This window comes from Tamandua tetradactyla, chromosome X (genome assembly GCF_023851605.1).
Source record: "Tamandua tetradactyla isolate mTamTet1 chromosome X, mTamTet1.pri, whole genome shotgun sequence".
In the NCBI taxonomy this organism is placed as follows: Eukaryota; Metazoa; Chordata; class Mammalia; order Pilosa; family Myrmecophagidae; genus Tamandua; species Tamandua tetradactyla.
The window spans coordinates 111452927-111525015 of record NC_135353.1 but is presented as its reverse complement, the minus strand read 5'-3'; the positions used below and the strand labels follow the sequence as shown (position 1 = coordinate 111525015).

General features: G+C 38.8%; 2 pseudogenes; one reads left to right on the top strand and one right to left on the bottom strand.

The window, feature by feature from the left end:
- The window catches only part of LOC143672012 (stromal membrane-associated protein 1-like), a 14477-nt pseudogene extending 2804 nt beyond the window's left edge, over positions 1-11673 (bottom strand).
- A 35006-nt stretch (positions 11674-46679) lies between these two features.
- On the top strand, positions 46680-51604 carry LOC143672011 (ubiquitin carboxyl-terminal hydrolase 31-like; annotated as a pseudogene).
- The last annotated feature ends 20485 nt before the right edge of the window (positions 51605-72089 follow it).

Here is a 72089-nt window from a genome sequence, read left to right as displayed (position 1 = left end):
TTTTAATTCTTTTATTTACCTCTCAGAGATCTTGCACTGGGTGGTAATCATTGGTCCTGGGTTTTTGGACCGGGAGAAGGGGGGTGTTCCAGGCTGAATGGCAGGGGACTAGAATATCTGCCTCCAGGAGTCATTTGATATGGACTGCAATGCCTCTTTTAGCCTTTAAGCTTATTGGGTATTGTCGGACTCTGATTGGGGTGGTGGTGCTAGTTAGCTGGACAATAATGGGGGGCCGGTGGGCAGCTAATCTTGGTAGATTAGTTTCCACCTATATGTCTAGTATTTTTTTTAACTCCCACAAATATGGACCTGGGGCCAGCAGCGCCACCTCTGCAGTAAGTAAATACTCTTCCGATAAGGGGTAGGTGAGGAAGATTGCCGAGGGATTTGTATTGAAGGAGAGCTCAGCCGAATAGTTTTTGAAACACATGGTGGCTTGTAATTTCTGGAGAAGGTCTCTCCCCAAAAGGGGGTATGGACACTCAGGCATCACAAGAAATGAGGGGGTGACAGTTCCTTCCTCAAGGTTAGTGATCCTAGTCTTAGTCCATGGGTAAGAATTTCTTTCCCGTTGCTCCCTGTATGGGGATTTTCTCTTTAGATATGGGCCCTTCTGCTTGCTGGAGGATGGAGAAGATCACCCTAGTATCCACAAGAAAATTTATAGGTTTGCCCCCAATCTTTAATGTGACCTTGGGCTCCAGGGGGCTGAATGGAATGGAGCCCCGGCCCCGTCAATTCACCTCTTCAACCAGAAGAGGGGCCGGTTTCATTCCTTTAAGTCCTCTTTTAGGGCATCCATTTTTCCAATGTCCATTCTCTTTGCAGTAGGTGCATTGGTTTGCACCTAGGCCCAACCTTTTTCCTTGGTTTCCATTTCTTTTTTCAATAGTTCCCCGTCTGTCTTTTTGTTTTTCCTGTTCAGCCATTGAGGATACTAAAATTTTGGCTATGTTTTTGGACTGCACGGTCACTAGGTCATCTCTGTTATTAAAAGTCTTTTGGGCAATCTCTATCAGTTCGGACAGCACTTTACCCTCAAATCCTTCTAATTTCTGTAACTCTTTTCTTGTATCTGGGGCCGACTGAGTGATAAATGCTATATTTACAGCTCACCTATTTTTGGTTGCCTGTAGATCTATAGGGGTGTACAAGTGGTATGCCTTAATGAGGCGCTCAAGGAAAGCAACCGAAGGTTCATCCGGCTTTTGTATGGTTTCACTCACCCGAGACAAGTTGGTCGGCTTCTTGGCTACCACTCGTGTCCCACGGAGCAGAGTCTGGTGATACCGATCGAGAGCCTCCTTACCTCTATCAGTGTTGGGGTCCCATCTGGTGCAGGTGGAGGGGAACACAACCTCTAATTGGGTGGATTCAGTAGTAGGCTGTCCATCAGGTCCAAAAATTAACTTCCTCACCTCTCTCCTGATTTGATCTCATTCCTTGGAGGTGAAGAGGGCCTGGAGGAGCTGTTGGCAGTCATCCCAGGTGGGCTGGTGGGTAAAAAAGACAGTCTCCAAGAGGAAGATGAGCCTTTGGGGCTTTTCAGAGAAAGAGGGATTCTGGTTTTTCCAATTATACAGATCGCTAGAGGAAAAGGGAACATAAGCTATGAAAGGTGGGCAGTTGTCCCCCAGGGCAGGGCCAACCTGCCTCAAGGGTAAAATTGGAACTCCGGAAGAATCTGGTGATTGTGAATGAGAAAAAGGATGGTAAGCAGAGCCACTTCTGGTATGGGGGGGGCTGAAGGGCACCTCCCAGCTATTAGAGGGGCTGATTGCCACCTCTTGGCCATTTCTTCCCTCCGGAGGCGGAGGGGCTGTTGGGTATGGGGGAGGGTCCATCAGGAGTGGATCCTCCAGTGGTCCTGTCAATACTGGGATCCCATTAGTTTTTTCCTTTTTTTGAAAGGTTTTTATTAAAAGGGCCGTTTTGGCTCTGGAGGGGTCTTTCTTTTTGGAACTCCAGACAAGAGTTCCAAAAAGAACTCTTTTTGGAACCATTTGTGTTTTTCTGTTAAAATTTCAATACAAATTAGTATATAGGGGATTTGGTTAGGGTGGCCTGGATCACCAAAAATCACCCTTTGGACTTTATAAGCTATAGATAGGTCTGTGGTTCCCTTAGGAGGCCACCCAGAACCAAAAGTTGGCCACACCTATGAGCAGAATTTTTCCAAGTCAGAAGCGCTGACAGGGGCCCCGTAGTCTCCGGCCTTCTGCTGAAATTCCTGGAAATGTTTCAAGAAACATTGAAGCGGAGTACAGACAGATGAACTTGACTGACCCATGACAGTTATGACAAAAACAACACAAAATGTGATGAGACCAACAATTAAGAGGAGGGACAAAATGAACCAAGACAAACAAATGCCTTACACCGGAATCCCGGGCAACGTCTTGCTTCGGGACTACCTTGGAAGTAATGCTGTGTCCAGTCTTCCAGAGGTCCCCACTGAATCCAGTAACAGAACTGTATTCACTGGTGAGGTTTCCATAAACAGATGACTCCACCAGATTTTGTATAATTTTGGAGGGTCCTGTAGAACCGGTCTGGTTCCTGGTCCTTGCCTGGGGTGGAGGAATGTCTCTCTGAGGCCTTCCCCTAGGCCGTGCCTCAATTCCAGGGGGCAATCCCCAGGACCTGTGGTCACCAGATATCCCATTAGGGACAATCTTGCTGGGGCTTCCAAATGTTGTGGGGTGCACCAAAAGAGAGACCACACAATTCAAAACTGCAAGTCAATTTGGAGTCTTTGTTAGCCGGCTGGCAACTGCTTCAGAAACCTCCAAGAAAGAGGAGTCAGAGAGCAGCCCCCAGAGGTTTTCAAGGTGTGCTTATAAAGGTTAAAATCACGGTGTGGTTTTTTTTGCAGTTGCTAGCAAACAAGCGGATTATAGAAACAGAAGAATGTCGTTAGCCGTTGCCAAAACATATCCCATTCCCACAGTTTCTTAACATTGGTTATTGTTTAACTCTCAGGGACATTCTGCCCCAATGGTGTGGGGACTTTTCCTGCTTGGGCCTGATTGATTGCTCCTGCTTGGGCCTGATTAATTGTTTCTGGCCCTCCACAGTGGGAGGAATATAAAGCTGGAGCAGCCTGAATTTATTGATATGGGCCCACTAAGGAGAGATTCTACATTTAATGTTATAGCTCAAGGGGTTAGAAAAGGTATTAACAGTTTGTTTGGATGGTTGATGGAAACATGGATCAAAAGGTGGCCAACATTACCTGAGGTTGAAATGCCAGAACTGCCCTGGTATAATGTAGATGAGGGGATCCAGAGGCTGTGGGCTTACAGAATGCCTTATCCATGTTCATGGTATTCCATATAGCGTTGCTTCTGATCAAGGAACACACTTCGCAGCAAATGAAGTGCGGGAATGGGTACATGCTCACAGTAGTCTCTGGTCTTACCATATTGCCCATCATCCAGAAGTAGCTGTATTAATAGAATGGTGGAATGGCCTTCTGAAAACTCAATTACAGTGCCAACCAAGTGGCAATACCTTGAAAGGCTGGGTTAATGTTCTCCAGGAAGCTGTATATGCTCTGAATCAGCCTGTGCCGTATGGTGCTGTTTCTCCCATAGCTAGGATCCATGGATCCAGGAACCAAGGGGTGGAAATGGGAGTCATACCACTCACTGTTACCCATAGTGACCCACCAGGAATACTTTCACTTCCTTTGTCTGTGACTCTGAGCTCTGCTGGTCCACAGGTTTTAGTTCCAAAAGGGGGAGTGCTTCCACCAGGAGAAACAACAATTGTTCCATTGTACTGGAATCTAAGACTGCCACCTGGTCACTTCAGGCTCCTCATGCCCCTGGATCAACCAGCCAAGAAGCCGATTGCATTATTTTCTGGGGTGATTGACCCTGACTTTCAGGGGGAAATAGGACTGCTACTACACAAGGGAGGTAAAGAAGAATTTTCTTGGAATATATGAGCTCCCCTAGGGCATCTTTTAGTACTACCATGCCCTGTGATTAAAATCAATGGAAAACTTCTACAGTCCAATCCAGGCAGGACTACCAATGGGTTTGAAACTTCAGGGATGAAGGTTTGGGTCACCCCACCCAACAAAGAACCATGGCCCGCTGAAGTGCTTGCTGAGGGTAAAGGGAACATGGAATGGGTAGTGGAAGAAGGTTGTGTAAAATATGAACAATGCCACTTGATCAGTTACAGAAACGAGGACTGTGATGCTATCTTGTTCCTGTTATACTATTTAAGTTGTAAGATATCAAGTTTAAGAATGAATATTACCCAAGGACTCGCACCATATTCTGGAGAGAGTTAATATGTTTACAGTTATATGCAGAACAGTTGAATATTGTTAGGTGAAAGAAAAGATTGTGTGTTTTAATGTTTTTAATTTAGATATTAGGTATGGTTTAAGATGATATATATAGCTGCCAAGTTGACAAGGGGTGGACTGCCATGGTCAGGTTCATGTGTCAATTTGGCCAAGTGGTGGTATCTGTTTGTCTGGTTGGGCAAGTGCTGGCCTGTCTGTTGCAATGAGGACATTTCATAGAATTAGATCATGATCGCATCAGCTGCATCCACAGTTGATTCCATTTGTAATCAGCCAAAGGGTAGTGTCTTCTGCAATGAGTAATGCTTAATCTGATCACTAGAAGCCTTTTAAGGAGGATTCGGTAGAGACAGGCTCTTCCTGCTTCGGCTGGTGAGCCTCTCCTGTAGAGTTCGTCCAGACCTTCCATCGGAATCGTTGGCTTCACAGCCCGCCCTGCGGATTTTGGACTCTGCATTCCCACGGTCACATGAGACACTTTTATACATTTTATATTTGCTAGTATTCCCTGTTGATTCTGTTTCTCCAGAGAACCCTAACTAATACAGTTTCCTAAGGAACTCCTGAACTGTCTTCCATAGCAGCTGTGCTGTTATACTTTTCCACCAGCAGTGTATAGCTGCCCCAATTTCCCCACATCCTCTCCAACATTTATAGTTTCCTGTTTGTTTATTACCAGCCATTCTTATAGGTGTGACATAGCATCTCATTGTAGTCTTAATCTGCATTTCCATTATAGCCAATGAAAATGAGCATCATTTCATGTGCTTTTGAACCATCTGTATTTGTTCTTCAGAAAAATGCCTATCATATCTTTAACTTATTTTATAATTGGGTTGTTTGTTTTTTTTGTTTGAGCTGTATGATTTCTTTATGCATGCAGGACATCAAACCTTTGTCCAATGTGTGATTTCCAAACATTTTCTCCCATTGAGTTGACTGCCTCTTCACCTTTTTTCTTTTCACTTTGGGATTTATCAGGACATCACACTAACCTGAACCTACAAAATCTCATGCCCTATTCAAGGTTCCCTGTACTTATGGTGTTCAATTAAACTGTCCATATATGTTAAATTAGGAAATACACTAGTCAAAATATAAATTTTATAACAAATAAGCATTTCTTGCTTTATTCTCTGACAGAAATTGAAGTTTTATAATATGAATAACCATCTATTTTCAACACCTTGCAATACTGACATTCCTCTGTTCTTCCTCATGCAAAAACATTTTTAATTTGTACATTTAGTGACTATCATTGTACACTCTAGACATCCCTAGATTACACCATCTCAGTCTTTATCATCTATCTTTCCTTCTGGTTTCACATGTGCTCCCAGCCTACTTCCTCTATTCTTCCAACATTCAGCTTCATTCTGTGTACTTACATTATTGTGCTACAATATGGTAGTATTGTGTTATCCATCTCTGAATTTTTACAATCAGCCCTGTTGCACTATCTATATCTCTTCAGCTCCAATTACCCAATCTTTTCCCTATTTCTATCTCCTGATAACAACTGTTTTTAACTGAAATTCCACTAGTCTACTCATTAATATTAGTTCGTATGAATGAGACCATACAATATTTGTTCTCTTGTTTCTGGGTAATTTCATTTAGCATAATGTCCTCAAGGCCCATCCACGTTGTTACCATGCTTCATGACTTTATTCTATCTTGCAGCTGCATAATATCCCATCATATGTGTATACCACAGTTTGTTTAGCCACTCATCTGTTGATGGACATTTGGGCTGTTTCCATCTCTTCGCAATTGTAAATAACGCTGCTATAAACATTGGTGTGCAAATGTCTGTTTGTGTCCTTGCCATCATGGCCTCTGAATAGATACTTAGCAACGGTATTGCTGGATCATATGGCAATTCTATACTAAGCTGCATGAGGAACCGCCAAATTGCCTTCCACAGCAGTTGGATCATTTTACATTCCCATCAACAGCGGATAAGTGTGCCTCTTTCTCTACATCCTCTCCAGCACTTGTCATTTTCTGCTTTATTTGTAATTACTGTTCTAATGGATATGAGATGGTATCTCATTGTGCTTTTGATTTGCATTTCCCTAATATCCAGGAATGTTGAGAATCTTTTCATGTGCCTTTTAACAATCTGTATTTCCTCTTCTGAGCAGTGTCTGTTTATGTCTTTGCCCATTTTTTAATTGGGTTGTTTGTCTTTTTGTAGTTGAGTTGCACAATCCCTTTATTCTGAATATTAGACCTTATTTGCTATGTCATTTCCAAATATTGTCTTCCATTGTGTACACCACCTTCTTACTTTCTTGACAAAGTTCTTTGATGCACAAAAGAGTTTAATTTTGAGGAGTTCCCATTTATCTATTTTTTTTTCTTAAATGCTCATGCTTTGTGTGTAAGATCTAGGAAACTGCCTCCTGTTACAAGTTTTATAAGATATTTCCCTATATTTTCTTTTACAAGTTTTATGGTGTTAGCTCTAATGTTTGTCTTTGGTCCAAGTTGAGTTATATTTATGTCCTTTATAAGGGTTGGGAAGTTTTCCCCAATTATATTCTCAACTAATCTTCTTAGCCCTTTCCTCTTCTCTTCTCCTTCTGGGACACCAATGATTCTTATATTTGTGTGTTTTGTTTTGTCCATCATTTCCCTGAGAGCCAATTCAAATTTTTCCATCATTTTTTGCCAGTTTCTGGTTTTAGTGTCCAAAATCAGTTTTCCTGACCTCTAGTTTTGCTTATTCTTTCTTCTGTCTCTTCAAATCTGTTGTTATGAGTCTCATGTATATGTTTTATTTGGCCTACAGCATCTTTAATATCTGTGATATCTGCTATTTTTTGACTTATTCATTCAAATTCTTCTTTATTCTCTTCTAGCATCTCCTTGATCTCCTTTATGTCATTAGCCATTCATTTATTTTATTTATTAAAGTTATATGAACATCTTTGATTAGTTGTTCCAAATTCAGTGTCTCCTCTGGTGTTTTAATTTGGTTATTAAGCTGATCTTTATCCATCTGCATCTTTGTATGCTTAATGATCTTCTATTGTCTTTGTGGCATATAAATATCTTGATAGGTTTACTTTGGAAGTTTATTTCCTTCAATAGTCTAAAGCTTTTTATTTGTAGGATGGCTATGGCGTGGGATGCACAGCACAGGGCAGTGCACAATGTTGTGGTAGTGTGTTGCAGCACAGGTACAGGCACAGACACTACACTGGTGCTTGTGAGCATGGGGTGTGGGTTGCAGGGTTGTAGAAGTGCAGAGCAGAAGCCATGGGAATGTTGTATAGTTCAGGAAAACCTTGGAGCACAGTAGCAAGGTATAGCATGGGAGACACAAAGGTAGAGCACTGTGTGGGGCAGATGAGGAGGCTGTGTGGATGCATGGGGGCTGGTATGCAGGTAGGATGTGGATGAGCATATGGAGTGTGGGAGTCATGGGTATCAGGGTATAGGGTAGGTGGCTTAGAGCTGGGGGCATGGGGTTGCAGAGCACAGGTGTGTCCTTGTACGGGGGGATCCAGATGTGGGAGTGTGTACGGGAGGGCACAGGTCATATGGGTTGAGGGACATGGGTGAGGGTGGCATTGGGTGGTTCTGCCTTGGCACAGATGCCCAGGTGTGGGAGAGGTTGGAACAGATGTGCACACATGTGCATCGTGGGGGTTATGTAGCACGGATGTACATGGGGAACATCTACAGGACACTTGTGCCAGGGGAGGTGGGGCAAGTGTGCACATTTGTGGGACAGTGGGGTGGGGTGCAGGGGTCAAGAAGTCAGTGCATGAATGCATGGGCACCTGGCAATGTGGAAGATGTGACTGTGTGGGTGTGCACGTCTGGGGTGGGGCCCTTATGTGCATGCACACAAAGCTGGGTGGCATGACTGGGGGTGGTGACTGGGTGCCCTGTGCGTGCACAGATCTTGGAGGGCTGTAAACTGATGTACATGTATGCAGAGTTCAGGGGGACAGGGTGGGGTTTAGTGACTGTATGGGCTGGGAACAGGTGTAGCTCATGTATGAAGGTAAGTGTCAACAGCCTATACGTGCTGGTAACCACCTGCAGGGGCAAGGAGGGGGAGATGGCTCTAGGGAGGGGTGGAGCGAGTCTGCTCTTATGTAGGAGGTGTGAGTTGGGCTGGGGCAGGTGTGTGCACACTTGGAGTGGGTGTATTGGGTGGGTATGTGTGTGGGGGTGGAGTCGCAGATGTGAGCTCTTGAAGCGCAGAGAGGAGGAGGCAGTTGATGTTGTTAAGGTTCGTGGGGTGTGGGATGAGTCGTGGGTTATGGGGTTGTTCCAGTGAGGGTAGCACATTCAAGGAATGTGGTTTGGTTTACTTCCTAGTCTCTGTCTCCCTGTCCGTGTATGACTGAGGGCCTCAAGCTTCCATTTGGAAAGGGTGCATTAGTCTGTTTGCACTAGCCAGATGGTCTCTGCATCTCAATTCTTCAGCTTTTGCAACCAGGACCTCCCTATGTGGTGTAGAAGACAATATTGGATAACCTATACCCTGGGATCTCCATCTCAGTTACCTTCACATCCCTTCTCTAGCTGTTCCTTGAAACAGGGCTGAACTTGACTTATCCTATTCCACCAACTTCCTGGAACTCTTGTAACACATAGTTTTTATCAATTCATTGGTTGATGGATCCTGCATTGCTTCCATCTTTTGGCAATTGTGAATAATGCTGCTATGAACATAAGTGTGAAAATATCTGCTTTCATCTCTAATTTCAGTTCTTCTTGGTTTATATTTAGTAGTAAGAGGGCCAGACCATAGAGCAATTCTATACTTAGCTTTCTGAAGAACCACCAAACTGTCTTCCACAATGGCTGTACAGTTTTACATTCCAATAAGCACTGAACGAATGTTCCAATAGCTCCACATCTTCTCTAAAACTTTCAGTTTTGTTTTAAGGATAGTGGCCATTCTAGTAGGTGTGAAATGATAACTTATTGTGGTTTTGATTTGCATTTCTCTAATAACTAATGATGTTGAGCATCTTCTCATGTTTATTTTGACCATTTATAAGACTGCTGTGGAGAAATGTCTATTCAAGTCTTTTGCCCACTTTTTAAATTTTTTTGTGGTACTTTTATTGTTAAGATATGGGATTTCAAAATATATTCTATTATTTTATTTATTCAAAATATATTCAAAATATATTCTATTATTTTACTTATTTTATTAAGCCATTATAGAATGGGGTATCCAAATATTTTCTCCCATTTAGTGAGCTGCTTTTTCACTTTTTTTTCACTTTTCTGGCAAAGCCCTTTCAAGGACAAAATTATTTAATATGAAGAGGTCCCATTTATCTATTTTTTTTCATTGCTTGTGCTTTGAAAAGCACAAAGAAACCTCATCTTACCACAAGTTCTTCAAGTTGTTTCCCAGATTTTTTCCTAGGAGTTTTATTTTCTTAGCTCTTTGATCCATTTTGAGTTAAATTTTGTATAAGGTGTGAGAATCTTTTCAATATGGATATCCAGTTCTCCCAGCACCATTTGTTGATGAGCCTGTTTTGTCCCCGTTGAGTGGATTTGGAAGCCTTGTCAAAAATCTATTGACAATAGATATTAGGATCTATTTCCAAACTATCAATTTGATTCCATTTATCAATACATCTATTTTATGCCAGTTCCATGTTGTTTTGACCACTGTAGCTTTTTAATATACTTTAAAGTCAGAAAGTGTGAGTTCTTCTACTTTGTTCCTCTTTCTCATGGTGTTTTTCCCTATTTGAAACCTTTCACTTTCCAAATAATTTTGATGATTGGCTTTTTCATTTCTGCAAAGTAGGCTGATATTACTGTCAGCTATTGACCTTAGTTTGTATTAATTTTATTTTTCCCATAAACCACCCTATTATTATTATCTTGTAATAGTGACATATATTTGTTTTAGTTCACGTAAAAATTTTCCTATATTTGTACAATTAACCATCCTCATCACCCACTCTAGATTTCGCTAATGTATACAGTCCCGGTTTTTATCCTCTAGCTTTTCTTCTGTTGAAACTGGCAGGGATGGGGTCCACTAAGAATTAAAGGCACAGTACTACCTTACTGTAGTACTGAAGAAGATGACTGAAGAATGCCATCTTCTGGGCACATCAGGAATAGCATATATTGAGAAAGTATCACACCAGTTTGTGCATTTCCCATAAACCCACTGAGCATGGCCACACTCACCATAAGGCTTGCACACTGCCCCATCACATTTCCCATAAGGCCAGGAGCTGCAGCCACAGGTATATCCATCAGTGGAAAATCTTGAAATGCAGTTGGTGCTTGTGAGGTAAATGGTATATTTGTGGTTCCCATAAAGATACTAGGAATATTCCAGAGATGAATGGTTCCTGTACCATACAGAGATAAGATGGAGTCTTTGAAGAGTTGTTTCTTTACCAATTTTTCTATTTTGTAATTTAGTCAGTGAACATATCCAGATCACCAAGAGTTAATGTACCAAGGGTGGCAGCTGCTGTACAGTGGACACCCCTGGAGCTGTGGGCATGGCAATTGCATGTAAGGGATTGGAAATCATTGATTGAAAGATATCCAGATCATCATTCAAGGCTGGGATTGTGGACATGTTCCCATTAGTCACTGGAGTCTTGGAAAGGCCACAGTGGGCTCTGCATAATTTTAGTGCTGACACTTTCTTAAAGCTTCAATTTCTGTTTTTCTTTCTTCTGCATCTTATCAGTTGTAAGAAGTTCTGCAGGTTTTTCTGGCTCCTTTTCTCTCTTTCATTTTTTTTGTTTTCTTTATTAGTAATAGCTATAGCATTTTTGTAATAGTATTTCTTCTTTTATATCTCTGATGAAAAATTCCACAGCTTGATCTGTTTGTGTCCTTCAAAAGTTATCTATAAGATTGACTTCATAGAATTGTCTTGCTCTAGTATTTCCCATATCTTGCATGCACTGTATCTCTTCTGGTGTCTATTGGTTTAGGTCAATTGACTTGACCATGGATATATGAATCCCAAGATATCTATGAATTTCAGCACATCTGATACAAATAAGCACACCAATATTCCCAAAAGTCCATCAGAACCTTTGGTCTCACAGTCAGCACAGTACTTGTCCTCCTGCCTCAGCAGCTAGATCAGCATAAGCTGGTGCTCTTTGCTTAGCTTCTAAGTCTTATCCCAATAGGAGCATGCCACCATCTTGGTGAGAAGTCGGGGGCAACTAAGAGGGCATGGACTGGGGCAGGGCCAGGCAGAAAATTACCTTTTGCTGCTGGGACAGCAAAGGACTCAGCCCAGGAAATGGTGGGAGAGGCTCGAGCAGGAGGAGTGGGCAGTGGTAGTGGTGATGATGCCAGACATATCCCATTTCCTCAATGGGTCCTTTGCTTGCACTGCCCTAGCTGGTGAAGGAAGGGGCTATATGGAGTTGCTAATATTTCCATAGCTGTCCTATAAATTTGAAAGTATTTCAAAATAGAAAGTTAAAAAAATATATGTGGAATGCAGCTAAAAGTGCTGAAAGGGAAATTCATATCACTAAATGTTTACATTTTAAAAGACTAAAGTTATCGTATCAATAACTTAAGTGCACACTGAAAGAAACTTGAAAAATAACGGTGTGGTAGTTAGATTCAGGTGTCAACTTAGCCAGGTGAAAGTGCCTAGTTCTGTTGCTGTGGACATGAGCCAATGGTATGTGAACCTCATCTGTTGCTCATTACATCTGCAGTCGGCTAGGAGGCGTGTTGCTGCAATGAATGATGTTTGATTTAATTGGCTGGTGCTTAAATGAGAGAGCTCAACGTAGCACAGCCCAAGTAGCTCAGCATACCTCATCTCAGCACTCACAGCTCAGCCCAGGCCTTTGGAGATACAGAAAGGAATCACCCTGGGGAAAGTCGATTGGAACCCAAAGGCCTGGAGAGAAGGCCAACAGAGATCACACTGTGCCGTCCCACATAAGAAAGAACCTCAGTTGAAAGTTAGCTGCCTTTCCTCTGAAGAACTAGTGAAATAAATACCCCTTTATTAAAAGCCAATCAGTCTCTGGTGTATTGCATTCTGACAGCTAGCAAGCTAGAACAAAGGGCAAAATAAGTACAAAAGTAAACAGAAGAGAGAAAATTAATGATGATTAAAGCAGAATTAATGAAGTTGAGAGTATTTAATTTAAAAAAAACTGCTGGCTCTTCAAACAATTAATAAAACTGATGAACTTCCAGCAAAACGAACAAAGATGAAAAGAGAGGAGACAAATTCCTTATATCAGGAATGAAACAGAGAATATCACTACAGATCGTACAAATACTTAAAGGATAATAATGAAATAGTATATACATCTTGACGTTCATAAATTTGTCAACTTAGAAGAAATGGACCAATTTATCAAAATTACAAACTAAAACTCAACCAAAATTAAATAGAGTCTAAATAGCATAATAACCATTAAAAATTAAATTTGTAAGTAAAAAGCCCTGGAAAATGAACTCTCCATGCCCAGATGTTTTCACTTGATAATTATTCCATATTTACAATAAAATTAATAATAATTTTGCACACTCTGATCCAGGAACTAGAAAAGGAAGTAACACTTTCTAATACATTTTATAGACTAGTATTACCTTAACACCAATGCCAGGCAAAGGTAGTACAAACTGAAGACCAACATCTCTCATGAACTTAAACTCAAAAATCCCCATTGAATTTTTTTATTAATTAAAAAAAATTAGCTAACAAAACATTTAGAAATCATTCCATTCTACATATGCAATCAGTAATTCTTAATATCAACACATAGATGTATGATCATCATTTCTTAGTACATTTGCATCGATTTAGAAAAAGAAATAGCAAGACAACAGAAAAAGAAATAAAATGAAAATATAGAGAAAAAAATAAAAATAAAAAATATATAAAAAAACTATAGCTCAGATGCAGCTTCATTCAGTGTTTTAACATCATTACATTACAATTAGGTAGTATTGTGCTGTCCATTTTTGAGTTTTTGTATCTAGTCCTGCTGCACAGTTTGTATCCCTTCAGCTCCAATTACCCATTATCTTACCTTGTTTCTAACTCCTGATGGTCTCTGTTACCAATGACGTATTCCAAGTTTATTCTCCAATGTCGGTTCACATCAGTGGGACCATACAGTATTTGTCCTTTAGTTTTTGGTTAGTCTCACTCAGCATAATGCTCTCTAGGTCCATCCATGTTATTACATGCTTCATAAGTTTATTCTGTCTTAAAGTTGCGTAATATTCCATCGTATGTATGTACCACAGTTTGTTTAGCCACTCGTCTGTTGATGGACATTTTGGCTGTTTCCATCTCTTTGCAATTGTAAATAATGCTGCTATAAACATTGGTGTGCAAATGTCCGTTTGTGTCTTTGCCCTTAAGTCCTTTGAGAAGATACCTAGCAATGGTATTGCTGGGTCGTATGGCAATTCTATATTCAGCTTTTTGAGGAACCACCAAACTGCCTTCCACAGTGGTTGCACCATTCGACATTCCCACCAACAGTGGATAAGTGTGCCTCTTTCTCCGCATCCTCTCCAGCACTTGTCATTTTCTGTTTTGTTGATAATGGCCATTCCGGTGGGTGTGAGATGATATCTCATTGTGGTTTTGATTTGCATTTCTCGAATGGCCAGGGACATTGAGCATCTCTTCATGTGCCTTTTGGCCATTTGTATTTCCTCTTCTGAGAGGTGTCTGTTCAAGTCTTTTTCCCATTTTGTAATTGGGTTGGCTGTCTTTTTGTTGTTGAGTTGAACAATCTCTTTATAAATTCTGGATGCTAGACCTTTATCTGATATGTCATTTCCAAATATTGTCTCCCATTGTGTAGGCTGTCTTTCTACTTTCTTGATGAAGTTCTTTGATGCACAAAAGTGTTTAATTTTGAGGAGCTCCCATTTATTTATTTATTTCTTCAGTGTTCTTGCTTTAGGTTTAAGGTCCATAAAACCGCCTCCGATTGTAAGATTCATAAGATATCTCCCTACATTTTCCTCTAACTGTTTTATTGTCTTAGACCTAATGTTTAGATCTTTGATCCATTTTGAGTTAACTTTTGTATAGGGTGTGAGATACGGGTCCTCTTTCATTCTTTTGCATATGGATATCCAGTTCTCTAGGCACCATTTATTGAAGAGACTGTTCTGTCCCAGGTGAATTGGTTTGACTGCCTTATCAAAGATCAAATGTCCATAGATGAGAGGGTCTATATCTGAGCACTCTATTCGATTCCATTGGTCGATATATCTATCTTTATGTCAATACCATGCTGTTTTGACCACTGTGGCTTCATAATATGCCTTAAAGTCAGGCAGTGCAAGACCTCCAGCTTCGTTTTTTTTCCTCAAGATGTTTTTAGCAATTCGGGGCACCCTGCACTTCCAGATAAATTTGCTTATTGGTTTTTCTATTTCTGAAAAATAAGTTGTTGGGATTTTGATTGGTATTGCATTGAATCTGTAAATCAATTTAGGTAGAATTGACATCTTAACTATATTTAGTCTTCCAATCCATGAACACGGTATGCCCTTCCATCTATTTAGGTCTTCTGTGATTTCTTTTAACAGTTTTTTGTAGTTTTCTTTGTATAGGTCTTTTGTCTCTTTAGTTAAATTTATTCCTAAGTACTTTATTCTTTTAGTTGCAATTGTAAATAGAATTCGTTTCTTGATTTCCCCTTCAGCTTGTTCATTGCTAGTGTATAGAAACACTACAGATTTTTGACCCATTGAAATTTAAATAAATAAAATCCAACGGTGCATAAAAGGACTTTTATTACAGATACACAAAGTTGTTTCAATATTTGAAAGTCAATCAGTGTGGTATGTCATAGCAACAGGCTAAATTAAAAAAATTGTGTGGTCACATCAATTAGTGCAGAAATGACAATTTACAAAATTCATCTGCCACTAGTGATAAAAATTCAGCAAGTTAGGAAGGCAAAGGGACTTCCTCAACTTAATAAAGAGCTTCTAAAAATACATACAGCTGACATAATATGCAATGGTTAAGGACTGAATGTTTTCCCCTAATATCAGGAACAATTTAAGGATGTTGATTCCCACCACTCTGATTCAGTGTAGTAATGGAAGTTCTAGATATCACAATAAGGCATGGAAAAGAAATAAAACACATGGAGTTTGGAAAGGAAGAAATAAAACTTCCCTTACTTACAGATGATATGATGGTCTACAAAGAAAATTGCAAATGTGTAAAAATAATTTAGAAGTAATAAATTAATTTTGCATGTCACAGGATAAATGACTAACACATAAAATCAATCACATAACTATATAGTAAAATGACAGTGAAAAACCCCAATTAAAATCATAGTACCATTTACAATTACTCCAACAAGTGAAATACCTGTATTGAATATTATAAAATTTTGTTGAAATAAATCAAATATCACTTAAATAAGTGGAGAGACATACCATGTTCAAAGACTTTAAAGAATAAAGATATCAATTCTTCTCAAATAGAGTTATAGTTTTAATGTGATTCCTACCAAAATCCCAGCTAAATTTTTTGTAAGATAAAATTTTTAAGATCTAGGACTAGGCAAGGACTCTTTAGATGTGACACCAAAAGTATATCCACAAGAAGACCAATAGATACATTAAGCCACATCAAAATTTAAAACTGCTGCTCTTTGAAGCTCCCTGTGAATAGGATGAAAGGACAGCTATGGCTTGCAAGAAAATACTTCCAAACCACCCCCTTACTCACAAATCACTAATATATAGAATATATAGATAACACTCAAAACTTAATAGTTTAAAAATCCAATTAGAAAATTAAAAAGAACTTTAATGCATATTTCACTAGAGGTAAATAAGTACATGAAATTACGTTCAACATAATCAGGCATCAGGGAAATGTAAATGAAAACAGTGATATACGGTTGCATGGTAATCAGAATGGCAATTTAAAAAAATTATAACAGCAAATGGTGGCAGAATGTAGAGAGAGTAGATCACCCAGACCTTAATGGGGTAGGGATGGGGGGTAAAATGGAAGCAGGTTGTTAAAAAAGTAAAGATGCAAACACTTCAAAACTAATTCTATGAGGCCAGTATTACCCTGATACAAAAACCATGCAAAAACATCCCAAGAAAAGACAACTACAGACCAATATCTCCTATGAGTATAGATGAAAAATCCACAAGAAAATACTAGCAAAGCATATCCAGAACTCTATTTAAATAGGATTATACCCTACGACCACGTGGCATTTATCTAAGAAATGCAGCTGGTTTAACTTCTCAAAATTAATTCATGTAATACAACATATCAATAGAATAAAGGATAAATACCTCATAATCATTTTAATAGATGCAGAAAATCATTTGACAAAATTCAACATCACTTCATGATAAAACACTCAATAATCTAGTAATAGAAGGAAACTTCTTCAATTTGATAAAAGCATATATATATAATATACATATATAAAATAAGACAAAAAACAGCTAAAATTATATGTAATGGTAAAATATTGAATGTTCTCCCCCTAAGATCAGAAACAAGAAAAAGATATCCATTCATTCCACTTAATTCACATTGTGCAGTAGGCTCTTGCCAAGGCAATGAGGCAAGAAAATGAAATAATGGAATCCTGATAAGAAAAGAATAAGTGACAACTACATCTTTTTGCCAAAGGTCATGATTTTATATATAGAAAATCCTTAGAAATTCACTAAAAAGTATAGCTAATAAATGATTTTAGAAAAGTTGTAAGATGAAGGATCAAGTACAAAAATCAATTGTATTTCTGTGCACTAACAATGAACAAATCAAAATTGAAATGAGGAAAACAATTGCATTTACAATAGCATAAAGATTGGTAACATACTTAGGGAGAAATTTAACAAAAAAGTGTAAAACTTATACTCTGTAAACTACACAACTAAGAAATAAAGAAGAAGAAAATAAATGGAAAGACTTTTTATGTTCATGGATCAGCTGAGTTAATATTAAGATAACAATATTCCCCAAATTGTTCTATGGGTTAAACACAATCCTTACCAACTCCCAATTGCTTTCTTTGTAGGAATTGACAAGCTGATTCTAAACTTCATATGGGAAATTCAAGGCACTAAGAATAGCCAAAAAAATCTTGAAAATGATGAACAATATTAGAGGACTAAGCATCCCAGTTTCAAAATTTATTACAAAGTTACAGTAATTAAGACACTATGGTACTGAAATAAAGGTAGAAATACAGACTGATGGAATAAAATTGAGAGGCCACAACATATCCCACATATTCACCATCAATTGATTTGCAATAAGTATGCCAAGAAAATTCATCAGGAAGGAATGGTCTTTTCAACAAATGGTGCTGGGACAACTGGATAGCCACCAGCAAAATAAAGAAGGTGGATCTGTACCTCACACCATATGGAATAATTAACAAGAATGAATCACACATCAAAATATGAGACCTAAAACTATACAACTTAGAAGAAAGCATGGGGTAGTTCTTCATACGATCTTGTATTTGGCAATGTCTTCTTAGATATAACACCAAAGGTATAAAAAACAAGGGAAAAATTGATAAAGTGTACATTATAAAAATAAAAAGTTTGTGCCTCAACAGACACCATAAAGTATAACTACAAATCACAGAGTGGGAGAAAATAATGTCAAATTATTTATCTAATCAGGGAATTTTATCTAGAAGCTATAAATAACTTATCCTCAATCATAAAAAGATAAAAGATCAAATTAAAATAGACAATTTTATAAAAGAGAGTTCTATTTAAAATATGCAAATAGCCAATAAGCACATGACATGAAAAGAGACTCAACATCATTAGCCATTAAGAAATGCAAATTCAAACCATACTTAGTATGGTTCCCAAGCATTAGGATGGCTCCAATAAAAAAGAAAGGGGCGGGCCACGGTTGCTCAGCAGGTAAGAATGCTTGCCTGCCATGCCCGAGGACCCGGGTTCGATTTCAGTGCCTGTCCATGTAAAAAAAAAAAGGTAGCAACAGAGTTTTGCAAGGATGTGGAGAAATCAGAACACTTACACACTGCTTTTTGGAATTCAAATGTTGAAGCTACTTTGGAAAACAGTCTGGCAGTTCTTCAAATGGTTAAAAATTTTTACTATATTATGCATCAATTCCACCAATAAATGTATGGCCAGAGAAGTGAAAACATATCCACATAAAAATTGTACATGTATATTCACAGCAGCATGATTCGTATAGCCCAAAACTGGAAATAACCCAAATGTGCATCAACTGATGAATGGGTAAATAAAATGTGATATATCAATACAATGGAATATTATTCAGCCATAAAAAATAAAGTGCTGATCCATGCCGTAACATGGATGAACCTTGAAATCATTATGTTAAGTGAAAGAAACCAGTCACAAGGGATAGCATATTGTATGATTCCATTTATGCAATATGATAAGAATAGAAAAATCTATAGAGCCAGAAAGTACATTAGTGGTTGTCAGGGCTTTGGGTTTGGGGGATTGGGGGAGTTAATGTTCAACGAGTGCACAATTTCTTTTGATGGTAATTAAGATATTGTAAAATTGATTGTGGTAATGGATACACAAATCTGTGTATATACTAAAAGCCATTGACTTGTGTATTTCAAATGTCTGCATTATATGGAATGTGCATCATGTCTCAATAAAGCTGTTACACAAATGTACCATAAGCAATTGCACTCTTGGGCAGTTCATCTAAATGAAAAAATTACATTTGTGAAAAACCTGAACATGAATGTAAATAGCCTCTTTACTTGTAATAACACAAATTTGGAATTATCCCAGTTTGTCTTTCAGTGGTGAATGTTACATCCCACTGTATTACATCCATGCATGATTCAGGAATAAAAATAAATGAAAAATTGGTACATGCATGGATGAATCTCAAGGGAATTATACACAATGCAAAAGCCAGTCCTAAAATATTACCAATTATACGATTCCAATCATAGAATTGTTCAAGGAGAAAAAAGTTTGCAATTGGGAATACATTTTTTTGCATTAATTTTGCAATTAATGATTGTCTGGGGTTTAGAATGGAAGCTAGAGGGAGAACTGGAGGGATGTGGGTGTGGTTATAGAAGGTCAACCTGAGGAATCCTCATAGTAATGGAACTATATTGTAACTTGATTGATGTGGTAGATACACAAACTTACAATGTGGTAAAATTTTGCAGAAGGTAATATACACTCATACATATACAACCATACACACACAAATTAGTACATGAAAAATGGGAAATCTATCCTGGTTGTGAGATTGTAGCATGCTTTTACAAGATATTACCATTGGGTAAATTTGATAAAATGTACATGGAATCTCTCTGTGTTTTTTCTTACAATTGTATTCGAATCTACAATGTTCTCATTATAAGAATATAATAAAAATGAATGTGAACTTGCAAATAAATGTAAAATGTCAAGCATTTTGCATTGAAATAGAGAGTTTGCTACATTCAGTCAACCATTTTTAAAAATGGTGTTGGGACAACTGGATAGCCACCTGCAAAATAAAGTTGGATCAGTACCTCACACCATATGGAAAAATTAACAAGAATGAATCACACATCAAAAAATGAGACCTAAAACTATATTGTATGACTTCATTTACTCAAAATGACAATAATAGAAAAATCTATAGAGCCAGAAAGTACATTAGTGGTTGTTATGGCTTTGGGTTTGGGGAATTGGGGGAGTTAATGTTAAATGAGTGAAGAATTTTTTTATGGTAATTAAAATATTCTAAAATATTTTACATAGTAAAGTACGAAGTAAAGGAAAAAGCCATGTTTTATTCATGCATTGGAATTACCTTTCTTAGTGATGGCATTATCAAATGGACCTTGAAATATTTCTTTCTTCCTTTGAAATTGTGACAATTGTGGAGAAGGGCAGAGTTAGAATACTAGAATTTCTGACATGAAAAGATCCTCAGTCACCACAATCATTTCCAAACTTCTTTTAAAACATTTAAACCCCTAATTTTTCATTCAAAGTAAAATAGTATGATCAAATGTGGCCAATGAGTAAAACAGATACCTGAAAGTAAAACAGATAAAACCAGAAGTGTCCTGGTTCAAATGCCAGAATCTGTATTTATATTTTAAATCATTATGGACCCTGAAACACCTTTGAAATCCTAGGATTTCACTTCAATAGTCCACCCTCCCCCTCACATTTTGCAGATGAGGATTATAAGGCTGAGTGAAATATAGTGATTTGCCCAAGGCCACACAATGATCTGATCTGATTAGTAGTTATGATGTTGGGCTCATAGCTCTTCACATTTCTTTATTTTTTGTGAATGAATCATCTTGGCAATCTTGACTCTATGCTACTGATGGATGGCAATGTTAATTCTACACACATAGCCAGTTGGGAAAAACTATGGTGAAATATCCAAAGTAGGCGATAAATAGCCTTCCTCAAAGGCTAAGTAGTGACTCATGTCTTGGTCTGAAAATTTCCTGCTTCACTAGACTGACACTAGTATGCAATTCAGAGGCAGTTTCTGGACAAAAAGGTCAGGAGCTGATCAATATATTATCAGTTGTTTAGTGCTCTTGGCATTTTATTAATAACATCTAACTTCAAGTGGCTCCATGCCCTTCTACCAGTTGCTGAAATAGTCTTTGCTGCAACTCATTTGTTGTTTCCCACTTGAAAAATCAGGTATGGAATGTTGGCTCAGGTTAGCAGGACAAAGGCAATCATCTTTTGGCTTCAGGCAATAGAAGGAAAAATACTCAACAAGGCCCTCAAGATAAAGAACTTGGTTGAATGCATAAAATACGCAAACACTTTAATTTATGCCATTAAATCAACTGCAATAATTGTGAACACATAACACAGTTGACTGTGTTGTATCACTGAGTAACTACTTGTATAGAGAAATTGTTTTGGCTCAACTGACAAGTTACATAGTTTTTAAACTCAATTTAATGGTCATTTAGCTGAATAAACTCATTGGGCAATAGAATTGGCTAACTGGTCAGGTGTTTTGTGAAACTGGTCAGTTAAATAGCGAATGTGACCCAAGTGACTGCTGTGATAGCTAGATACAGATGTGGTGCTCAAGTCAAGAAATGTCCTTAGACATTCTCCATTCTAATAGGTGAGTAATTTTTTACCTTCTTATCTTAAGTTAGGTGTAGTGAAAATCTCTATTTCTGGACACTATCAGGCCCAAACTATCTTGAGCCCATGGGATGATCATGTGGAACTAAAGAAGAGAAGAGGTAGATGCATTATTCTCAGTGGCCCTATTTCCAATAGGAATACACCTTCCATTAATAGGAGAAAAATAGTCAGAGGTGGCCTTGCAGCTGCTATTACTAGGTATAGGACAACAATACAAACCCCATTTGGGACCAGTTATTATTATTTTGGGACAACTTATATTATAACCTGTGACTATGGTTTTCCAGAGTCATGATACCAATTTACTGAGAGATAACATCCCCCACTCTATGTCAGGTCCTACCACTTTGACTGCATCTCTTTAATTTATGAGGCTTTATGCTTCTGTGAAGGAGCAGTGTGGTGGATTTATGACAGTCTGGAAAAGCCTCTATTGTCAACAACCCATCAGCTTTCCTGCCTTCCTTTTTTGTTACTATAAAGGAAATACTTATATTTTGAAGGATGTCCAAAACATCCTACTGTTTTGAAGGATGTCCCTGACTGACACCAAGGAGGACTGCTGCCTGACTTGCTTGTGTTTGAATTCTTGAGTGAAGATAAATACGGTCATAAATTGTAGCTTGGAGATGTTGAGGGCTGAGTCATCTAATATTTATAATTACTCAACCAGAAAGCTTTCTCCACTTCTCCCACAGGTAAGCAGTAGATGGATAAAATTTTCCCTGCTTATATCCTGGCTCTACATCCAAGACCCTCATATATGTTCCTCAGCTTCTGCCCATGCACTTGGAAAGAAGTTAATTTGGAAAAAGAAGTGGGCAAAATGAGCCCACAACCCCTGCTTTCAGGTTGTGTCAAACACTTCACTTTTACTTTCTCAGTCCTCCAAGAAGTTTTGTTTATGCAAGTAACCCCCTCCTACTCTCCTTCCACTCTTCTTCTTCCTTCTTGTGTGACAGACTTGTTCTTGGATCATAATGAGGCCATGTGTGTTGTCACAGGCCAAGGTGGACCATATAAATGCCAACATCAAGGACATAGACATAGATAGAAAAAACTCAGCCACCTTTATGAGAATGGACAGAAAGTATATGCAATAAATCACATGCAGGCTGAGGTCATCCAAAAAGATTGCTTCCTTGACTCATTCAACTGCATTTTTTTTTTTTTTAAAGGAAAGACAGAGAGAAGGAAGGAAGGATAGAAGGAAGGAAGGAAGGAAGAAAGGGAAACATTTTTAAACATTTTCTTGTTTTATTGTATTCTGTTTCTCCGTTTTTGTTACATGGGCTGGGGCCGGGAATCGAACCGAGGTCCTCCGGCATAGCAGGCAAGCACTTTGCCCGCTGAGCCACCGCGGCCCACCCCTCAACTGCATTTTTCAATTCAAATCACAGTATTTCCTAAATTGCATTCCATTATTCTGGGAAGATTTATTTTTTTTTAGAGTAAGTAGGAATAAAATTTATTAAATACACATCTGAGAAGATCTATGGGCATTCTCACAAGAAATGAAAGATGAAAGGGAAGAGGCAATAGGCAATGTAGTCATCTGTAGATGACTCATGCAGGTGGGAGTCATTTGGCTTCAGATGGGTTGGCTGCCACTGGGTATTTCCTGTAAGGCTCCCAGGCAGGGGCCTTCTTGACCTTGATTAACCGTCCTTGTTCAATGGCTCCTTCATTTTTTTTTTCTCTTCTCCTAAGTGTCTATTTAGCTTGCCTCAAATTCCCCCTCAGAGAGTTCTCACCCCTTAATCTTAAGGGTTGCTGAGGGATGAGGGTCTGTTTTCTGTATCTGAGTTCTGCTTGTCAGAGGGTGTAGGCCTTGCCTGGTGGGATGTAAAACTTTCTGCCTATTTCATTTAAGTTGAGAGAGGAGGTAACTGGAGAAACAATTAGAATGGCTAAAATTCTTCAAATCAGCATTGGTTTTGTGTGAAATGCTTCTAATCTGGAAGAAATAAACTTGGTGAGAAGTTTGAAAATGCAAGGATTGATTAGTAGAAAGAGAAGGATAGTAGTGAATAGGTCTAAGAGAGGCATCACCAAGAGAGTCTGGGGAAGAGGGAAGAAAATGATCATTTTTTAGGTTTAAGAGTGAATTCTAGCTGCATGCCTGGAGAATAAGAGAATGCATGTGCCAACTTAAGTGGTGTGGAAATGAGGTTCATAATGGGCTTGATTGATGGGCTATGGCTTTGGATGCTGTGTTGGCCCAGTTACTCCCTAAAAGATGTTAGTATTATTTTTTTTTGATGAACAAGGCAACGAATTGCCATTATTTTTGTCAGCAAAACACAGCATACAAGAAATTGAATATTTTGGGGTGGCATTTAATTGAGAGAAAGCTTGGCTCCTTTAACACTGCTGCATAAGCATGTAGGGCTAAGAAGGCATAGCTGTTTTCTTTTTCTTACTTCCAGAACTTAGGTGAAGGCAACCAGTTTGCTTTCTGAGCTAAAGGGCCTGGGAGCATGGTTTTGGCTTCACTTTAGTTTGGTTGAATATTGCATACATTGCTTTCTTTGTTTTTTTTTTTTGGTTAATAAAGCTATTTTTATAAATAAAATATTTGAAATTTTGTCCTGTTTTAGCTTTACACATTTACTTTGGTTATGTTAATTAACAAGTAGAACATAATTTATATACTTACATTTTTTTCTTTTAAAGTTCTTCTGGAAGATGAAGTTCTGATTTATAGTTGATAATATGTACTTTTAGAGAAGCTTTAAGGTAAAGTAGTGTACCTGAACAAGTAAATTTGGCTATTATACAGAGAATTATGAGGATATAGCATGGATAGTGAGAATATTGTTAAGTTTTTATGAATTTTATACAATTTATATATATATAACAAATTTTAGCTTAACAGAAAGAAAATTTCCTTAAATTATTGTAATACCTCTTAAATGCTTTTTAATGTAATTTGTAAAACTCTTTTAGCACCTCACTTTTACAAGGTGAGAGATCAAATCATTTGTAACAGTTTTCTTTCAGAAGTGAGAAGATGTATTCTGAAGTAAAGAATGAAAAGGTCAACGTAAACATCAACAAGGATATTATTTTGATATGGTAAGAAAGTTTTTGTCTTTTAGAAAAATTACTCAATTGGTTAAGAAAATCTTCTCTAGCTTTTCATTAAGATCAGTTTAACTGAGAGAAGCATTGACTATGACAGACAGAATACATTTACAGGAATTAATTATAATTACTTACAGTTAACAGTGACTATAAATAAAACTTAAACTTTTCACAACTTTCCACATTTATCCAAGGTCTATAGTCAGCAACTGATTACAAAACTCACATTCTTAAACTTTCTACTACTTTCCATATTCATTCAGTTATCAATAACTACAACAAACAAAATTTACTTATATATTAGGGATATGTTAGTTCACAAAGTTAACATCCTGCAAGACTGTGCTCTAATGGAGATGAAGGTTACTAAAGTTTGCTGTGATGTAGGGATTATTTTGAAACCTTTGTGACAGCACACTCTAAATTTTTGCCATTCAAAGACAAATAGGTATTGAGAATTAGGGTGAACATGGATATTAAAAGGTGTGTCTTTTAAGACGTAGAATTGAAAATTTGAATACAGATGAGTTACTCATCAGGCTCACTGTGGTATGCCTTTATTCCATACAGACAGTTTAAAGGCTTAAGGATTTCCTTTGGGATGCCAAGAGACCTCAGATCTAGTAAAGGTTTTGGGACAAACAAAAGGTAAGCATTAGTCAGGTTTATTAGTCTTAACTGTGGCCCACAAGGAATGAAGAAGATCTTTTCTTAGAAGGGGGTGGGGCATTCAGGGACAATGAGAAATTGATGGGACACTAGAATATTTTGTTAGGTAGTTGGGAAGTCATGAGTCTGCCACATGGGAAAGAGGGACCACCCCATGACTGCCTCCAGGAGGCTGGAACTGCCTTTGATGGATGGTTAACTTGAGCAAACTTTGGTCAGAGCATACCACCTTTAATGGATGGTTAAATGGATAAATTGAGCAAAGCACAGTCAGAACTTTCTGTTAAAGCAAGAAATAAAGCTGTAAGGGAAAAACTCCAAGAAAGCCCCCTAATAACATGTGCACAACACTACCATCAGCTGGCTCCATAAAACCCAGAACTAAACTAACCAGGATCAGTCTGGTTCTTCACCAACTGTGCCTGTCCTTCTTTACTCACTGTTTTTTTTATTTTATTTTATTTTATTTTGCATGAGCAGACTCTGGGACTCAAACCTGGGTCTCTCACATGGCAGGTGAGAATTCTGTCACTGAGCCACATTATGCTGCCCTACTTGCTGCTTTTAACAAATCACCTTGCTCTCCCAACTTCAATTCGAGTTTACCAAGACTCCAGGCCAGGTTTTCTTCCTTTCTTTACTTGCTGCTTTTAATAAATAACTTTTTTCTCTCAACTTCAACTCAAGTTTCAATTCTTTGTCTCAGCAAGTAAAGAACCAGGACTCCCAGCCAGATAAAGCCAGGGAAAACATTAGAAACTGCCATTTCCATCTTTAACAATTGAAACAAGGCTGAGGAGGAGGAGATGACAAAGAGTGTTGAGCAAAAGACTGGAGAACAAGCTCAGCTTATTGCAGTCACTCTTAACAGTACTCTATCCTCTCGAGGTCATATAAATCATGTCTTCAAGCCTCAAGGGCTTTAATTCTACTGTGAGTCAGAGGGCTACTGCCAAAGAGGGTACCAGAAACCTCAAGACAACCCTCAACCTCAGGACCATCCAGGGCCTTGCTCAGGTGCTAACAACATGGGCTTCAAGGCACAGGAAATACACTGTCTCCAAAAAGTGGGGATTATAATCCCTCAAGCCCTGTTCATGGCAAGTGAAGAAGACTGAGGGTGCCCAAAACCATGTATGGCTCTTATGACTTCTCATCTGACCAACTTAGAGGAGCCTCAGGTGACACTCAACATGACAGTTAAGATTATTAATTCCTTAATTAACACTGAACCTACCTCCACTTGGATTTGCCTAGTTATGGGAGTTGATGGTAAAATGGAAACCTTAAGTAACTCTCATTTGTAAGCATAGAAACTGTTGGTCCCAGCCTTACTTGGCCAGGAGTCTTGGTCCTTGACCTGTCAAGACAAAAAAAATGAAACTCAAGTCGAGGTTGGGAGAGCAGGGTGGTTTATTAAAAGCAGTGAGTAAAGAGTGCCCTTTCTCTGGGGGTTAGAATGACACCCAAACAAGACACTTCCTGCTGTACTAGCTGCAACTTTGTTCAAGAGACATTGTAACCTCTTTCAACCAAGAAATTAAGAACCTGGATAGTATATTCTATGGCTTGCTCCTTGGTGGGGAAGAAGAATAGGTCATTTACACATTGCAACAGAATTCCCTGTTCTAAAGACAAGTCTTATAAATTCTGTGCTAGAGCCTGTCCAAGTAAGTGAGGGCTGTCCCTGAATCTTTAGTTAGCTGTTATGTCCTGTGTCCAGGGAATTCCCATTCAAAAGAAAAGTGAAATTGAGAGGTTGGGGCCAAGGGAATGCCTAAAACAAAGTAGGGATTTGGCACCACTGGATGAAAAGGGACTGTGACCTCATTGATAATTTGCACATCTTGGACCATGTGATAGCTGACATCCTTTTTCCTTATACTATTATGGGAGTATTGTATGAAAAGCTGGTTGGAACCAAAAGTTCATGCTGAAGGAACTTAGAAATTATGAGCTGTAGCCCTTGTTTGGCCTCTGGGGACAGTGGGTACTGTCCTTTCTGGGGAAATTTGGTAGTGTCCTTGAGTTCTGTTTCAACTGGAATTTCCCTAGTAACCATGCCTGGAATTCCTGTATTACATACTTTTGGATGGACTTGTGTTGTCCATAAGCCTTGGCTATTAAGATCCCTCGTAAGTGAGAACAGTACCCCTATTGTGACCCACAGAAGATGTTACAGTTGGTTTGGAATCATTTTTTCAAATAGTAATGTTGTTTTCAATTTTTTCAAAATGTCTCACCCTAGGAGAGGGGTTGGAAAGCTGGGAATGTGGAGAAATTGATGAGCAAAGCCCACTTTGTCTCATACGCAGTTTAGGGACACACTAAAAGGTTGTTTGGAAATTTCACCTGAGACTCCAGTGATGACACTACTGTTTCTGGACAATTGTCCCTTGTAATTTGTTGACACAGAATAAGTGGTCCCCATATCTAGGAGAAAGTCAACTGTTTTGCCTGCTAATTCTATTTGCTCTGGCCCAGTTATTGGGATATCAGTGGGGGTCAGCTGGAGTGGGCACCCTCAGTCTTGCAGATATTGCATTACAATTTGGGGCTCAAGGGCCTCCAAACCACCTGTCCTGGGGCATGAAGGGCAAAGAGCCATCCAATGGCCCACGTGTTTGCAGCACCAGCAAAGATCCTTAGGTGGTTTGTCCTGATTGGGACAAGAGGCTGCCCAATGTCTGGGCTTATGGCATATGCAACATTTGCTGTTGGATTCCTTTTGACCATTGTAGTCTGGCATCATTGTCAACAACAGGCAGTGTCTAATTTCCTTTTTCCTCTCTTTTTCCTGAACCACTTGTTCAAGCACCAAGTTACAATCATAAAAGACCATGGTTGCACGGTGGACCATCTCATCTAGGGTCACACCTAGTTTTTGCATTGATCATTGTATCATTCTCCTGATATCTGGGGCTGATTGGGTAATGAACTTATCTTTTAGAACAATTTTGCTTCCTTAGAGTCTGGATCTTTATGAATATGTTTTTTATAAACCTCTTTAGCTGGTGTGGGAATTGAATGGGGCTCTCTTCAGGACCCTGAGATATGTTGGCAACTACAAAATAATTAAGTACGGCTGCTTTAAGCCCTGTCTTGATGTAATTTACCAAGTGGTTTCTAAAGTTCCTGTCCTCCTCATCATAATCCCACATGGGGTTTGCAGTGGGGACAGCCACACACCTGAGGGAGATTTGATTTCATAGTTCAGGTGACCTTAATCTATCTACTACTTTGCTTCCCTTATTACTCTTTATTGACCATCACCAGTCAAGGTTTACCTTAAAATTACCATAATATATCCTTCCAGTGAAGATCAAAGTCACTAGTAAGAGGATTAAATTCCTCCATGTACTTAGCTGGATTGTCTGAGAAATCTCCCAATTCTGCCTTTATTTGTTTAAGTTCTGCTAAGTTAAAGGTCTTGTTCACCACTAACATCTTGGGTCCCCTATTTCCCTTATTCAGGACTTCTATCAGTGGCATCTGATGAGTGGTCTGTGGATATGCTGGAAGTGTATCCTCAATTACCTGGAGAAAAGGGGAAGACACTGGATGAATGAGAGTTGCTGGCACCAATGATTTAGGTTCAGACACCTCTAGTTTATATTTGGTGCATAACTCCTTGGATTCCCTCAAAGCAAAGAAAAGTTGTACAAGGGATTTCTGACCACTTGCCCTCCTGCTTGAAATACAGATCTAATTGTAAAATGGTATTAAAATTTAGGGTCTTATCCTTTGGCCATTTCTCTTGGTCCCCTAGAGGGTATAGGGGCCATACTGTATTTTAAAAGAATATTAACCTCCTCTGCCAGAAGTTGTTTGGATTGAAACTGTCCAAACTTCTAAGGAGGCAACTGAGAGGGCTGTTGAAGCTGAGGATTCCTGATAATGCGTTCTCCATCTGGAAACAAAAGGAAAGGCATTACACAGTGTATTTCGGGTGTGCTTGATAGAGCCTCAGAGAGGGTGCACCTCTGAGGGTCTGGTGATCCTAGTATTTGGGCTGTGGTCCAGCTAAGGTTTTCCAGAGACTCTATGTCCCACTGGGCCTATCCAATCCACAGAAAGGGTCTTCTACCCAGCAGATAGAGTATTTGGGAGATCTTACTACAAGAAGCCTTTGCTTGCAACAGTGAGCTGGTAGAATAGGTAAGGCTGGTGAGGGGAGATGCAGGAGTGAGATGCTCTACTGTGATAGAACAAGAAGGAACAGAAAGGCAGAGGAAGAGACCTTTAGTGCCAAAGTGTACCCCACAATCAGCTTCCCCTCACTGCCCGGGTGTATGCCTCCAGCCCCAGCATCAATGAGTGCCTGGTGCCTAAGACATAGAAATCCAAGGTTATATGCCAGTATTTGGAGTAATTTTTGAGTAGAAAGACTGACCAAGGTGGGTAAAGCCCTCCAGATGACCCACTCAGTCTGGAGGGATTTAACAAAGTCCCAGATTGGAAAGGATGACTAGAAGACAGAGATATAGAAGAGAACAGCTGAAAGACACTCCAGGATGACTTCTCAGATCTGAATGGGGGAAAACAGACTGGACAAGGCAAGGGGGGAGGATAGTGAGAAAATAAAGATCCAAAAAGTTGTTGGAGATAGCTTCCTGGGTGGGGAACTCCATATTTTGAGGAGAGGCCCTCAAGGCAGGATTGAATAGTAAGATTTTCAGCCATGATAAGGAATGAGGCTCAAATTAATTTTACAGAAAAACTGAGGTCCTTACAATGTTTAAAACAGAGAGTGCTACCAAATAAGTGAGAAGTTGCAAACAAGGCAGAGAAGGGGGTAAACCAGTTCAAGGACAGAGAGACTGACAAGATGGAGAAGGAAAAGAAGTATCAAAAGAATAACTATGCAGACCAAGACACAACAAATGACAGGGAAAGTCATAGATTTGAAACTAGGTCCTGGGTTTTGGCACCTCATTATGTTGGCCTGCACCCTACCTGGCCAGCAGTCCTGGTCCTTGACTCGCTGAGACAAAGAACTGAAACTCATGTCAAAGTTGGGAGAGCAAGGTGATTTATTAAAAGCAGTGAGTAAAGAAAGGAAGAAATACATCTTAAAGAAGGATGGGCTTAGTTGGTGAAGAACCAGACTGGCCCGATTGTAATCTGTAAACTGTAGTTTAGATCAGGGTTTTTTGGGGGCCAGCTGAAGGTAGCATTTTGCACATGTTACTAGGGGGATTTCTTGGGGTTTTTCCTTTGTGGCTTTTTTTTCTTGCTTTAACAGGGTGTTCTGACCATACTTTGCTTAATTTAACCATTTAACCACCCGTTAAAGGCAGAATGTTCTGACTGCAGTTTGCTCAATTTAACCATCCTTTAAAAGCAGTTTTAGCCTCCTGGGGGGCAGCCTTGGGGTTGTCTCCTTTTCCCATATGGTGCACTCATGAATTCCTAACTATCTAACACTAATAAGTCATTAGTGGAAGTTTGCAAGCCCATGAAGAGCTTTGGCAGCTTTCTCCAAAAATTAAGGGCAGACTGGCTGACGAAATGGATGCCCAGCAAAATTTGACTCTTCCGGGAATCTGGGGTTACATTAATAACTGATAGGTTTCTCAATCAGAAGGGAGAAGAGACCAAATCTCAATTAAAGGAGCCTTTTTTTGGAGGCTATGCACAGGTAGTCTGACACCTAAGATGGTGACAACCCTGAGCAGGGGAAAGGCTTATATAGGATGGTTGGTGGAGGTAGAGAAAGGGAGGTGAATTTTCATTGTCTAGATTGGGAGCAAGAAATTAGCAGGCTAAGTGAGGAGTTGTTTCGAGCTCATAGCTGCCAGGGCTCTAACTACCAGAGGGCAGAGGTTGGATAAGGGGGGCTATAGCAGGAATGCAGTGGCCAGATGGTGGAGGCAAGGACAATTACAGGACTGTTGCATGAGCTGGGATAGGTTTGGTTTTTCAGGGGGCCTCCTAGGAGTTATGGATAGAAGAAGTTTCTTGGAATGTTTACTAAGGTTTGATTACTTTATGGGGGGTTGCCTAACCTTCCAAACTTTCAATTTTTAATTTTGGGGGCACGTTGAAGGGCAAAGATCTGATTTTTTTGGTATCTGCTTCTGGCTGGTGGAGGGCATAGAGCTGTCCCCATATTTTGTCACAGGACAGTGGTCAGTACAAGTGTTTTTGCGGAAGGAACAGCATGTTTCCAACAGCTTGATTTTTCATTGCTGGGTAATTTTGTGAATAAAGTTGGTTAAGAGTTTTAAGAGACAGGGCCTACAAACGAGGAGGGATATCTGGGTGATGACTTTGTAACTGCTTCAAAGTGGAAAAGGGGCATTATTATTAAGGGCAAAAGGGACGATATGATGAAACTGGTTGTTGTTCTTGGACAGTCTGTTACTTCTGGGTTTTAGAGTTTCTATGGCATTGGAACAATCTGGAGGTTTCAAGTTTCTGAAAAACAAACTTAAGTAAAATTTTATAGAGCATAGGATATTTTTCAGGTTTTCCAGGAACACTGTTGGTTGGGGTTCGCAATATTTTGGCAGTTTGCTATATTTGGCTGAAACTTGTATAAGTTTGAATGGCCTCTGGACTCAATTTGAAACTTTACTTTTGCCCCTTTTTGGTCAGTTAATCCATGATGTGCACCCTTGGAACTTATGTTTCATGATTCCAGGGCCAGTTACATTTTGCCATGCTAGTGCTAGGCTTATGCCCTTGGAAATCATGTCCCACATTGGGGGGAAGTTCAAAGTTTGGCTTAGAGAGAGACTACATTGAGCAACACAGAGATTTTCTGGAGATGACTCTTAGTCACTGATCATAAGTAAGTTCAGTTTGCTATTACAGAAATAAACTTTGTAAGGGCAAACTTCAAAATTGAGGTTTTAGCTTATTAAATTGGGAATCCCTTTTGCTTCAGAAAAATACCAGGAATTCCCCAGGTGGGGAAGTTTAATAGTTTTATTTTTCCCAATCTCTGAAGGGACTTCGCAAACCTTGCTTTTTCATTTTCTGCCAGTAATATTCTGAAATGCATCACTGCATAACATTAATTTGTTCAGAATATTAAGATTTTATTCTTTGTTCTAGTTTCTATATCAAATAAAGCTGAATTAGGTTGTTTAAATCAACTGATTAGACAGATTAAATTAGATAGTGTGGTACAGAAAATTTATATTTTGGACAAAAACATTTTTTATCGCACAAAAGTTAAAGCTTTAAAATATAGACAATAGTAGTCTTTACCTTGTATATTGATTTATGTTAGTTTTAATGAGATCAGGTTCACCACATTTTTAATCAAACCTTGATTTTTTTCAGTTTTTTTTTTTTGACAGTTGCTGTATGGACCCTGCTGACTTCCAGAACTGGAGGACTAAATCTGAATTTCAGGTGTTACATAGACACTTAAAGTTCCAGGGAACTACTAAGCGATACAAAAAGTAAAGCATTTTAGAATTTAAGGATGACAGATAAAGCTTACAATGTGAGCTTTAAGTTTTATAATCATTTTTAAATGAAGTTACTTTCAGTAATAAAAATATTAGATAGATTTACATTAAAAAACAATAGCAGACCTTTTGTTCTGTTTCACTTTTACCAGGACTATTTTACTAATAGATTAATATTATATACATATTTTCCTGCTTTTATTTTAAACTTTTTTTGTTTCAGAGATGAAGCTCTGACCTATAGCTGACCACACGTACATTTAGAGAAGTATTAGAGCAAAACAGTGCGTCTGATATTTTGGCTGTTTCTATGATTTGTAGCTTTTGAAGAATAATTAAAAATGTGACAAACAACACTATACCATTGCTGAACATTATACAGATTAGTATTAGGATATAACATGGATAGTGAGAACATTCTCAGATTTTTAGGAATTTTATACAATCTCTAAATATATGAATAATATTATTTTACCTATAGAAATTTAACTAGCAACAGGATGGAAAATCTCTTTTAACCATGTAGTACTTCCAAAACACCTCCTATGCAACAGGTTAAATTATACTAGTGCCTTACTTATAGAAGGTGAAAGAACAAATTATTTGTAACAGTTTTTCCTTGAAAAGTGATAAGACTAGTTTACTGAAATAAAGGATGAGCAGGTTAAGGAAGTTAGCAAGTGTGCTGGTTTGAAAGGATGTGTGGCTCCTAGAAAAGCATGTTTTAATCAAAATCCCATTTCATAAAGGTAGAATAATCCCCATTCAATAATGTATGTTTGAAACTGTAATCAGATCATCTCCCTGGATGATGTGCTTATAAGCATTTTCTAAAGGTGACGGTAACGTTGTTTTTTTGCTGTTGTTCCTGGCTTATTTTGTCTAGCTAAATGTCCCACATGTTCATTCCCATTGTTGCATACTTCATGACATTGTTCCTTTTTGTAGCAGCACTACCTTCATTCATAAGTGTACACCATTGTTCATCAATCTACTTTTCCATCAGTGCATCATGCAGCCACCTGCATTCATTGGGCATCATGTAGAGAGTCTGAAGTCCACAGTTCATCAACATTCTCAAGTTTAGATAATTTCATTGCTCCCAAGAGAAAGAAAACCAATGAGCACACCCTCACCAAATAGGAAATCTAAACCTCCTCTTAACACTTGTCCCTCACCCCATTATTTACCTCTGCTGTTGCTGTGGTAGTGCTGATGGTTTCCTTTTGAACATAGCTCATAGCATGCAATAGCAGATTTCCCCTGTACCTTGGTTTTAAATATTCTTTATACAAGAATCATACCTTTAAAGTAATTCTTACAAGAACTCATTCATATTTCTAGTGTGAGTCAGTGGGACATGAAGGTCTATACAACCCCTTTTAATCTTGTTCATCTTCAATATGGTGATATTACTTCTAGACCCACTAGAGAAATACTTTCACTCCTATCTATTCCCCTACATTTGCGTTCAACCTCATTAGCTAATGGTTCACCCATCTCTAGATTATGTGTGTCTCTAAGTCCCCTATATTCTGTATTATAAGCCTCTGATTATATCTTCATGCTGGTCATAAAAGTGGAATCATACAGTATCTGTCCTTTTGTGCCTGTCTAATTTCACTCAGCATTATGTCCTCAAGGCTCATCCATCTTGTTATGTGCTTCAGGACGTCATTTTGCCTTACTGCTGCATAATATTCCATCATAAGTATATACCACATTTTGTTGGTCCACTCATCTGTTGATGGGCATTTGGTTTGTTTCCATCTTTTGGCAATTGTGAATAATGCTGCCATGAACATTGGTGTACAATTGTGTTTGTGTTACAGCTTTCAGTTCTTCTAGGCATATACCAAGTAGTGCTATTGCTGGGTCATACAGCAACTCGATGTTTAGTTTCCTAAGGAACCACCAAATAGTCTTTCATAGTGGCTGAACCATTATACATTCCCACCAGCAGTGCATAAGTGTCCCAGTTTCTCCACATCCTCTCCAACATTTAGAGTTTCCTGTTTGTTTAATAGCAGACATTCTTATAGGTGTGATGTGGTATCTCATTGTAGTCTTGAGCTGCATTTCACTTATAGCCAGTGAAAATGAGCATCTCCTCATCTACTTTTGAGCCATATATATTTGCTCTTTAGAAAAATGCCCATTCATATCTTTAGCCAATTTTATAATTGGATTGATTATTCTTTTGCTGTTGAGTTCTATGATTTCTTTGTATAGACAGAAATCAAACTTTTGTCGCATATGTGATTTCCAAATATTTTCTCCCATTGAGTTGGCTGCCTCTTCACCTTTTTGCCTTTTCTGCTTTTTTAAGGTGCAGAAGCATTTGATTTTGTGGAGTTCCCATTTATCTAGTTTTCTTTTGTTTCTTGTGCTTGGGGTGTAAAGTTTAGGAAGCTACTTCCTATTCCTAGGTCTTGAAGATGTTTCCCTACATTTTCTTCTAGAAGATTTATGATGTTAGTCCTTATATTTAGGTGTTTGACCCACTTTGAGTTAGTTTTTGTGTAGGGTGTAAGACAGGGGTCTTCTTTCATTTTCTTGGCTATTGATATCCAGTTCTTCCATGCCCAATTATTGAAAAGACTATTTTGTCCCAGTTCAGAAGATTTGGGGGCTTTGTTAAATATCAGTTGACCGTAGATTTGGTGGTCTATTTCTGCATTCTTGATTCAATTCCATTGGTCAATGCTTCTGTCTTTGGGCCAGTACCATGCTGTTTTGACCACTATGGCTTTATAATAGGTTTTAAAGTCAGGAAGTGTTAATCCTTCCACTTCATTCTTCTTTTTTAGGATGTTTTTAGCTTTTCAGGGTCTCTTACCCTTTCAAATGAATTTGATAGTTAGCTTTTCCAAATCTTCAAAGTAGGTTTTTGGAATTTTGATTGATAGTGTGTTGAATCTGTAGATCAATTTAGGGAGAATTGATATGTTAACTATATTTAGCTTTCCTATCCATGAGCAGGGAATGTGTTTCCAACTATTTAGATCTCCTTTGATTTCTTTTAAGAATGTTATAAAGTTTTCAGTGTACAAGTCCTTTACTACCCTAGTTAAGTTCATTCCTAAGTATTTGATTCTTTTAGTTGTTATTTTGTGTGGAATTTTTTCCTTAACTGACTCCTTAGCTTATGTAAAGAAATGTTACTGATTTTGCACATTAATTTTATATCCTGTCACCTTGCTGAATTTGATTATTAGCTCAAGTAACTTTGCTGTAGATTTCTCAGAATCTTCCAAGTATAGTATCATATCACTTGCAAATACTGAGAATTTTATTTCTTCCTTTCCAATTTGGATGCCTATTATTTCTTCATCCTGCCTGATTACTCTAGCTAGAACTTATAGCACAATGTTGAATAATAGTGCTGACAGTGGGCATTCTTGTCTTGTACCTGATCTTAGGGGGAAGGCTTTCAGTCTTTCTCCATTGAGTATGATGCTGGTTATCAGTTTTTCTTATATTCTCTCTATCATATTGAGGTAGTTACCTTTGATTCCTATCTTTTGAAGTACTTTTATCAGAAAAGGATGCTGAATTTTGTCAAATACTTTTTCAGCATCAATCGACATGATCATGTGATTTTTCCCTTTTGATTTGTTAATGTTGCTTATTACATTAATTGATTTTCTTGTGTTGAACCATCCTTGCATTCTTGGTATAAACCCCACTTTGTCATGGTGTACAATTCTTTTAATGTGTTGTTGGATTCTATTTGCTAAGATTTTATTGAGAATTTTTGCACCTGTATTCATTAGGAAGATTGGTCTCTGATTTTCCTTTCTTATAGCATCTTTACCTGGTTTTGGTATTAAAGTAATACTAGCTTCATAAAACGAGTTAGGTAAAGTTCCTTTTTCCTCAATTTTTTGGAAAAATTTGAGCAGGATTTGTGTTGGTTCTTTATGGAATGTTTGGTGAAACTCCCCTGTGAAGCCATCTGGCCCTGGGCTTTTCTTCGTAGGGAGATTTTTGATGACTGATTGAATCTCTTTACTTGTGATTAGTTTGTTGAGATATCCTATTTCTTCCTGAGTCAGTGTTGCTTGTTTGTGTGTCTTCAGGAATTTGTCCATTTCATCTAAATTGCCCAGTTTTTGACATATAGTTGTTCCTAGTATCCTTTTATGATTTGTTTTATTTAGTCAGAGTCTTCTCTTTTTTTATTTGGTTCATTTGCTTCTTCTCCCTTTTTTTTTGTCAGTCTTGCAAGTGGTCCATCAATTTCATTGATTTTCTTGAAGTACCAACTTTTGGGTTTATTGATTCTTTCTATTGTTCTTTTGTTCTCCCATACATTTATTTCTGCTTTAATATTGTTATTTCTCTTCTCTTATTTGCTTTGGTGTTATTTTACTGCTCTTTATCAAGTTTCTCTGAGTTTGTTGTTAAGTCCTCAATTTTTGCTATTTCTTGTTTTTTTAATATAGGCATTTAAGGCAATAAATTTCCCTTGAAGCACACCCTTTGCCACATCTCATAAATTCTGGTAAATTCTTTTCTCATTTTCATTCATTTCTAGATAGGAACTGATTTCTCTAGCAGTTTCTCCTTTGACCCACTGGTGGTTTAAGAGTGTGTTATTTAAAATCCATATATTTGTGAATGTTCTCATTCTTTGGTGGTTATTGAGATCCAGCTTTATCCCATTGTGATCAGAAAAAGTGCTTTGAATAATTTCAATATTTTTAAATTTATAAAGACCTGTTTTGTGTCCCAACATATGATCTATCCTGGAGAATATTCCATGAGCACTAGAGAAGAAAGTATAACCTTGTGCTTTGGGGTGCAATGACCTATATATCTCTGTTAGGTCTAATTCATTTATCAAGTTATTCATCTTCTCTATTTCCTTGTGGATCTTCTGTCTTGTTGGCCTATCTATAGAGGAGAGTGGTGTATTGAAGTCTCCTACTAATATTGTTGAAACATGTATCACTCCCTTCAGTTTTGCCAATGTCTGTCTCATGTACTTTGAATCTCTTTGATTGGGAACACAAACATTCATGATTGCTATATCTTCTTGGTGAATTGACCCTTTAATTAGTATATAGTGCCCTTCTTGGTCTCTTATGATGTCTTTGCATTTAAAGTCTATTTTTCCTGATATTAGTATGGCTACTTTCCTTATTTCTTTTGGTTACAACTTGCATGGCAAATCTTTTTCCATCCTCTCACTTTTAATCTATTTGTATCCTCGTGTCTAAGATGAGTCTCTTGTAAGCAGCATATAGCTGGATTGTGTTTCTTAATCCATTCTGCGAATCTGCATCTTTTAATTAGTAAGTTTAATCCATTAACATTCAAACTTATTACCGAAAAGGTATTTCTTGATTCCACCATCTCATGTTTTTATTTTATGTGTAAGATATATATATTCTTTTACCTCTCTCTCTTTGCATTATTTATATTACCCTTAGTGGTATTCTTCAATTCTGTGCCCTCCTTCAGACCTCTCTCTCTTGTCTGTTTTTTTTCAGCCAGCAGAACTTCCATTTTTATTTCTTGTAGGGCCTGTCTTTTGTTGACAAATTCTTTCAGGACTTCTTTGTCTGTGAAAACTTTGATCTCTCCCTCAGTTTTGAAGGACAATTTGGCTGAGTAAAGAATTCCTGGCTGGAAGTCTTTCTCTTTCAGGATCTTGAATATATCATACCACTGTCTTCTCGCCTCCAGGGTGCTAGTTGAGTGGTCTGAACTCAGTCTTAGTCAATTTCCTTTGTATGTAAATAGATTGTTTCTCTCTTCCCACTTTCAGGATTTTCTGCTTCTCTTCGACATTTGACAGACTGATTAGTATGTGCCTTTGTGAAGGCTTATTTGGATTGATTCTGTTTGGGGTTCTTTGGGATTCTTTGCTTGTATATATATATATCCTTTATGAGGGTTGGGAAATTTCCCCCCATTATATCCTCAACTACTCTTCCTAGCCCTTTACTCTTCTTTTTTCCTTCTGGGACACCAATCATTCTTATATTTGAGTACTTTGTTTTGTCTATCATTTCCCTGAGTTCCCATTCTATTTTTTCTATCATTTTTGCCATTTGCTGTTTTGAGTCTTCAAAGTCAATTATCCTGTCCTCTATATCACTTATTCTTTCTTCTGTCTCTTCAAATCTGGTGTTGTGTGCCTGTAGTATGTATTTTAGTTGAACAACAGGGTCTTTAATCTCAGTGATTTCCACTGTTTTTCTATTTATTCTTTCAAATTCCTCTTTGTGCTCTTCTACTGTGCTCTTCTTTGTGCTCTATTTATTCTTTCAAATTCTTCTTTTTGCTCTTCTTCATGATCTCCATTATGTCATTTGCTATCTCACTTATTTTATTAAGTAGAGTTGTATGAACATCTTTGCTTAGTTGTTTCAGCATCTGTGTCTTCTCTGGTGTTTTAATTTGGTCATTAAGCAAGGCTATATCTGTCTGCATTGTTATATGCTTAGTGATCTTCTGCTGTCTTTGCCGCATGTAAATATCTTGATTGATTTACTTTGGGAGTGGATTTCTTTCAGTATTCTAAGTCCTTGTGTTTTCAGGATGGTTGTACAGCAGGGAGCAGGGCACGTGTTGGGCATTCAGTGTGGTGATTTGTTTGAGGACACATATAGATACAGGTTGGGGATGTTACGCTGATGCTTGTGAGTGTGAGTGCCCAGTGGTCAGGAAGGATGTAACTGTGTGGGTGCACCAGTCTTGGGGGTGTAACCCTGGTGTGTGCTGGTCTAAGGTAGGAGTCCTTTGTGTGCATGTGTAGAGCTATGGCAGCTGGTCAGTATTGTGCCTTCATGGATTGGGGACAGATGTGACCTGGCTGGGCAGGTCAGCACTTTCTCAGAGCTGGGAAGTGTGACTTAGGGCTGTGTGCATGTGCGGTTCCAGGACTACTATAAGTGCGGTTCCCAGAGTGCAATGACATGATTGGGAGCCTATGTGCATGCGTGGGCCAGAGAGTGTGAAAAATGGATGTGCAGAGCTCAGGCAGGGCAGAGTGAGGTTATGCAACACTGTGGGCAGAAGGGGACAGATTTATGCGTTGGCAACAGCCTGCAGGGAACAGGAAGGGGTAGATAATGCTTGGGAGGGGTGCAGGAGAGGTGGGTTGGACTGCACTTGGGGTGAGGTGGGGTTGGTACTTGCATTGGGGGATAGTGTGGTGAGGGTGCCTGGAGTGTGGAGAATGGGAGCAGATGATGGGGTTTGAGTGTGTAGGGTGTGGGGTGAGTTGCTAGTCATGGGGCTGCATTGGTGAGGGTAGCGTGCCCAAGGAACGTGTCCTTGCTTACTTCCTAGCTTCGGGCTTCTGTCTGTGCACTTCTGTGAGCTCCATACTCTTCTCACCTCAGTGCAAGGCTCCAGCTTTTTGCCTCTCAATTCCTTGGCCTCTGCAACCAGGGCTGCCACATGTGGTGCAGAATCCTCTCCCAGGTCAGCCGCACCCTTGAATTGCCACCTCAGTCACCCTCTTGTTCCTTCTTTAACTTTTCCATGGAGCAGGGCTAATTTCGAACCACTCTAGTCAGCCATCTTCTTGGAAGTTTCCAGCAAGGATATTACTTTGTCATAAAATCTTTGTTTTATAAGCAGAGTACTTGGATGATTAAGAAAAATAAAAACTTTACAATGAGAGCAGTTTAACAATCCATGTTATTTTAACAGGGAGAAAAACTAAACTTCAGTTTTGTGTGAATACCCAGCTTGACACAAAAGATTTTTTTTTTTGGAAATATATGATAAACAAACATTAAATTTTGTTCAGTACTGATTATGACAGACAGAATTCACTTTCATAAACTCCTTCTTACAACTCTCTACACTCATCCAGAGCTTACAGTTAACAATGACTATAAGAAACAAAATCCATTTTGTTAAACTTTTTTCACCTTCCATATCCATTTCATCTATAATTTTTATTTATCCAGGCGACACATAACTGAAATAAATTTGCTATTAAATTCACAAAGCTTTTGAAGTTGCACATTTCTTTCCAATAATAAAATTCATGAAGGGGAGAAGAGACAGAGATACTATAAAATAATGGAAGAAAGAAGAAATTTATTCTTGGATTAGGGACACAGCCATGCATTTATATATTTTATATTTAACACACAAACGATTACATTACGATATGCTTAAAATCTCTTAACCCAATTCAATATTACTTTAGTCTAGCTTATTTTATGAGTAAGCTCATATAAATTTAGGGGGAACACCCAAGCAGAATAAATCACATTTGTTTAAGTCAAAATTTATCATAAATTTCTTTTATCAGAGGTTGAAAAAATATTTGTTTTCATAACATCTTAAAATTATAAACAATTTTAAAAGTTCATTGATTTTTAAGTTCTGGAAAATATTCTGCAATTATTTAATTTGTCCCAAGCTTAAATTCAATAAACTTTTCCATTTTCTAAGATTTTCTTTATTTTATTTACTGAAACTTGATTAGATTTTATTCAGTTATTCCTTTTTAAAAGCTATTTATATTTTAGTCTGGAAATGTAGAGGAGGAGACCGAGTAGTGTTGTTTTCTGGCTGTGTTTCAGAAGTAGCTGCAGCTTGGCCAGAAGAGGCTGCACAAGGAGGAAGGGGAAGGGAGCTAAGGAGAAGGTCTTTGGTGGGGTTAAAGGAAAAGCAGGGATGGGGGGAGAACGAGCACTGGGTTTGGAATTAGGTTGTTTTGGGAGAGGGGAATGGAGAAAGATTTGATAATGGAACAAGTTTGGCAGAGACATAAAGGGGAACCTGCACAAGCCAAAGGAGGCCTGGATTTAAGGGACTTTACTCCACTTGCTGAGATACTGGCAATAATTGTCAAGGTTTAGAAGAATTTGTGGGTCAAGGATTCTATTTTATGGCCAAATTGACCTGTTATCTAATTTATAGTGTAGCCAGCTGGTATTGCAACAAGAAATAAATCTTTTAGGTCTTACGTCAGCAGCAAGACAAAGGAGTGCTTGTTTCTTATGATAGCAGATAGGGTAAGGAGAAGCTCTCACTCTTAGATGACTTAGGAACAATCAAGAGGGCATACCCTCCCCAAGGTTTTAGGCTCAGTGAAATGACATAAGAACAATCAAAAGGGCATTCCCCCTGAGAGTTTTAAGCCCAGTGCTTAGAGTACTAGACCCGGCAGAGGCAGCTCTCCCTTAGAAAGAGAGTGCCATCAAAGAGGAGATCATTCTTCTTACCTTGAGATGATTCACTGGTGTTGGTGCTGAAGTGAGGCAAGTGGGCTCCACTTCAGCACCAAAATGATAGGTTTTTCGACCAGGAAGGAGGAGAAGAGACCAAAACTAGATTAAAGGAGCTTTATTTTGACTCTATGCTTGGGCAGTCTGATGTCTAAGATAGCAACAGCCCTGAGTAGGAGAAGGGGTATAGCTTGTATAGAATGGCTAGCTGGGGCAGGGAAAAGGAGGTACATTTTAATTGTCTAGCTTGGGAGTGAGAAATTGGCAGGCTAAGTGGGGAGTTATTGTAAGCTTGTAGTTGCCAGGGGTCTAACTACAAAAGGGCAGATGTTGGATAAGGGGAGCTATTGCAGAAATGCTGCAGCCAGAGGAGAGAGGCAAGGACAATCATGGCACTACCAAGTGAGCTGGGACAGGTTTGGTTTTGCAAGGGGCCTCCTGGAAGTTATGGGTGGGGGTAGTTTCTTGGAATACTTGCCAAGAGTTGGTTACTTCATGGGGGGTGTTTAGCCTTACAGTAACTTTTTAAGTCTTCCAGGTTTTCCTCTTTCTCCAGAGTGATTTCTTTTCGCTTATTCCAATTAACTGGCTTGGTGGCATATTTTTTTATAACTTTTAACAAATAGGTGTTTTTACTTTAGTGAAAATTGAGACATGGGTATAATACAAACTGCAAGTCCTCTTAGGTCCTTATCTTTTTTTTTTTTGATAATTAAGGAGGTGATTTTATTCAGTCTATTGGAATAGAGTGTTCATTAATGAGGAACATCTCACCGAAAGAAAGAACAGGTCTGGAGCTTTACAGAGGCAGGTATACAAAGCGGTTGCTCACAAGTTTTATGGGAATCATGAGTGAGTAGAAAGGCAGTGATATGCCAGGGCAGGGCTGTGCTTTCTGCTTCCCAAAACACAAAAGGGTTGGAGAATTTCTTAACCTCCACTGCTTTCTGAGAGCAAAGGGCTCAGATAGAGTTCAACATTGTCAGTCTCCCTTTTGCTCAAGATGAATAGCATTCATGGCTGAGCAACTCAGAGGTGATCATAAACCTTCTCGGATGGGTGAAGCAGGGTCTAATAAATTGTCTTCTGAGGACCCTAGTCAGAGCTGTTCTGGCAAAACCAGTTGAACCACCTGTTGAGAGGTGGGAGCAAAGATCAATTTTTTTAGGGTCCTGGAAATCAGGCATCTTAGAAGAGGGATGCCTAAAATGAAAAAGAGAAAGAGTAATATTAAAGGTTCTATTAAAGAGCCAGGAGTTGTCTCCTGAAGATAAACCAGGCCATTGGATTCCAGGAGGCCAGAGAAGGAAACTCTTTGGGTTACTCAGCATTAGTTGAGTTTTCTTTTTTTTTTTTTCCAGATGCAGCTTCATTCAGTGTTTTAACATGATTAGTTTACAATTAGGTATTATTGTGTTGTCCATTTTAGAGTTTTTGTATCTAGTCCTGCTGCACAGTCTGTATCCCTTCAGCTCCAATTACCCATTATCTTACCCTGTTTCTAACTCCTGCTGGACTCTGTTACCAATGACATATTCCAAGTTTATTCTTGAATGTCGGTTCACATCAGTGGGACCATACAGTATTTGTCTTTTAGTTTTTGGCTAGACTCACTCAGCATAATGTTCTCTAGGTCCATCCATGTTATTACATGCTTCATAAGTTTATCCTGTCTTAAAGCTGCATAATATTCCATCGTATGTATATACCACAGTTTGTTTAGCCACTCTTCTGTTGATGGACATTTTGGCTGTTTCCATCTCTTTGCAATTGTAAATAAAGCTGCTATAAACATTGGTGTGCAAATGTCCATTTGTGTCTCTGCCCTTAAGTCCTTTGAGTAGATTCCCAGCAATGGTATTGCTGGGTCGTATGGCAATTCTATATTCAGCTTTTTGAGGAACTGCCAAACTGCCTTCCACAGTGGTTGCACCATTTGACATTCCCACCAACAGTGGATAAGTGTGCCTCTTTCTCCGCATCCTCTCCAGCACTTGTCATTTTCTGTTTTTTTGATAATGGCCATTCTGGTGGGTGTGAGATGATATCTCATTGTGGTTTTGATTTGCATTTCTCGAATGGCCAGGGACATTGAGCACCTCTTCATGTGCCTCTTGGCCATCCGTATTTCCTCTTCTGGTAGGTGTCTGTTCAAGTCTTTTTCCCATTTTGTAATTGGATTGGCTGTCTTTTTGTTGTTGAGTTGAACAATCTCTTTATAAATTCTGGATACTAGACCTTTATCTGATATGTCATTTCCAAATATTGTCTCCCATTGTGTAGGCTGTCTTTCTACTTTCTTGATGAAGTTCTTTGATGCACAGAAGTGTTTAATTTTGAGGAGCTCCCATTTATTTATTTCCTTCTTCAGTGCTCTTGCTTTAGGTTTAAGGTCCATAAAACCACCTCCAATTGTAAGTTTCATAAGATATCTCCCAACATTTTCCTCTAACTGTTTTATGGTCTTAGACCTAATGTTTAGATCTTTAATCCATTTTGAGTTAACTTTTGTATAGGGTGTGAGATATGGGTCCTCTTTCATTCTTTTGCATATGGATATCCAGTTCTCTAGGCACCATTTATTGAAGAGACTGTTCTGTCCCAGGTAAGTTGGCTTGACTGCCTTATCAAAGATCAAATGTCCATTAGGTCCTTATCTTGATAAACAACTATAAATATATGGGCACTGGAAATTTTTCTTACTACTTTCAATGCCATTTACAGACTGGTGGATGGTATTGTAATTGAAAGTCCCATTGGACTTCCCTATTTTTTAGTTTATATTACTGTTGACATTTCCCATTATTTCTGGAAAAAGGAAAAAGAGGACCTTTATTAGCACCATGTGATTTTATGGCATTCCAACATATGCCAGAGCTGAGCATTTTCTTCTCCACTGGACAATCACTGGGGAACACAGGGAGTAAACTCATTGGGCATCCCTAGGATGTTCTTCCCTAGGAAATTTATGCTTCCTAATTGGGGGCCTCCCCCATCTGGAAGAAATGTAAGACTATGCTCCTGGGAATACTTTTGTCTTCTAAGTTTCTTACTTCTTCATTGTTAAAAAAGAGAGCACAGTTTAGAAGAGAAGCTTTATATTTGGCCACGATGGGTTCTAATAGAGACTAAATGAGGATTTGAGGGGAGTTATTTAAGAGAAAATTATTTTAAATATTTACCTACTTCTGTGAAGAAGAGTTATGAGAAAGAAGTTCTTGACAGTCCTTTTGGGTATGCAATAATTTGCAACCAAAAAAACTTCATGGTTTCTTTTTATAAAAAGGTATAAAAATCTGTATGTAAAGGATTTTTGCCACTTCCCCTCCTTTTTACAAAAGAGATTCGATCATAAGATATGGTTATAGTTGACTGTGTTATTTGTGGGCCAATGTTGGCCGTCCTCCAGGCAATATTGTGGCCAGGTAGTATTGTAGTAGAAAATGTTTTCCCTTTTTTTAGTTCTGGGGTGGGAAGATCAAAAAAGTAAAATGCAGATTTCCCTACTGGTACCCAGTGTTCCTGGTTGTTGGCCTGCCATTCTGAGGTTTGATCCCCTGGGCCCATTGAATGAGGTTCCTTATTCCTGAGTGCCCCCAGGGTCCTCAAAGACTCAGGAAATGGATGGTCTTGTACCATCCTGAAGCTGCCTAGCTGTCCCACTCTTCTTCTTGGGTATCTATTCTTTTAAATTACTGCTTAGATTATTGCCTAAAAGACTAGAAAGGATTTGTTACAAAGAAATTCTAGGCAGGGGTCTCCTGGGTGCCAGCCCAGTGTGGGCTTGATCAGTTGCCATGATCAAGCTAGATGGAAAGAACATGCAGTAAAGAAATTAACTTTTTAAGAGCATGGCTTAATATGCTTTTCAGGAAATCAGAGGGATCTAGGTATGGATATATTATAGTACAGGGAAGGAATGAGTTTCCTTCCATCCCTTGCATAGCAGAACTTCTTCAACAAGACAAACAGACACCCAACAGCCTATTCTACCCTGCCAATGGTTTTTGTCCTGCACTGGGCACCACCCTCAGGGGAACTAATAGCAATATTTAGGTTTAGTAGCAGCTGAAGAGATGGAAAGACCTAGAGAGAAAAAGTGAGGAGCTTGTCATGAGAGTGATGCCGTGAGCAAGGGGAGAGCCTGAGGGCCTGCATGCTCTGGGTCTTTCCAGCTTTCACAGGCTCAGTTTACTCTAATTAGGAGAGCCTAGGCTTTGACTTACTTTGCAAACCTCACTTCTGACTTTCAGGGGGAGCCACTCTCATTGGAATATACACAATTCCCATGAGCCTAAACCAGAGGCGACCCCCTAGAATGCCAGAGACAACACTTTGTTTGGTACAAGAATCCTTAGCCTAAAATTTTGTGTTACAAAATATGGAATGTCTCAGAAGGCAATGAAAGCCAGACAGAGGAGAAAGGAGATTCTCTGGGGGCAAGGAAGAGGATCTCTGTGGAGGAGGTAGAAAAGAGGGACAGGTTCAACAGGAGGAAGGGTCTGGGCCTTCAGAGGGGAAGAAAACAGAGTGTGGGATAGTTTTGGAAAGCCAAGGACAGGGAGAGAGAGAAAGAGAGAGACAGAGACAGAGACAGAGAGACAGAGAGAGAAAGAAAGTCAATTCAGCTCCCATTGGACTCCTGTTTGACGCGGGAAGTAGCCCTTAGCCACTTCCCAAAAGGTGGTAGCACCCACAACCCTCAGCTTCCTTGCATCTACATGGTGAGATGAGGCTTCTGCCACTGTGTTTATGTCCTAAGGGTGCTGTATTTGAACTCCTAGATCCCCAGAGAAAACAGTGAATATGGCTCCACCCTTTTGGGAAGACTTAGAGTTGCATGAGTATGCAGAACAAAATAATAATGAGCCAAGTGAGAAAAAAAAGTGAAAGCACATGGCCAAGCCTCCCTGTACTCACCAGTCCAGATGGCCAGAGAGAAATGTCTCTTGCCTGGCTCACCAAAACATGTTACAAAATTTGGGTTTCCTGGTTTCTTGGCCATGTTGCAGGAAAGAATTTAAGAGCACAGCACAGCAGAGTAAGGGGGCAGAAAATTTATTAGATACCACATGTGAGAAGACATGTGGACACTCTTACAAGAAAGGAAAGATGAAAGGCTAGAGGCTAGGCAGATTTAATTTTAATGAAATATTTACTCAATTCTTTTTATTTGCAAGGTACTGTTCTGGACTCTGTGGAGAAGAGGAGAAATCATGGTCTATATTCCTGAGGAGCAAACTGTTGTAAAGACTAGATTTAAACTCACATTAAGGAAGGGACTTATAGATTTTACTACATAAAAATGAAAATCTTCTGCATAGTTAAATATATGTGTGTGCATATATACTCATACACTATTAAAAAAGTTGACAGAGGTAGGATATTTGTATTATTTGTGACAAAGGATTTACTTTGTAAAAAAATACAAAGGATGTATAAAGGTAATTCAGTGAAGAAGAAACACTAGTAACTAATGAACATAAGAAAAACAGTCATTGGTAATCAGAAAAAATAACATTCAAATACATGATCTAATTTGGCACCTAATAAAATAAGATAGTCAGAATTAGGCAAATAAAGTATAAATTGATACAACCATTTTGGAGATCAGTTTAGCAATAAACTTTGAACATTTAATATACATTCCCTTAAAATAACATTCATTTTTCTAGGAATTTATCCTCAAGATGCAACATAAATGCATGCATGAGGATGTTCAGCACTGGGTTACTAAAAATAACAAAAATTTTGAAACAACCCATGGCACCTTTAATAGAGAGTTGGATAAATTATGAGGTGCAGTATGCTATGCAGTTATTAAAAATAACATCAGAGGAGAGACATTATCAAGATGGTGGTGTAAGACGTTTTGGTGAGTGCCCTCACTCACTCAAAATTTTAGAAAAACAGCCAGCTTTCTCAAAAGTCTGGAAAATGGGACAAGAGAAAAACTCAACAAATGCTGAATTAGAGACAAAATAAAGACCTAAAATTGGTAAGAGAGCAACTAGGCAACAGTCCAGAGCTCTATTCACAATTGGAGTTATGTGGAAATTTGTGCAACTCATGGCAGTAACTGGGAAGCCAGCATGCATTCAAGTGTGAGTCCTTGTGACTTGACAGACAAAGGAGGCAGCTGGTTATCCACACACACTCAAGTATGGGTCCCTAAGGTCTGATACACCCATGATAGTGAATGAGCACCCATATGCACCTCCAATGCAGAGCTCTGGGGCTTGATTAGTGATGCACTTAAAATAACTTACTGAATGTCTTTGTACATCGACCCCAATTGACGACATGGGAGACAGACTTAGGGCATAGAGCTGCGTCCCCCTAACCCAGAAGTTACTGGAGGCAGAGAAGTCCCAGAAAAAAGTTGAGCAGTGGAACTTGAGAGTGATCCAGTGCTGAAAACTGGAGTGAAAACGCAGACAAGAAGGAGATAGTGGAGCTGTTAACTGCAGCTGTCAGGGAGGAAAACCAAAAACAAAGAGCATAATCCAGGTCCCTAGGAGGAGAAGATGGGGAGAGAATTTCCTTTCCTGTGAGGGAAACTGTCACACATAATGGGTAATTCTTGAAAGTTACTACGCACACTCAGGGCATCACACAGTTTCAGAAAGACCTGAAAAGAAAAAAATATATATATTAACCATGGGCTGTTCAATAGGTTCAATATGAACTGGTCTAAGCATTGAAGAGCCTCAATACTCAGCCAATCTACACCAAAACTTCAGGTAAGAAGGAGAATTTACTTTCAGTTAGCACGTCAAAACAATCACGTGCCCAGACTTCAACAAAAGATCACAGGACAGTGGGGCGTACCCGCCCACCAGCCGTCGCTTGCTCGCTGACTCGCTCCACGGGGCTTTTGAGGTGTGTGGGGCATCATGTCCCCTGCCCGGTGGGACCACAGGCTTCGTGGGCAAACGAGGTGAAGAGCGTCAGCGGCCGCCGCCACGTCCAAGGTAATAACTCCCCAGCGGGGCCGCCCGTGGCGGCTGTGGCGGATAGAAAGGAGAGGCGCTCCTTCAGGAAGCTGCTGTTCCCGAGCGGCCGAAGGGGTAGTGGCGGCGGAGGCGGCACAGGGGGTCAGAGAGTTGTCGGCCCGCCGCGCCCGCCTCGCCCTTTTCTGAGAGCTCGGTCAGCAGCTTCAGGAGCCAGGTTTTTAAGACGCTTTCCATGCTCTAGCACCAAGCTCTAAGGCGCTGTCCCAGACCGCCGCCGCCTCCGCAGTTGCTTTCTGCCTTGGCCCGCAGCCTGCCTGTGCCGCCTAGTCAGTGCCAGTTGTGGCAGGGCTCCATAACCACGGCAACAAGTGCTTCGTGAATGCCACGCTGTAGTGCCTTAGCAATACTGAGCTCTTCGCAAAGTACCTGGCGCTGGGCCAGTACCGAGCGGGGTGGCCAGAGGCCAAGCCCAAGTACACAGGGCCAAGGCGAGGTCACCGAGCCTCTGTAGCACCTGGTGAGGGCCCTCTGAATCCTGGAGTACACCCCACAGCACAGCCGCGACATCAAGAGTATTGTATCAAAGAATGCACTGCAATATCAGGGAAATTCCCAGCAAGATGCCCAGGAGTTTCTGCTGTGACTTTTGGACCGAGTACACGAAGACCTCAATCATTCTGTGAAGGAGAGTGGCCAGCTTCCTCTAAAGCCACCATCAGAGACTGATATGATGCTCGAGGGACTATCCTTTCTTGTCTGTAGCACTTTTGTTCAAGAATGTTTTCAAGCCCAGTAAAGATCTTCTTCAACATGTCCTCATTGTCAGAAACAGAGCAACATTTTTGACCCTTTCCTCTGCATCTCTTTGCCAATTCTTCTGCCCCACACAAGGCCTCTCTGTGTCACCATTGTGTATCAAGGGAAATGCTCTCACTGCGTGAGGATCGGTGTGACTGTGCCTTTGTCCAGGCGTGTCGCCAGACTTCGGAAAACAGTAGCTATGAAAACAAAGATCCCCACTGATTAGATTGTGTTAACGGAAATGTTCTGTGATGGCTTCCATCCTTCCTTCTGTGACACAGATGATCTGGACATGGTCCATGAAAGTGACTGCATTTTTGCCTTTGAGACTCCAGAAATATTTAGGCCTGAAGGAATCTTCAGTCAAGGAGGAATTGACTTAATCTAAACCACATGAAACTTGACTTGGATCACCACAGGCTGACTTCCCCCACACAAACAGCAGTAAAACAAGTGAAAATGGATTTGGCCTTTACAAGAGCAGGAAGTGACACGATTGTTCTGTTGGTGTATAACCAAGTCTGCACTGGGCAGCAAGGGAAAAGGTTTGGGCTGCCTTTTGTGCTCCACTTAGAGAACACTATCATATGGGACCTTCTGCAGAAGGAGATCTTGGAGAAGATGAAGAATTTCTTTTTTTTTTTTGCTTCAATGTAAATAATTTAATGAAATTTGTTCTTTAAAATTTCTGTGATTTCTAAAACATTTTACAGTTGTTCCTAGTCCCAGTCTCACATCTGTGCACTCCCGCGGTCTCTGCGGCTCTGTGTCTCTGTGCCAGGCTCCAGCTTTCTGCCTCTCAGTTTTTTGGCCTCTGCAACCAAGACTGCCCCTTCTGGTGCAGAAAGTTCTCCTAGGTCAGCCGCATTCCCGACTTCATTAGCCCTCCCATCCCTTCTCTAACTTTTCCGTGGAGCAGGGCTAATCTTGAACTACTTTATTTGACCATCTTCCCAGAAGTCGAAGATAAAGTATTTCTTGAGGCACACAGTTTGCATTCAAGTGTGTCCATTCAGTTTGCATGTGGTCAATGTTGAGAGAATAACACACTTGATGCCCCAGAAGAAGCAGCCCCTGTGCCACCCAACAGTAGAAAGGGCATTAAAATCTTGTGGACCAGGCACTGCTTATGTGAATTTAGTAGTAGAGTGGGACAAGGAGATAAAAGATTTCTCGTTTGTAAACACTGAAGATGAGTATAGCACCAATGCAAAAAGTGTCCATCTGCAAAGGGAACATCATCATTAGCCTCAAACTTGCACTTTATTCCAGTGTTTCCAACTCTACACCAAAGAGGAAATGGCTTGCCCCAGGTGTTGACTGCACTGTGAGCAACTGCAGAAAGGGAGCATTACTAAGCCTGTGGATTCTACCTGATGTGCTTGTTATATATCTGACGATGTGTAATAACCTCTTCGACAGGAAGGAGACAGGTGTGTGAAACTTCAGAACGTAGTCAATATCCCTTTGATTTGGACATGACACTTCAGATTGTGAAGAGAAGCCAGAGCAGCTGGAGTTTGCCATCCCAATGGTCCCCATGAAGATGGCCCTATCTATTCGAGAGGGACCCTGAGAACTACATCTATGACCTGTATGCTGTGTGCAATCATCTTGGCACCATGCAAGGGGGTCACTATATAGCATACTGTAAGAACTCTGTGGATGGTCTCCGGTACTGATTCACCGACAGTGATGTGCAGCAACTGTCAGAAGATGAGGTCTGCACACAGTCGGCATATATCCTGTTCTACCAGAGGTGGATGGCTATAATTTCATGGTCAGCCAACAGCTCAGTGGCAGGCTTCACAAGTTCTTCCCTGTGTGAACACTGGGTGAGTCAGCTCCTAGGGAACAAGCAAGCCAGCATAACCTCTGCAGCTTCCTCCAGATGCACCTCCCTGGCTTCGCTCTCAGATTCCATGAGAGATGACCAGAGAAAGGAGGGAAAATGATGGTGGGTGTGGGTTCTGATGACAGATTTCAAAAATGGCAACTCGTGGACACAGTAAAGTGCCCCTTATATTTAGGAACTAAGTTCTAAGAAGACTATGGGAGAATTAAAAAGGGGTTATAGAAAGTAGAACTGCTGAGCTGTGGGTTATAATTACAATAACCTTGTCCTTTGCTTTGACTTTCTTGACCTAATACTTTCTCATTCCACTTCATATATTTTACTTTTAAAGTTTAAAGGTGGAAATTAGGTCTTTTGTTCTGTATAAGTCTGTTTATACTCTGTATATATTTTTTCAAAGTGCACTTTAAGATCCTCAAATTAGCTCTGAGAGGGTTCAGAGGTTATGTGATTTGCTCAGGTTCCACTGGTAAGAAGTTACAAAGACCCCTGGTTCTCTTCACCCAAAGTGTTTCTTGCCTTCTTACCACATTGCTGCTCTTAGTTTTTAAGACTTCTGAAGAAAATATAAATACGTGGAAAATCTTCTAAAAATTGAATTTTGGCTTTTTTCTCCTCACTTACTGTTTGAGCATACAGACCTTAGTTCTAACAGGAACCCTTGTTGGTATGGAAAGGATCAGCTGGCCAAAGTACTGAGAGCTGGAAGGAGGAGAGAGCATTTCTATAATAAGGATGGTGACTTATTTTCAAATAGATTGCATTCTGCAGCCAGCATTTTGATCAATACAATCTGTTTCTGGTGATGATGGGTAATTCTGAGAAAATGAAATGGAGGAAAAATTTCAGGAGATGGGAAGAATGGTGGGCGAGGAAATCTTCATTGTAGCTCTGGCTTTACCACCTCTTCTGCTTGTTTATTTATTTGTTAGATAAGACTGCTGGACTATAATTGTTAAGCTCCTTTCTAGCACCCGATGTTCTATGAAAAAAAAAGACTAGTGAATCATTTCTTATTTAGGTAGAAGTTATTTTCAAGGCAGACTTTAAACTTAGAATCATTATTGTTTTAATAATATGCCTAAATCTAATTTGCCCGCACTCAGATTTAAATAGTGTACTTGGTGAAATCAGTAGCCTTTTTTTCTTTTACCTTTGCAGTAGTTCATGCAAGAACTTATTTATGTTTGTAGTGTTAATCAATGGGACACATGGTTCTATACAAATGCTTTAAATCATGTTCACCTTCAAAATGGTAATACTACTTACAGACCCACTAGTGAACCACTTTCACTTTTATCTATTCCCTTACATTTAAGTTCAACTTCATTAGCTGTTTACCCATCTATAGCTTCCATGTATCTCTAGGTCCCCTATATTCTGTATTATAAAGCCTCTGATTTTACATTTACCATGATCATAAAAGTGAAATCTTACAGTATCTATCGCTTTGTGCCTTATTTCACTCAGCATTATGTCCTCAAGGCTCATCCATCCTGCATATGCTTCAGGATGTCATTTCATCTTACTGCTGTATAATATTCCATCATATATATATATATATATATATATATATATATATATATTAAAATTTTGTTAATCCACTCATCTGCTGATGGGTCTTTGTATTGTTTCCATCTTTTGGCAATTGTAAATAATGCTGCTATGAACATCGGTTAAAAAAATGATTACAGGACATACAAAGAAACAGGAAGAAATGGTCCACTCAAAGGGACAAAATAAATAAAAGGAAGCAGAGACACTGGAAAAACTAATAAAAAATGTTAAGTCAAGTGTCCTAAATAAGTTCAATGAGCTAAAAACATGGACCTAGAAAGACAGGAAATCAGCAAGTTAATGGATGAATAAAAGGAGAAATTAGAAATTTCAAGAAGGACCCAAACAGAAATTTGGGGGGGATGAAAAACACAATAATAGAGATTAAAATTATGCTAGAGGCATTCAATAGCAAATTTGAACTGGTAGAAGAAAGAAAAAGAAAACTAAAAGACAAGACAATTAAAATAATTTGATATCAAAACCTGATAGGAAAAAAAAAGAATGAAAGAAAGTGAGCAGAGGCTAAGGGACTTTTGGTTCAACAGGAAACCTATCAATATATGTATTATGGTAGTCCTTCCCTTGAGGTCAGGAGAAGAAAGAAAAGAGAATGGGAATATTTGAAGAAATATTGGTTTAAAACTTCCCAAATTTGTGAAAGACCTGAATATATATAGCCAAGAGTCCCAACAAATTTCAAACAGGATAAACCCAAACAGACCTATTCAAAGACATATGATTATCAAAATATTTAATGTCAAAAAGTGAGAGAATTATGTAAGCAGCAAGGAAATTGACTCATCATACACAAAGGATTCTCAATAAGATTAGGTGCTGATTTCTCATCAGAAACCATGGAGACAAGAAGGCAGTGGAACAACATAATTGAAGCATCTAAGGAGAAAAACATCTGGTCAATAATTCTGTATCTGGCAAACCTGTACTTCAAAAATGAGGTAGAGTTTAAGAAATTTGAAGATAAACTAGGACTAAAGAAGTTCATAACCATAACACCTGTCCACAAAAAAATGTTAAAAGGGGTTCTTCAGGTTGAAAGGAGAGGACATTAGAAAGTAGCTAAGAACCATTTGAATAAATGAAAACCTCTGATAAAAATAAATACATGGATTAACACAAATGACACTATTATTGTAATCTCAATATGTAATTATATTTTTATTACAACAAGATTTTGAATACAGTTGAATAATAAAGAATCATATTTCTATGTTATGGGCATGCAAAATTTATACAGGTAATGTGTAAGAAAGCATAAGGAGAATGAAAGGGTATAGGAGCAGAGATCTCGTATGCTATCAAAGTAAGTTTGTATTTTGCTATAGATTTAGGATGATAAACACAAATCACATATTAACTACAAAGACTCAATAGAAAATATATACAGAAATGGAAATAAGAAGAACAATCTGTTTCACTGCGAAAGATCAACTAAATACAAAAGAAAATTCAACGGACAAAATGAGGGTCAAAAAGTGTATAAGATGTACCAAAGAAAGGGAAAATTGGCTGAAGTCAGCCCTTCATTACCAGTAATTACTGTGAATGTAAATGGATTAAACTCCCAATCAAAAGACACAGGTTGGCAGAATGGAAAAAAAGCATGATCCAACTATATGCATTTTTTTGTTTTGTTTTTGTTTTTACAGGAGACTCATATTAGTTGTAAAGACACAAAAAGACTGAAAGTGAAAGGATGTGAGTAAACATTTCCCTGTAGATTGTAACCAAAAGCAAGGGTGGCTATCCTAATATCAGACAAAATAGAATTTAAGACCAAATCTGTTACAAAAGACAAAGATGGACATTATAGATAATAGTGTCACTATAGTAAAAGTGTCAATCTACTGAGAAAGCATAAGAACTATAAGCATATATGCACTTAATCACAGAATCCCAAAATACATGAAGAAAGTATTGAAAAAACTGAAGGAGAAATAGACAGTTCTGCAACAATATTTGGAGTCATCAAGACATCACTTCCAATAATGGATAGAACATATAGACAAAAGATTAATGAGGAAACAGAACCCTTTAACAATATTATAAACTAACTAGACCTAAAAGGTATATACAGAACTATATACCCGATAATAATAAAATACAAATTTTTCTCAAATGCACATTGACCATTCTTCAGAATAGACCCTATGTAATGTAAAATAACAAGACTCAAAACATTTAAAAAGATTAAAATTATACCAAGTGTCTTCTCCAATCTCAATGGAATGAAGCTAGGATTCAATGACAAGGAAAACTGGAAAATTCAGAAATATGTTGAAATTAAACAACACACTCAAATAATCAGTATGTTAAAGAGGAATTAGAAAATATTTTGAAATGAGTAAAGATGAAAATACAAAATAGTAAAACTCTAAACTTATGGGATGCAGTAAAGGCAGTACTGACAGGGAAATTTAGAGCTGTGAATGTCTATATTAAGCAAATGAAATAGAAGTGAAATCAAACCTAGATTCACATTTGGAGAAACTAGGAAAAGAAGTGCAAAGTAAACCTAATGTTAAAGGAAGGAAAGAAAAAAAATAAAAGTGAAGATAACTGAAATAAAAAATAGAAAAATAATTGACAAATTCAATGAAATAAAAGTTGTTTCTTTGAAATTATCAATAAAATTAGCAAACATTTGGATGACTAGCAAAGAAAAAAGGGAATGATAAAACAAATAAAATCCAATATGACATGGAGGATATTTGCATTGTATTGACAGAAATTAAATGGATTATGAGAATACCATGAACTATCTTATGCCAACAAATTAGATACTCAAGAGGAAATGGACAAATTCTTAGAAACACAATTTAATCTAATTTAACAGACTGAAGTAGAAATAGATCTCATCAGACCTATAAGAAGTAAAGTGATTGAATAAGTAACAAAAAAGTTTGCAACAGAAAAATCCAGGACAAAAAGTCTTCCCTTGTCAATTCTACCAAATATTCAAAAAAGAATTAACAACAATCCTTCTCAAACTTTTCCAAACAATTGAAGAGGAGTGCTCTCTTCCTAACTCATTCTATGTGGCCAACATTACAGTAATACCAAAGCCAAATAAAGACACCACAAAATAAGAAAACTGCAGACCAACTTCCCATATGAATATATGCATAAAATCTTCAATAAAATACTTGTGAATTGAATTCAACACTGTAATAAAGAAATTAGGTACTGTGAATGTTCTAGTTTGCTAGCTGCTGGAATGTACCACACAAGAGACGGATTGCTTTTAATAAAAGGGGATTTATTTCATTAGTTTTTCAGAGGAAAGGCAGCTAACTTTCAACTGAGGTTCTTTCTTACATGGGAAGGCACAGGGTGATCTGTGCTGGCCTTCTCTCCAGACCTCTGGGTTCCAACAACTTTCCCAGGGGAGATTTCTTTCTGCATCTCCAAAGGCCTGGGCTGAGCTGCGAGTGCTGAGATGAGGTATACTGAGCTGCTTGGGCTGTGCTACGTTGAGCTCTCTCATTTAAGCACCAGCCAATTAAGTCAAACATCATTCATTGCAGCAGGCACACATCCTAGCCCACTGCAAATGTAATCAGCAATAGATGAAGTTCATGCACCACTGGCTCATGCCCACAGCAACAGAACTAGGTGCCTTCACCTGGCCAAGTTGACAACTGAATCTAACTACCACATGTCCAACCCTTGTCAACTTGGCAACTACACACATCACCTTAAACAATATTAAGGTGCAAAAAATTTCCTTTGACTTTTGACCTATGAATCTCAAAACAAGTTATCAGGAGCCAATATTCAAAGGAGGACATTCACAAGATACAGGTTTTCATTTACATAGGGAGAAATTGGAAGGAACACAGGGGTCAAAAGACTCAAACAGTTCTGAAAACCTGCAGGGCAAAGCCCATTGGATTTCAAAGTCTGAAAGTCATTTATGCTTCAGCTTTAGAAAGTGGCAGTCCCACCCTTTCCAAGGGCATATGCAGTGGCCCACGTCTTTCCAAATCAACCTCGGGGGACATTGAGGAGACCATCTTTTCTTCGGCTCTACTCTCTCCAGGCATCAGGGCCACACCTGGGCTCTCTGCCGTTTCCAGGGTGCATGCTCAACTACTCCATGTGGTGGCAGCGAGGGTCTCCCCAGTCCCCCAAGGAGCATGCTTTACCTTCTCCAAGGCCTGAGGCTGCATGGCTCTTCCACTGCAAGAAGGTGGGAGAGTCATCCTCACCCTTCAGGGTAAACTCACCCTCTCCATGTATATGGTGTGGGTCCACTCTCCTAGCCAAGGTTTTTTGGCTTCAGACCTGAGCTTCCATGTTTCTCACTCTGCAGACTCCAATTTGTCCCTTTTTTGTCCCCCTTTGTCCAGATTGGCAGTGGTTCCATTTACACCAACAGTGTCTTCAAGCACTTCAGGACTTCTCCATCATTCTCTTCACAATTCCTTCAAAATCTTCCCTTAGCCATTCAATAAACTATTCCAACATATTTGCAAACTGCAGCAGCACCCTACTCTCCAGTACCAAATCTGTTCTAGTTTGATAGCTGCTGGAATGCAACACACCAGAGATGTATTGGCTTTTAATAAAAGGGGATCATTTTGTTAGTTCTTCAGAAAAAAGGCAGCTAACTTTCAACTGAGGTTCTTTCTTATGTGGGAAGGCACAGGATGATCTCTGCTGGCCTTCTCTCCAAAGCTCTGGGTTCCAACAACTTTCCCCGGGCTGATTTCTTTCTGCATTTCCAAAGGCCTGGGCTGAACTGCAAGTGCTGAGATGAGGTATACTGAGCTACTTGGGCTGTACTACATTGAGCTTTCTCATTTAAGCACCAGCCAATTAAGTCATACATCATTCATTGCAGCAGGCATGCCTTCTAGCCAACTGCAGATGTAATGAGCAGCAGATGAGGTTCACGTACCATTGGTTCATGTCCACAGCAACAGAACTAGGTACCTCCACTTGGCCAAGTTGACAACTGAATCCAACTACCACAGTGACCAAGTGGGATTTATCCAAGGAATGCAAAGTTGCTTCAAATAAGAAAATCAATGTAATATATCATATTAAGAGAATGAAGGGGGAAAAAATCACATAATCATCTCAATTGATCTGGAAAAGGCATTTTACAAAATTCAACACCCTTTCATGATAAAAATATGCAGAGAAATAGGAATGGAAGGCACCCCCCCAATGCGATGAAGGGCATATATGAAAAAACCACAGATAACAATATAGTCAATGATGAAACACTGAAATCCTCCCCCTGAGGTCAGGAACAAGACAAGGGCTCCCAGTTTCACCGCTGCTATTCAACATTGTACTGGAAGTCCTTGCCAAAAGCAATCAAACAAGAAAAAAATATATAAGACATTCAAAGTGAAAAGGAGCTAAGTTTGTTCACAGAAGATATAATGCTTTATATAGTAAATCCCAAAGAATGAAGAAGAAATCTACTAGAACTAATAAACAAATTCAGCAGTTTCAGGCTATAAGGTTAACACCCAAAAATGAATTGTTTCTATAAACCAGAAAAAAAATTCTGAAATGAAGATTTAAAAAAAAATTCCATTCACAATAGCTCCTAAAGAATAAATTGCCCAGTAATAAATGTAATCAAGGAGGTTGTTTTCATTAGCAAGCTGCTGGAATGCAACATACCAGAACTGGAATGGCTTTTTAAAGGAGAATTTAATAAGTTGCAAGTTTACAGTTCTAAGCCAGATAAATGTCCAAACTAGTGCATCCAGGAAAAGATACATTAATTCAAGGAAGGCCAATGGGCCAGGAATACTTCTGACAGCTGAGAAGTCATGTGGCAGGCATCGGCAGGCCCCTTGCTCCTGGGCTTTATTACTTTCAGCCTCTGTTCCTGTAGGGGCTCCTCACTTTGCTTCTCTGGGCCTGGATTTCATGTCTTGGCTTTCATTGGCTCTCTCCAAATTTTGCCTTGTTTTGCATCTCCTGGTAATGTCTGTTGGGCTCCAAGCATCTCCCAACATCTGTGTCTCTGTTCCCACAGTGTCAGCATCTGTGTCAGCTCTCTTTCTGTAGGCTCTGTGGTTTCTGTCAGTCCTGTCATTTCTAAAGCATTTTCTAAAATGGTTCCCTCTTAAAGTGTTCCAGTAAGCAAACCCACCTTGAATAGGTGAAAACCCGTTTCCATGGAAACCATCTAATCAAAACTTACCACCCACAATTGGGGTCACATCTGCATGGAAACAATCAGAAAGATCCCGTGAAGCAATATTGAGTGAGGATTAAAAGATATGGCTTTTCTGGGGTACATAATAGCTTCACATTTCACCCTTTGGATCCCCCAACAGACATGTTCTTTCCTAATGCAAAATGCATTAATTCCACCACAATATCACAAAGCCCTAAACTTTTTCAGTGACAATACAAATACAACACAAAGTCAGAAGCAGTACAAAATATCATCAAAATCAGCTATAGGTATGGTCTGTCCTAAGGCAACATTCTCCTTTGGCTTTGGACCTGTAAATCTCAGAACAAGTTATCTACTGACATATACAAAGGAGGGTGAGTCATAGAACACATACTTCCATTTCCATAGTGAGAAATTGGAAGAAAACAGGGGTCACAGGACCCAAACAGATCTGGAAACCTGCAGGGAAAACACTATTAAATTTCAAAGTCTAAGAATCATTTACCCTCAGGGCTTTAGATAGTGGCAGTCTCACCCTTTCCAAGGACCTATGCAGCATTCCTGCTCTCCTTGAATACAACCTTGGGGGATATTGGGGAGATCCTTTTTCCTTGACTCCACCCTCTCAAAATATTGGGGCCATATCTGGGCTTTCTGCCATCTCTAGGGCACATGCTCTAAAGAAAAATTGAATGGCATCCAGGCTCTCCACAATTCTCAAGGAATGTGTTCCACTCTCTCTAAGGCCTGAGGTGGCACAACACTTCCACTGCAATGAAGGAAGGCCCACCCTTTGTGTTTGGAGCACACTCACCCTTTCCAAGTGCTTGGGTGGGTCCACTCTCCTGGCCTGAGGTTTCTTGACTTCAGACCTTATCTTTCATGGTTCTGCCTCTGAAGCTATTTGTCATCCAATTTGTCCCTTTTTTGGCCTTTGTAGTCCAGACTAGCAGTGGTTCCATTTGTACAGATCCCACAATACTCTTGTTAGTTTTCTATGTAATACACTGGGATCATGTCCATCAGACAAAAGGACTTTCCCCACATCCTTCCTGAATAACTCCATCTCCAATCATGGCTTTTTCTGAAATGGTTGACTAGTTCCATGTTTGGCTGATTCCTCGTGTGAGACACTATTCTCTGTGGTCTTCCTTTCTAAAAGCTCAGAATTTTCCAGACTATCAATTTCTGGTTTCTTTGTACCCAAGAGTTCAATTCTCAGCTATACTCTTTTCTCTCACATTTCACTATAAGCTGTGAGGAAAAACCAGGCCACACTTTCCACATTTAATTTGGAAGTGTCTGTTGCTAAATATCCAAGTTCATGGCTTTTAAAATCTACCTTCCATCCAAAGCCAGTCAATTTCACTATATTCTTTGCCACTTTAAAACAAGGATCACCTCCCTTCCATAAATAAGCCCATACATCTATGGCCAACTGATTTTTAAGAGTGCCAAGTACATTAGTTATGGGAAAGAATGGTCACTTCAACAAATGGTGATTCAAAAACTGGATATCTACATGCCAAAGAATAAAGTTGGACCCATATCTCTCACAATATACAAAAATGGATCAAGGACCTAACCAAAAGAGCTGAAGCCACAAAACCCTTACAAGAAAGCATAGAGGAAACCTTCATAACTTTGGATTTGATATCAATATCTCAGATATTACATCAAACATATGAGAAACAAAAGGAAAAAATCAATAAAACAGACTTCATAAAATTAATGTTTTGTATGTAGAGGATACTAGTAGCAATTTAAAAGACAACCTAAGAATGGAACAAAATTACTTCCAACCACATGTTTGATGAGGATTTAATATTTAGAATATAGAAAGAACAGTTACAACTGAATAACAAAAGTCAAATAACCCAAATTTAAAAATGAACAAGACTCAAATAGACATTTCTTTAATGAAGATATATAAATGGCCAATAAGCAAATGAAAATGTACTCAACATCATTGGTCATCTTGGATATGCAAATCCGAGATCCATTTGGATATGCAAATGCCACAATGAGATGCCACTTCACATACTTTAGGATGGTTATCATTTTTAAAAAGAGAAAAAAAATACCAAGTGTTGATGAGGATGCTAAAAAAAGAAACACATACATTACTTGTAGCATTTTAAAATAGTGCAACAAATGTGGAAATTAGTTTCAAGTTTCCTCAGAAAGTTGAAAATAGAGCTACCATATGACCCAACCATCCCACTTCCTGCTATACATCCCAAAGTATTGAAAGCAGGGTCTCGAACAGATACATATACATCGACATTTATGGCAGCATTGATCACAATAACCATAGGTGGAAACAACCCACATGTCCATCAACAGATGAGTGTAAACAAAATATGGTATATACACACAATGGAATAATATTCAGCTGTAAAAAGTGATTAAGTGCTGATGCAACAAAAGAGATGAAACTTGTCACCAAGTTTAGTGAAATAAGTCAGGCAAAAGTAGACAAATATTGTATGGTCTTGTTCATATAAAATACCTAGCAGAAGCAAATTTCACAAAGACTGATAGTAGATTATATATTGCGGGGGTGGTAGTGGTGGGGAGAGTTATTGCTTAACAGTGAACAATTTTTGTTTGGGGTGTTGAAAAAGATGGAGCAGTGGATATTGGTTATGGTAGACAATATTGTGGATGTAATTAATGCCACTGTACACTTGGAAGTGGTTAAATGAGATATATTGAGGAGTATATACATTATCACAATTAAAATTTAAAAGATAACATCAATCACAGGGACTAATTTCCTTCTCATATAATTAGTTATTATAAGTCAATAAGTGAAAGGCCAATGACCAAGTAGAAATTTGAGTGAGGAAAAAAAGATGATTCAAGGGAAAAGAAATACAAATGTCCATTAGACAACAAAAAGATGCTTTTTCTCACTCTTAATTGTAAAAAAAAAAAACCAAAGCACTGTTTTTCACAATCAAATGGATAAAGTGGAAAAATTTGATAATTTTCAGTATTGGCAAGGATATAAGGAAACACTTTCATACACTATTGCTAGTACACGTGGTGCAATTTCTTAGAGGACACTTCGATAATATCTATCAACATTTACAATGCATATTCACATTGACCCAGGAATTCCATTACTAAGAACCTATCCAGTAGTTGTACTTCCATAAATGCCAAAGATGTACATACAAAGCTAGTAATTGTTCTTTTATTGACAAAAGGTTAGAATAACCAAAATGTCCATCAGTAGGAAGCTATTTATTATAAATTATAATACATGCATACAGTGGAATAATATGTAGTTATATACAAAAATGAGGATATTCTGTATCTCCTGATATAGAGCAATTTGTTAGATATATTGTTAAGTGACAAGAAAATGGGATAGGCAGAAAAGCATTTATAGGTATCTTTCCTTGTGTTTTCAAATGAGATATACAAAAAGTCACACAAGCATATATGATGTATATGTGTACATAATTTCTGAAAAGGCCAATAAAAACTGGCAACATTGGTTGTTTCTGGGAAAGAAAATGGAGTTTGGAATGGGAAGAAGGATTTATTTCATTATTTTCAATGTTTGTATTTTTACGGTCATATACATTTTAAGAAATATAAAATGATATTATATATCTTCTATATCAAAATTAAAAGATAAATTAAAAAGCAGTTTACTCTACAGTTTTATTCAATTTGTTGTAGGTTTATGCACACAGATAAATAGAAATGATTATGTGCATTGAGTTAAAGCCCAAAGGAATCAAAATATTAACAGTAAACAACTCAATGCTAAAATTATGGAAAATTTTAACTATCTTCTTTACTTTTCGTCTGAATTTTCTGACTTTTTGTAATGGGTATGCATTAATTTTATGAGAAAATCAATAGGTAGTAAAAAAAATATAGGCCAGATTTCAACTCTGGAAAACAATGTAAAATATAACAATAACAACCCTTCCTTTGGCTTGAAAAGCATATCATTACATCCAGTGTTTTTATGATGATGTGAAGACTCAGCAAGGTGAAGCAGCTAGGGCTTACCTGGGAAAGACATGACCATATACTAAAGTAATGGGATTTTGAGCCTTCTGGTTTAGGGTCCGTTTCCCTGGGTGAAACAGGGAAGTTCTAAGAAAGTTCTAAGACTAGTCACCAATGAGTTATGACCATGGCTGAAATGTGGGCTGGTGGGGAGTTCCTGCTTATATGGAAGTCAATTTTATAGGATGAGGAGAAAAAGAATCTCAGCCAAAGCTGCCACCTTTGTGTAAATTAAAGCCACCCATTCCACTTGATATCTGGCAGACAAGTCCCACCATCTTATTCTTTAAAATTGCCTTAGTTGTTTATAAACCTTTACCCCTTCACATGAACTTTTCTTTCTGTGTGCTGTTTAGTGTGGATCACATTTCATTATTTTCCATGTGAATATTTTGCTATCACATTTGTTGAATTTTTTGTAGTGTCTTCCACATGAATTTTAGTATAAATTTAGTATGTTCCAGAAAGGAAAACTATAATACAAAGAGAACTTTGAAAGATATGTGTTTTAGTTTGTAAACTGCTGGAATTTACCAGAAATGGAACAGTTTTTAAAAAGGTGAATTTAATAAATTATAAGATTACAGTTCTAAGCCTATGAAAATGTCCAAACTAAGGCATCCAGGGAAACATAACTTAATTCAAGAAAGGCCTATGGGTCTAGAACAGCAATGTCAGTTGCAAAGTCACGTGGCTGGCATCTGCTAGTCTCTTGCTCCTCAGCTTCATTGTTTTCAACCTCTGTTCTTGTTGGGGGTGGGGGGTCAATTTGTTTCTCCAGGGCTGGCTTTCATCTCTTGGCTTTGAGGTTCTCGCTTGCTTAACATCTCATGGTGATATCTGCTGCATCTCCAAACACCTGTGTCTCTGTTCTCCCTGTGTCAGCATCTGTTTCTGCTTTCTCTGTTTCTGTCATTTTTGGCTGTCTCCAAAATGTTTTCCTGTTGGTTAGCTGATGGCTGGGGGTAAACAGCCATACTGAGTCAGTCACACAGACACACAGCACACAGCACACGACTCAGGAGACAACCCTCAGGGGTGAGTGGAAGGCTTCCACTTTATTAAGGAAGTGCACAGGCTTATATAGGCTGGGAGCATGCAGGAACACATGTCGGGCTGAGATTGGTCACCATTGTTACTAAGGTAGAGGGCAGATTTCTGGGATTGGTCACCATTGTTGCTAGGGTGGAGGGCAGATTTAAGGTTAGCACTTTTGGTGAAAACCACCGCCAGATCTGGGAAGAAAGCCGGTCGCAGGCTAGGCCATTTCATGTTGCCTTGCATCAGCCACAGCAGCCATGTTAGCAATATTTTATGGCTTCTCCATCAATTCCTCTTTTTTTGTTTTTTAGTTTTCCAGGTAACCGTGCCTGTCTTAAGTTGCCCCCTCCAGAGGTCTTTCCCATCTTTGGCTACCAGCTAAGCCACCAGAAGCGAGAGGCAGCAGAGCCTGTCTTAGGTTGCCTCCCCAGGAGGTCTTACCCATCATTGGCTGCCTGATGATCATCACACAGGAGGATTGTGATGCACAGCTTAGGCTGGCTATAATGGAGACCATGGATATGTGGTTGATGTGTCTTTGCAACAAGGCCAAAGTTTAGATAAGGGTATTGTTTGTTGCATGAAGTGGGAGTGTATGCGGGGGTGTATGGGTGAATGTATGCGGGAGGGGGTAGGTCAGAAACCACCGGTGTTTGGGAGGAGGATGGGGGCCTCAAGGAGCCCAAGGACTTCCTTGGGGCTCAGGGGGTTCTTGGCAGCACGTGTTTCAGCTTGCGATAAACTTCTCCAGGACTTAATCTTCTTTTAGTCGCTTCTGCAATGAATCTTAAGCAAACGATTTAGCGAGAATTGATGCAACAGGGTTTCAAGCTAGGGGGAAGAGGAGGTAGAGGGGGAGGAGTGGAAGGAGGGGGGAGTGAAGGAGGAGCAGGTGGTGGTGACAGCGGCCGCAGGGGGTGAGGGTAAGGGAGGATATAACAATGCTATGGAGGCGGGGGAGGCTCAGGCTTGGAAGTGGATGGAGGATCGGGTGTGAGGGTGGGTGGTGGAGAGGATGAAGTCAGTGTGGCAAGCGAAATTGAAAGCACCTCAGAAGGGGCTTCCGTGAGGCATGCATGCATTGCAAGGAGGGTGGGAATGAGACCCAGAGGAAAGGTTTTGCCCTCATGTTCCTCAGCAGAGTGAACCCGCTGAAGGGGTTTGGACCAAGTAGTTGGGTCCCATATCGAGGCATTTTTGAGCCAGGTGTTGAATCACTTAAGGAGTTCCCAGTACTCATGTAAGGTTTTCTCAGGGATTTTGACCCACCTCGAGGCCAATAAGATGTGGATGGCTCAAGCCTGAGGCACAAAATCAGAGGAGGGAGTGTTGCCCATGATAGGGAGAATTTAGAGGGGGCGGTATGCACAGAGAAACCACCGAGGGGGCCACTTACCAAGAAGGGGGTGGCTGTCACTGAGAACCACCGAAGGGGGAGGCTATCACAGAGAACCGCTGAGGGGGGTGGCTATCATGGAGAAACACCAAATGGCCCCATGTTGGGCGCCACTTGTTGGTTAGCTGATGGCTGGGGGTAAGCGGCTGTGCTGAGTCAGTCACACAGACACACAGCACATGACTCAGGAGACAACCCTCAGGGGTGAGTGCAAGGAGTCCGCTTTATTGAGGAAGTGCACAGGCTTATATAGGCTGGGAGCATGCAGGGACGCATGTCGGGCTGGGATTGGTCACCATTGTTGCTAGGGTAGAGGGTAGATTTCTGGGATTGGTCACCATTGTTGCTAGGGTGAAGGGCAGATTTAAGGTTAGCACTTTTGGTGTGAACCGCCAGTTCCGGAAAGAAAGCCGGTCGTGGGCTATGCCATTTCGTGTTGCCTTGCATCAGCCATGGCAGTCATGTTGGCAATATTTTATGGCTTCTCCATCAAAAATGTTTTCCTATTTAAATGACTCCAGTAAACTAATCAAAGCCCATCTGGAATGGGTGGAGTTACATCTCCAACTAATCAAAAGGTTATGCACACAATTGGCCATGTCACATCTCTGTGGAAATAATCTAAAAAAAAATTTTAGTCCTACAGTATTGAATCAGGATTAAAAGAACTGGCTGCTCCCACAAAATTGGGTCAGGAATAACATGGCTTTTCTAGGGTACATAATAAATTCAAATCACCACAATATGCATTAAATTTGTGGAATTATTTATGAAAAATTGACATCTTTACTATATTGAGACTTCCCATTTATGAACAGATATTGATCTTTTATCATGTCCTTCAATGTTTCTTAGTTTTCTCCATAAAAATTTCACACATATATGTTATGTCTTAGATATGTTACAGTTATTGTTTCTTTAATTAATGAGCTTTTTTCTAGTACAACTTTCTAATTGATTATCAATGATATATAGTGATGTTACTGCTTTTGAATATTGGTCTCATATCCAGAAACCTTGTTGAATTTTGCATAGTTGGAAAAATTTTCTGATTCTCTTCTATTTTCCAGATAATCTATCATATTGTCTGAAAATAAGGACAGTCCTTTTCAATTCTTATACCTCATTTATATTTCTTGATTTTTGATAGTATTAGTTTAATTGCATATTAGTTTCTTAAGGCTACCATACCAAATTATCACAAGCCAGATGGCTTAAAACCAAAAAAAAAAAACAAACAATTTTTTCTCTCAGAATTCTGGAGTCTTAAGTCCAAAATCAAAATGTCATGAGGGTCATGCTCCCTCTGAAGGCTCTGAGGAAGAATCACTCTTTGACATTTCCTGGCTTCGGCTGGTTGCCAGCAATATTAGGCTTTCCTTGGCTTATAGTTGAAGCATTGCAACCTCTGTCTCTATTACCATATGAACTTCTTCTCTATGTGTCTGTGTTTCAGTGTGTCTCTCCTCTTCTATTTTTTACAGAACATTTACACGTTTTTTATTTCAAGAAAATATAAACATACAAATGTTCTTAAAATTAACATGAAAATTTTATCTCTTATGATACCATTACATTTAAAATCTGTTTTATTTAATATTACTATAGCTACTTGTGCTTTCTTTTGGTTACAGCTTATGTAGAACATCTATTTCCATCCTTACGTTTGCAATATGCTTGTATCCTTGGGTCTAAGATAAGTCTCTTATGAGCAGCATATAGATAAAGCATATTATTTAATCAATTCTGTCAATCTTTGTCTTTTAATTAGTGAGTTTAGTCTATTAACATACAAATTTACCTCTGTAAAAGCAATTCTTGGCTCTAGTATCTTATCCAATAGTTTTTATTTATCAGTTCTATACATTCTTTCCCCTCTCTCTTTATCTTATAAGTTACCCTTGGTAATACTCTTCAATTCTGTACACTCCTCCAGACCTCCTTTTCTAAGTCAACAAAGCCCCCTTTAATATTTCTTGTAGGGCATGTCTCTTGTTAGCAAATTTTTGCAGCCATTATTCATCTGTAAAGATTTTAATCTCTCCCTCACTTTTGCAAGACAACTTGGCAAGATAAAGAATTCTTGGCTGGAAGTTTTTCTCATTCAGAAGTTTAAATATATCATATCACTGCTTTTTCATCTACTATTGAGTAGTCTGGATTCAGTCTTATGTACCTTCCCCTGTATGTAATAAATCTTTTTTCTCTTACTGCCTTCATGAATTTTTGCTTCTCTTCAAGATTTTACATTCTGATAAGTATGTTGTGGAGTAAGCCTATTTGGATTTATTTTATTTAGGATTTGTTGGTCTTGTTTGGTTTGGATGTTTATGTCCTTTATAAGAGTTGGAAAGTTTTCCCCCATTACATTTTCAACTAACCTTCCTATTCCTTTATTCTTCTGTTCTCCCTCTAGGACAGCAATAATTTTTATATTTGTATGTTTCATGTTGTCTATCATTTCCCTGAAATCAAGCTGCATTTTTCCCATCTTTCTTGCCATTTGTTCTTTTGAACATTCAAGTTCATTTGTCCTGTCTTCTCTTGAAATCTACCATTGTGAGTCTCTAGTATGTTTTTAATTTGATCTACAGTATCTTTCATCTCTATGATGTCTGATATTTTTCTATTTTTTCTTTCAAATTCTTCTTTATGCTCCTCTAGTAACTTCTTGATATATTTCATATCATTATGAACAACCTTAATTACTTGTTCTGAATTCTGAGTCCCCTCAGATAATTTAATTTGGTCATTTGTTTGAGTCATATCTGCCTCTTCTTTATGCTTCCCTAGTACCTTCATGATGTCTTTTGCTTCTTTCTGAAAAAACTGAAGCAGCTGTTCCGAGTTCTATGTCTCCTAAGGTGATTTAATTTGGTCATTTTTCTTAGCCATGTTTGCCTTCACCTGCTTTATAACCTTCTGTTTTGGATAAGGCATTTTAATGTCTTAATAAGATTATTTGCATATTTACTTCCTTCCCACATCTAAGATTTGGAATTGGGACTCCAGTCAGGGCTACTGACCCTGGCACATGCTCAAATCTGCCAACTTTGGGACTGGGGGATGAATGTCATGCCCCCAAGTGGAGACTCATCTTGTGTGGCCAGAGGATCTAGTGCCCCCCAGACAATGCTCCCAGATAATACCTGGCCATGGGGACAGGTATTTTAGCTTCACACACTTGTAGTCTTCAGGCATCCATGGGGAAAATGAGTGGCACCAAAACCCAAATAAGTCTCTTTAACCAGAAGGATGTCAGACTGGCACACTCCACATATCCTCCCTCCCCAGGAAAAGCACCCTAGTCCTCACCAAAAGAAAAAAAAACAGGTGACTACAGCAGCATGTCACAAGGGCAGAGAGCAGACACTTTACCCTGACCAAATGGAGTCAATGCACAGGAAAATATCATCTGCTATCTTCCAAGCTCACCACAGGCACTGCCAGCTATGAAGCCAAAGGGAAAATCATCCCAAGCCAGTTTCAGGGGTAGGCAGAGTCATGACCAAACACATTCACCTCATTCTCTCCATTCCAATTTCTCATTGCTTCATACAGGTCCTCCCTATGCAGGGCAGAAGACCCTCCATGTTCACTCACAATGTGGATCCACCATCCCTGTCATTTTTCTATCATGTCTCTTGTTGCATGGAGACAGGGCAACTTTGGCCTCCTCTATTCTACCATCTTGCTGGAAGTCAATTCCTCTATTCTTATTATAATGACAAAAGTCATATTGGATTTAGGGTCTACATACTAATCCAGTATGTCCCCACTTTAACTTGACTATTTACATGTGGAAAGTCCCGATTTCTAATAATGTCACATTAACATGTTGCAGCAGTTAGGACTTCAACATATACTTGGGGGGCACAATTCAACCAAGAGTCTACCCTCTGAACCCCCAAAATTTATATCCTTTATCCAAGCAAAATAAATTCACACTATCTCATCTCCAAAAGTCATCACACCTTGCAACATCAACTCTTAATTGTATCTAATTTTTGATCAATAGTTCTATCACAGAATTATCAAAAGTTGTATTCTAAATCCTCTACATCAGGTATAGGTGAACCTTTGAGTATGGTCCATCCTGGGGCAAAATTATTCTCCATTTTTTTAAACTTTTTAAATTATATAATGTAACAATATAATATATAATAATATGGCAAAACAGAGAAATAAAAAAGCAATAGTTTTCAAAGCACTCTTCAACAAGTAGTTACAGGAGCGATCCCAGAGTTTGTCATGGGCTACCATATAATCCTCTCATATTTTTCCTTCTAGCCGATCCAGAATATAATTTTCCATCTTTTGACCAGTGAAACTAGAAAATGAGTTATCTGCTTCCAAATGCCAATGGTGGGGCAAGCAGAGGATAGACATTCCCATCCCCAAATGGAGAAAATAGAAAAAATAATGGGGACACTAGCCCAAAGAATTTTTGTAACCCAGCAGAAAAAATTCTTTCATTTTTTTCCATGAGCTTTCATTTTTCTTTATTAGAGAAATTGTGGATATACAGAACAATCGTGTGAAATGCAGGATTCCTATACACCACCCCACTAACATCTTGCATTGGTGCAGAAAATTTGTTACGACTGGTGACAACACATTTTTTTAATTATACTATTTATTAAAATCCATGATCTAATTCAGGGTTCACTCTGTACTGTGTAGTGAAGTAACATTGCTCCTTTTAATCATATTAACATATATTTCACTGATGTTAATTAACATATATTTCACTGATCACAATACTGTGCTACCATCACCACCATCCAATAGCAAAACATGTCCATCATTCCAAACATGTACATTTGGAATGTACATTTTAAGCTTTAACTTCCCATTCACTATCCTTACACTGTCAACTGTAACAGTGTAACCTATATTCTAGATTCTGATGTTATGAGTTAGTGTAAACTTACTATTTCAAATCAGTGAGATCATCCAATATTTGTCTTTCTTTGTCTGGCTTATTCCACTCAACATGATGTTTTCAAGATTCATCTATGTTGCCACATGTATCAGGATTTCATTCTGTTTTACAGTTGTATGATATTCCATTGTATGTGTATATCACATTTTATTTATCTATTCATTGGCTGACAGACACGTAGGTTGTTTCCATCATTTGGCAATTGTGAATAATGCCACTATGAACAATGATGTGCAAATATCTGTTCAAGTCCCTGCTTTCAATTCTTTCAGATCTATATTTTGTAGGGGGATTGGCAGCTCATATGTATCTCTGGTGATTTGGAGTGCTTATGCACCCCAAAAAAGGCCATGTTCTTTTAATTCATTACTATGGATGCAAACATTTTGTTAGCTTATTTCAATTGAGATGTGACTGAGCCCATTCAAGTTGGCCTTAATCCTTTTACTGAAGTCCTTTATGAGAGTATAAAAGACAGAGAAAGCCCAGAAGCGCATGGAGAAAAAGCTCAAAGAAGCTAAGAGAGCACACACAGAAGCTGAGAGAGGAAGCCACTGAAGCCAGAAGCTGAAGTCAATGAAACCCAGGAAAGAAAGATCAGCAGACACTGGTCATATGACTTCCTACGTGACAGAGGTGTCTTGGATACTGGCAGCCTTTCTTCAGAGAACTTGATGACTTGAGTTTGACATTTTCACAGCCCCAAACTGTAAATTGTAAGATAACAAATCTCCATTGTTAAAAGCCAACTTATTTCTGTATATTGCATTCCAGGAGCTTTAGCAAACCCAAACAGTAATTCTATATTTAGCTTTCTGAGGAATGGCCAAACTTGCCTTCCACAGTGGCTGCACCCTTTTACATTGCCTTCAGCAATTTCTCCACAACTTCTCCAACACTTATTGTTTTCCAGTGTTTTAATAGCAACCATTCTTTTCGGTATGAATATTATCTCCTTTTGGCTTCATTTGCATTTCTTTGATGGCTAGTGATGTTGAACATCTTTTCATGTGATTTTTGGCTTTTTGAATATTATCTTTGAAGAAATATGTATTTATGCCAATTTTTACATGAGGTTGTTCATCTTTTTGTTTTTAAGTAAAATTATTTATATATACTAGATATTAATCCTTTATCAAACAGTAGTTTCAAAATATTTTCTACCATTATGTAGTTTATCATTTTGCATTCATGATAAATTTCTTGGAGACACAAAAGTTTCTCACTTTAATGAGGTTCCACTTGTCTATTTTTTCTTTTGTGGCTTTTGTATAAGAAACCATTGCCTAATGCAAGGTCCTGATGATGCTTCCTTATGTTTGCTTCTAGGAATTTTATAGTCCTGGTTCTTATGTTTAGAACTTTTTTCCATTTTGAGTTAATTTTTGTATATGGTGTGAGAGTGGGGTACTCTTTCATCCTTTTACATATGGCTACCCATTTCTCCTACCACCATTC